We start from the raw sequence: 71,112 nt of genomic DNA on the forward strand, positions 1-71,112 counted from the left end.
TTTCATATTCCATTTGAAAACATTTATAATTTTTTAAAATGACGAATGTAGCTAAATTACTTAGTATTCGCTAACTGTGATCATTAATATTCGATCCCACCCACCATGTTGGTGACTCACGTAAAATTATTAGCTGCACATAAAGCAGCTGCTCAATTGAGCACCCCCAAACACCACGAGGATGAGATGAGGAAGTAGACGTTGAGAATGAGATAGACCACAATGAGTGCATAACGAGTCAGCAACTGGTAGTCACTTTTAACATTTGATGCAAATATAGTCTCTCACCACTTAGATATAGACCGCAATGCCATTGACGCATGCATGAGCAACCGTATCTAGCAAATCCAAGAAGGGATGTGCTATCCACACATCCTAAATTACTTCTCACATACCCCTTGTTAATTTTTGTCCGTTGATCCATTTTAATTCATCCGATCCGACGGCCAAAAATTAAAAGAGTATGTGAGAAGTAAAATAAGGTATGTGAATATCACACCCCATCCAAGAATTATCGGCATCGATAGTTCCAAGTCACTTATGAGAGAAACACATATGTAATTACGATGTTAAAATGACAGTATCTTAAAATTATTATGCAATATTATCGAGACAAAATCAAAACACATGATATGACGTGATAAACTTAGAACGCAATATTATATCACCGGCCCGACACGATAGGCTTAGAAATTTAACTCTTGAGGGTATTCGGCATGTCATCGTGTCTCCCATAGTTAATGCCACAACTGCCCAAATCTAATTAATTCCATCATTTTCCACAACCAAATAATGTGGCTCTAGAAATGACTCATGACTACAGAAAATTAAGCATATTTTTCATATGGGGTACAATATTTCTTCAGTAGTCGGAGATTATTTGAACATATTTTTTTTAAAGTGTTATATAAGTTGTTAAATTTAAATTTTATGTTTAAAATTTAACTTCTTTTTTGAAAATGATTTAAGAAATAAATGATAAAAATTAATTTTAAAAAAAAAAATTAAACTATTAATTATAAAATATCGAACGATAAATATTGTTAAATGTCAAATCCCACATATACCCTTTCACGGAGGAAGGCTAATAACTTGTCATTCCCATAGAAATTGGAATGGCCCTCCATATCCACCGACCAGCCACAAAATTTAAAGTACAGAAATAAGCATACGTATGCACCGCCCTTGCTTTATACACCAGATATGTATCATGCTCGACTGGTCATGCATCACACTGCAGATTGCAGAGAGAAACCAATCAGATTTGTGCAGTTCAATGAAAGTGACATTAATTTTTAATGTTCTTTGTATGGTAGGCTTGGCAAAGAGTTAAATTCATGTGGTTTTGATCTCATATCCGATTGTTTTGACGAATCATGTAATGTTAAACTTGTTATCTTAACAAGTAATTCGATAACAATTATGACTATGTACGAGTCCAAAATTTATTATTTTTGTCTAATCATATAATAAATTGTCAGGGTTAGTCTATGTTAACAAGTGAATATATTACTCAATCCACAAGTTCTGAACAGTAACCAAAAGAACCCTTGTTTTCTTTAATTTCTCAAGAGAGCAATAATACTTATAGATAATGTCATCGTCCACGAGTGGGCCAATGTCATTTATATTCATGAACACGACAATAAACGGTTGATCAACATAAATCTACATAAGACGTAAAATTTGTAGACTAATACCAATATACCATTGACCACTCGTAAACTTACGTCATCTGTTACAAAAGACTAAATTGATAATTAACATGAGTTACATGAGTAAGGTTAAATTGACTAATAAAAAATAAAAACGTTAATCAATGTTTAAATAATAATTTAATCATCAACAACTTAAATAAATAGTTCCTTAATATTACCTTTCCACGATACAACCCTGATGGTTAATTGCTGATTGATGTGAATTCACACTGAAATTTGATTCAACGACTACAAACAAGAATCAACTTTAAAAGTTATAATAATTTTAACCGTTGGATCAAATTTCAATAAGCCGAATCTCCGAACTTGATAGATTAGAAGGAAAGAATCTGGAGATGATCCCTTTCCTACCAATCGGTCCATCAAAAAACCCAAAAACCAACGTCTCATGGTGCAAAAGAAAGAAAAATGATCATCTTCGGATCTCTTCTTCCTAATTTATCAAATCAGGAAATCTGTATTATTGAAATTTGATCCAACGGCTTAAGTTATTATAACTTTTAAAATAGACCCCTGTTTGTAGCCGTTGAATCAAATTTCAATTGCACGAATTTCTTGATTTTATGAATTAGAAAGAAAGGAGTAGGAGAGAATCCTTTTGGGGAAAGCAGGGAGACAAGTAAAAGATTAGGAATATAAAAAATTCCGCCAATATTATATATTATTATTTACATGATTGAAAAACATGCCCATGTCTGCTTAACAAATGATGCAAAACAAACAGCTAGACAATCCCTCTGTCACTGACCTAGTATTAACAAAATTTAGGGATGGCCTTGGATGAAAATTTAAAAAACTCAAAACAAATGACTCAAAAGATCGCTTCCAACACAAGGGTCCAACGCGCTTTCCCTTTATCAAAATATGGAGGATGAAATCTCCAAAGTGACCAAGTTGGAATTACCCACAACGTCGTTCGGAACCAAACAGGCTGTGTTCCTGTTTGGTATAGCCGATGTTGTGGGCCTGGGGGCGTGTTTCGCCTCCGAACAATCTCAGCTCGGAGCGAATGAATGATCATTGATTGACTGCTTACCTTTGCTTTCTCGGAGTGGATTGTAACCGAGTGAGGTATACTTGGCACTGAATGACAGTTTTACCGAGTCTGAATCCCGGAACAACCGTGAATCCCACTTGCGGTTCAGATGCTGTTGAGAGGAACCCTCCGTCATCTAAGCTGTCCATGTACACTTCTGAAAATCGACATCCCTTGCTTACTTGGAAGATTGCGGCTTCAGGATCGAAGGAGAAGGCCAAGCAATGCAGGAGCCAGACACGCTTTGCCATTTCAGCAAATGAAGCAAAGAAATCAGAGCTCGGAAACTCACCTGCATTGATGAGGTTTCTTTGATTCAGATTGCCGAAAAATGATGTTTCCATCTTGGGATGAACCAGTCGTAAGTACTTGACACGGCAGAACTTGGCAAATGCTGATCTGGGATTCTGGGAGAGATAGTCCTTCGGCTTCATCGATTTGAGTTCCGTGAATCTCACAAAAAAGAGCTGCTGCTGTTGTTTCTTTTTCTCCGGCAAGGACTCATTTGGAAGTGAGAAGTTGGGGTACTGGAAAGCATCAAACATTTCCTTGCAAACAGAGTGTTCAAATGCAAAACACTTGTGATCTTCTTTCCAATAAAGCACATCGCGGTCAATCGCTTTAGCTGCTGCATGAATGTCCCAACCGGCAGATTTCATATCATCCACCATCATCCGAACAAAGCTCCGGATGGACTTTACCGTGTGTCGAAGAACTGTAATGAAATGGCTAGGACTTAAAGCAGATAAATGAAGATTGTCGAGCACATGTAGCTGCCCGCTCTGGTTCTGGTTTAATCGCTTCTCAAGCAACTTATTATGATCCTTGGCCTCCTCTAACTTTTCTTCGAGAAATACAATTTCAGAGTCCTTCAGCCTCACCTGAGATTCCAACTTTTTCCCCATGATTTCATAGGTTTTTAGAACACTCTTCTGCTCCTCGATCTCCGCCAAAACCAGGGTAGTCTCAGGTTTAGGATCGAACTGTTTTTTTAAGAAACAACGCTTCAACTCAGACAAGTTCTTCAATTCGGAGACTACCTCTTTGTCAGCAGCTTGGATTCCTTCAGCATCATAGGGAGACTGAGAATGCTGCAGTTGTGCATACGCAGCTTTAACAGATGAAACGCTTGCAAACAGTTTCGCTAGATGAGCCTCCAAGGCGACTCTTTCCTGGAGCTCCTCATTTTTCTTGTCAAATGGCTCAGACCGATCAACCATAACCTTACCACCATTCCAGTTATCCTTCACCTTTTCTTGGGACTTGACTTTCTGAATTCCATTTTCTTGAGACTTCACCTTCTGAACTCCACTTTCTTGGTAGTTTACCTTCTGAACTCCAAAATCCTGGGACTTAACCTTCTCAGCTTTGAATGCTTGGGACTTAACCTTCTGAACCCCATCAACGGGGGCAATACCCGTTGCAGCCCGAAGATGAAGAACTTTAGCAATAGTACGCGCCAATCTACTCTTATTTGGGGTCACGGCGGATGGTCTCACCGAATCCATCTGCAAAACAAGGATCACAAATGATGGAGAGTGGATAGATAGAGTGAAATCTAAGAGACTCTTATCTAAAAAACGAAACTTAAAGAAACAAAAGGAATAAAGACACGGGACGCAAATGATGACTATGATGAGAGTGTTGAGGGAAAAGCTAATAAAAGCAATACGCTTTAACACTTAGACCAAGGCCATTGATAGAGGAGTGAATTTCTTTTTGATTTTGCTCCTTCAACTTTTAAGAGTTTCCGATTTGCTTTCTTTCGAAAGGGTAACGAAAGTAGATCTAAAAATGCTGGACAAAGCGAAAGCGAGACAGAGCGATGAACAGCAAGATGGAGAAGCTTATGGAAAGACATTCACCAGACAGGATCAAAAGACGCGTATAAATCAAAATTCTAAATGCAAATCCGTGGAACACGAGGGACCTCGGTTACAATAACACATGCATTATACATGTTATTAAATCCGATACAAGACCAAAGATCAAAGATTAAACAATAATGCACGTTTTTAATAACTTAATTAGGATTTGGAGGGCATGGTTTGGGGTGATTTCTGCTCTTAACATTCTTCGTCATCCTCTTCCCAGCTCTACAGTCGGGTCATTCCTACTAGTCAATAAAATTTGGGCATTGCCGAACACAACAAATACCTTATGTCTGACAAAAAACAAACACAAATACGCAAACGGTTTGTAGCTCAGTTGATCAAGAGCATTCAACCCGAGATCCCGAGTTCAATGCACAAAATAAACAAAGGGCATCAAACCTAGGATTCCCTGAGGCAGCCAACTTAGGACAACAGTGATGTTCCTAAAGCAATCTCTGCCAAACCAGAAAATCTGAAATTCATGGGACCCATCATAGTGAAAAACGTGATTAGGAAATTTGGATCATATACACCACAATCATGGTTTTTAGTACAACCAGAGGTGGTGGATTCTTTTGCTCCCCCCTTCTCATGCATCACACCGTCACAATATAAAAACACGAAATTACACAATTACCCCCATTCGATAGCACTTCATGGTACAGAAGAGGTCATAGAGATCTGAGCCAGATTTTACATGACATGCAGACTATTATTGTAATCCAACGGGCAAATGTTTGACTCCAACTGCCATTTTTTCCCGCTCCCCCATATATTGACAAACCTCATTTCCCTCCATTTTTTTGCATTCCAACCCCACAAGGCTAGGGTTTGTAATTCATTACATCAAGAAGAGTCTTAAAGTGGAAGACCCTGAGAACTCTCTGTCATCTCGCAGTTTAACGTCAATTTTCGTGACAACATAAAACATAAGGTAGCAGAAAATCCATGAAGTCTTACTTTTGAGAGTCTCCTTAGCATTTCTCACCCATAAAATGTTTCTTTGTTAAAAAAAGCTAGATTGCATAGATTATACATAGGTTTCTATAAATCTCAAGTTTGAATGCCACACTTAACAAAGTTTCTAATTTAAACCTTAGTTCACCAAGTGCAAACAACACATGTCACCTTCATGCAACCATATTTACTGATCACATTGCCGACCACATCCTCCAGAGTCAAGACCCATTTGCAAAAGTGGGTTTTGCGAAAAACCCCACTCAACTTAAGACATTAGTCAGTAATGTGATCAGTAAATGCGGTAACAAATAGCACTATCAAACATTGACATTGCTAATTTTTAACTTGCAATCTAGAAGTTTATAGATCTTGTACTGAGCCCCACAAGCTGGACTGGACACCACAAACCTTTCATTATTCTCAGCAATAAAATTGGCAAAGCAAAAATGGGGGGCCCACACAGATATACCAAAGCAAATCATTGCACACACACAGAAACCATATCACAAATGCAAAAGTATGGACCAGGAGGGTACAGGACCACTGGTCTGGTCCTGCAAACACTTTACCAGAACCTAACTCTATAACCCTGGTGCAAAAATGCCCCAAACCAGTAATTAATCATCTAAACCTTGCTTTGACTACTGACTGGTCAACTAAACAATATCTCGCGTAAAATACAATTCTACTTACCTTCAAAATATCACGAGAAAATTGAATCAGTTTCAATTTCTGTTCATTGTAACGTAAATCTCAAGCAAAGAGAACAACGACGTCGACGTCGACAACCCACCGGAGGAAGAAATGGAATATTTCCTACCTTGCAAAACAAACCCAGAAATCAGAAAAACTGAAAATTTTAAACAAATTTATATAAAATCGATATTTTCTGAAAAAATAAATTAACAAGCAACTTACTTTTGTGTTTTATTCTTTGCTAATGAGAAAACAACAAGTGCTCTGAGAAACCCCCAAAAGCAAAAATCGAAGATGAACAGTAAACGTGTTTGGATTTTGAGAAATATGTATAAAAAGTTCACCGACCCTTATCTCTAATTAAAAAAAACTAATGAAAAACATTTGAAAACTTTGAGTTTTAACTCTAAAGACAAAAGAAAAGATAAATGAATAGTTCATGATTGAATTTTTAGCGTAAAATATAACATTTTTGTTAAAATAATCAGTAACAAAAAATTTTCGTTAAAGTTACTTAATTAAAAGCTAAAAAGAGAAAAACATTGAGAGTAAAAAAAACCGTTTCGCAAATCCCAAAATACGAGTTAATGCAGTAATTAAATTTCGTATTAAATAAATAAACAAAATGGGCAGCTAAAACCCAGCACGCAACACTCCAAAACAGCTCAGTTCTACCTTCTGAGGAAAACTTGCGAATTTCTGAAGCGTTTTTTGTGTCTGCTTTCGAATCGAACTCGTCAAATGCTCAAATGCCTTCAGGGTTTTGGGTTTTGGGTTTTGTTTTCCGACCGTTTTCAGAAACACAAAACTGGGTTTTGGAGAGGTAAACGGAAATTGAAATGGGTTTTTGGAAATGCGTTTTCAGAGAACGAAAGGCCAGAGTTTTTGGCTAAAAAAAAAATCGCAGAGCTGGATCCTGGAGGAAGACAGAGGGGGAGAGGGAGGAACGAGCGTGGTGTGAAATGACGAAAGAAGACACGGTTTTGGGGGGAAGAGTCCGGCAGCGTCACAGCAGGGGCATTGGGAATTAAAAAGGGCTCTCAGGGTAGGGTCGCTTTCGAAGTTTTCATAGGACGGATATACCCTTGCGATTCCATGGGTATTTACCTGTCCGTTGTGGGTGGAGAAGTTAAGGTCGGGGAGGGGTAGTTTGGTGTTTTAAGACTGGTAGATCGTACGTCGATCGCAGGTGGAGAGTTTGGAAAAAATGTACGGTTTGTGTTGATTGCTGGAAAAGGTATTGTCTGTGCTTACTGATTGGGAAGTTTGGGTGTGAGCGGATGCGCATGGCAACACATGTCACCGCCTCTTGCCCAACTAAGCAAATATTCAATATTCTTTTTTATTGGTAAAAGTATCCAATACTTTCTGAAAATATAAATAAAATGCTAACAAGACTTAATTGAGTTAGTAATGATCGTTTTTTTTGCTAAATTAATGTATAGGTTTGAATTCAGTTGTTCGTAATACTTCTTAGTGGACGATCTGTAAAACCAAAAAATGTCCACTTTATGTCTTCAAAGAAATTTATGGTACGTTCTTGCCCTCAATTGGATAGCCTCTGCTTCTCTTAAACTTTAATTAAAAAAAATATGAATAATGTGATTCGAGAATATTGATATGCATGTAGATTCCCCCCCCCCCCTCCTCCTCTTAAGAAATGAAGCAACTTGGAAGGATATAAATTCATACAAAATGGACAAAGAGCGGTGTGAAAACGAGAATAATGATCCAATGCAATTTTCTGATCACAAAAAGAAAGACCAAAGCGTAATTTTGTATAGATTTTAAGTTTAAATCAAAATGTTCATAAGGGGAGAAATATGGTGACTCATAACATTTGATGATTTTCAAGTATCCCTTGATTTGACATTAAAAAAGGATCCTAGGGAACCATTTGTTCGGAATTGGATCCTCTCCTGATCACAAGCTCAGGTTCCTGCTGACCAGCTCACGTGAGCCGTTAAAGTTCAGGATCCTACTGACCAGCCCACGTGAGCTGTTGGATTTTGATTCAACGGTTATAATTATTATAACTTTAAGAGGGACCTCCTGTTTGTAACCGTTAGATCAAAATCGAACAGCTTACGCGTGCTGGTCAACAAAATCCTGATCACGAGGATACAATTCCCATTTGTTTTAGGTTGGATTAATTTGCGTTTGTTTATTTGATTTACGTCTACTACTACTTCTATCAAATTTGTAACTAATATCATTCATAGAATATCCTTTTAATTTAGAGGTATTCATCAATTCCTCTCTGAATTTGTGATCATTGGCCAATTTCCCCCCTCAACTCTCATAATTATTCAATTTTCCCTTTCAACTTTAATTTGGCCAATTTCCCCCCTCAACTCTCAAAATTAGTCAATTTGCACCCTACTGTTAATTTTTTTTTTTTTTAAATTTTCCATCTATTTTTTTCTTAATTTTCAATCTTTCTAATAACTTCCAACAAAGTACTAAAATTAACATTAACTCACTTGCATAATATAGGGTAAAATATACAAAAACATAATACAATTAGTATGTCATATGGGTTGATTATAAGAAAAGTTATGAATCGGGTTAAAGCATGTAGAAGAAGAAATAATAACAAAACGAAATAATAATCCTAAACTCATGGATCAGACCTATTTCAATAAAATGGGTTATTCTTAATAAGGAGTCAAAAATTATGAATAGACTAACCATTTTTTTCACTAAAGCTCGATTCTCTGCAATTTACTTGAACTTAGCTTTCACTTTTATAAAGAAAATTGTATTCACATACAAAAATCTACACATCAATCCTTTTCGTTATCAATTTTGTATAGTCAAAAATCAAATAAAATTACTCTATACTGATTTATTATGACTAATAATACTATCTATGATAAATTGTAAAATTCTAAATTTTAATCTATTTGTAATAGGATAAAGATATGGGAACATGATTAACATACATCTTATTTAGTTTCTTACACACACTTGTTTAATTATGATCAAATTAAAAAATTAACAGTAGGGTGCAAATTGACTAATTATAAGAGTTGAGGGGGGAATTGGCTAAATTAAAGTTGATGGGGGAAATTGACTAATTATGAGAGTTAAGGAGGAAAATTGGCAAAAATTAAAGTTGAGCGGAGAAATTGACTAATGGTCACAAGTTCAGGGAGAATTTGATGAATACCTCTTTAATTTTCAACATTCAAAATTTCATAACCATCCACATGGTCAGCTACAATTTATACACCTTGTTAAAGGAAGTTTCGTGTCAAATTACGACGTTTCAGGTGATTAGTCTAAAGCACAATTGGCCCACGTCTCACATTGAATCTCGTGGCCGGTTGGATCGCTCATTGGAACAAAATAACTAAGAAATAATGAACCCTATAAAATCTGGGATAAGTTAAATTTGGGCAAGCCGAGACCACAAAAGTGCCTTGTGGTTCACGTCTTTGAATAGAAATTAGCAGTCTCTCTCTTTCACATCTTGATCATGCAACTGGTGTCCCACAAAATTCTAATTAAAAATTAGCTAAACCAAATTTTTTTGATCAAATTTAGTCTTTTAATTAAGCTTTTGCTATGCACTTATCAAAGGTTGATGTGCGTACTAATTTGAGAGTTCGGGACTTATTTTACTGTGACTTCAGCATTGCGATGATGAATGATGATGAATCTCTCGCCTCTTTGACTTAATTCTCCATTACAAGTTACAACCAATTATTTTAATATCTTACTTAATTACAAGCCGACTCTACATGACTCGGAAACTTTAGTCTCTTATTGAAAGATCCTATTGAAGGTGACAGATTAATAAATCAAGGAAAACAGAGGATCTATGAGCTTTGTTTCTTAGTGTTATTTTTTTACACGTTTATGTTTTCTAGATAGTATTTGACTATTTGTCATGGCTTATTTGTTCTGGTGAATAATTGCTAGTGACAGATCGAAAATAAAATATGATTGCAACGGGTGAGGTTTTGGACACGATTAGGTGACTTGTTTGGCCAAACGAAAGTCTAATATTGAGCATAATTTCTTTGATTAACTAATTGATTATAGAGCAAGTGGTCATCTACCACAGTGGTGAAGATTAGTGTTGCTCTTATAATTATGGTGTGCGTTCGAATCCCATCGGCTCTCTAATTTAACATCTACTTTAACAAATCTATAGTTTGACAAAAAAAAAAAAAAAAAAAAAAACTAGTTGATTCTATAAGGATAATGTTAAAGCGTCTCCAAAGGAGATGTCAAAATGTCCACATAAGCTATAAAAGTAATAAAAGACTACATTAATATTCTCGAACCGAAATGCCAATTCCTATGGGAAACGCTGAAAATGAAGGCAAGAAGCCAAAAAGACTGAAGCCTGAATTTTGGAAAACCAAAGAGAGAACAGAGAGAAGAAGAGCAGAAAGCCAGATGTAAGAAAGACTCCACATTCTTCAGCTTCTCTTCGCAGTACACCGCATTGCTCTCGGAGGTTGTGTTTGATTGTATCAGTGTCGAGTTCGAATTGGGTATGAGGGACAAGCGGGAGAGAAGCCTTTCTTGGTGAGGTTGCGTTTGATTTTAACAGCGTCGGGTTCGAATTGGGTGTGAGGGACTTGCGGGAGGGAAGCTTGCAGAGCTTCCATGGCTGAAGGTGTGAAGTAAAGAAATCCAGGGGTTTTGAAAGATGTCAAAATGGGTAACAAAATAATAGTTTAATAAAATAAAAGAAAAAAAATAGTATAATAAAATAATATTTAATTTGACATACCAGGTGGAGAGCAAAATTTTGAAAATGTCAAAATGCCATATAGGCCGTCAAATTCAAATTTTATGTTTAAAATTTAACATCTCCTTTAGAGCAGTTCCACCATGGTTTTTAGCCCGGTGGACTGGGGATGGAACAGGGCCAAATAGGCCGGGGGATAAGGTCCAGCGTATGCCGGCCCGAGAGCTCGAAGGTAACTTGACGCAAGGCTGACGTCACCCAGATGTCAACCACTTTCTTTGGTTTTTTCTGTTACGCGCGTGGGCTTCAAGCGCGCGTTGGCTATTTGTCATGGCTTATTTGTTCTAGTGAATAATTGCTAGTGACAGATCGAAAATAAAATATGATTGCAAAGAGTGAGGTTTTGGACACGATTAGGTGACTTGTTTGGCCAAACAAAAGTCTAATATTGAGCATAATTTCTTTGATTAACTAATTGATTGTATAGCAAGTGGTCATCTACCACAGTGATGAAGATGAGTGTTGCTCTTACAATTATGGTGTGCGTTCAAATCTCATCGGCTCTCTAATTTAACATCTACTTTAACAAATCTATAGTTTGACCAAAAAAAAAAAAAAAAAATCTAGTTGATTCTATAAGGACAACGTTAGGCTCTTTGGGAAGGAGATATTTTCATGCCCATTAAGCAAATGGTGGATTAGTGATGGGCTATGGGCCAAAGTGGCTGGGTATAGGCTTCCCATGCCCATTCAGCACAAAACATTGCTAGCCAATAAATTATCCATGCCCACTATTTACCGAGGAATTAGTTTTTGAATATCGAAGTACTCAACTCAAGTGTTTGAAATTTCTCCGAGAGAAAGATATGGAAGGCGAGGGGGTGAAGTCTTAAACTTCACCTTATATCAGAGAAACTTTTAAGGTTCGATTAAAATCAACAACTTTTTCAATATTTCTGACATATCAATTAAATATCAAAGAAACTATTATATTTCATTTAAACCAATGTTTGACATTCTCTATATTTTCATTTTAATTTTTCATCATTTCCATTGAAAGCACCCGCATCGATATATCCATCATATTTTCACAAATGTGCATATAGGTATTTCCACCAATAATAGAGTTGTCAACAATCGAAAGTGGTGAAGAAATATCTTTTCAAGATTTCTCCAAATTTAAAAGATATTTCGGCAAAGATAATGTTAGGCAGATCAAATTGTTAAACCAAATTTACAAACTAACTGATATGTCACCAATAGAGAATAAATAAGTTGATCAACACTTAAGTAATAATTCAATCATCAACGATCAAATCATTTGATATACAAAACCAATCCTAAGCATTAACCTTTCAGCCATATCAACAATTTCGGTAAAATATTTTGATATTAGAGTCCTATATCTAACTAATTTAAAAGATTTTAGAGATATTTCGATGAAAATTTCAGTGAATTTTATTATCATAATGGTGTAAATTTAAATGGAAAGGCAACAAACAGATCGTCCGCTTTTGTTAAAAATTCCAGTACCAGCAACCAGACTTAAACAAAAATACAAGCAAACTCCAATGACGAAACCAACAGCAGAATTAACACTAATTCAAAATGCGTTTTTAAACGCAGCTTAAACCAGATAACAAATTCAATTTCTTGTAACGATAGAAACAGTTAAATTAGACTTCTGGCAAATTCACTTGTGAAGCAGAAGAGTAAAACACAACTCTAACAAAGGCAATTTCTACTACTAATTTGCAAGAGCAAAATCCTGGCAGTTGCTTCGCAAAGGTGTCCTTAAAAATTTTCAGACAGTAAATTATGAAGATCCACAGGACCCGAAAGGGTTACATCGATCCAACGGTACTTGACAATGAAACGGGAGTGGACACAGACACGAAAAGGAAAGAAACCATTTAACACTAAGTTTTTTTTCTTCAGAGGACTGCATTGCTTTTGTATTCTCATGAAACGGAGTGATAAGAGACTAGCCTAGTATCTTGAACTTCTCTGTTAAAACCCTACTTACATCTCTCAGCACACCAAAATTGTCAGGGCGAGACCATTACTCTGCAATACACGTGCTTAGAAGCCAAAGAATCCGAGCTCGCTGGCTCTCTCTTTCTCAAATGTCTCGAAGTACTGATAGATGATTGTCACGGCAAGTAAGATTCCAGTTCCTGAACCAATTGCGCCCATGAAATCGGCCAACACTGTGAGTGCACCGATGCACATGCCTCCAAAAGCAGCAGCCGTGGGAATGTAGCGGTTCAACTCCTTCTGCAAGTTTGACTCACGGTGACCAGGCATCACCATTTGTTGCTCCTGCAAATTACCAAGGGATATGGTTAGCATGACGCTTAGCTGTGTATATAATAGGCAATGCTTATGTTATCAAAAGGCCGGATTTAAGAATTGTTCAAATACATATTTATAGTTTAAATAGTGCATTAGGTACGAACATAAATTGAAGAGTAGGTTGGGTCTGATCCACCCACTTCAGTTGTCAAACAAGTGGGAAGAATGTATATAAAGGGTAGATTGGATCTGACCTACCCACACTAACCCCTCATCTGCAACAAAAGATTAACAATTTGTTTAAATCATTCAAATTAATACCTTGAGCTGCTTAGCGACATCTTTGGCAGAGGATCCAGAAACTTCAATCCATGTTTTGGAGAAAAGTGCACAAGCTGACAACATAAACACGAGATAGAAGAGTGCATGGAAGGGATTGGCTGCCATATCAGCTAAGCTGCAAAATATAACCACAGCATATCAATTGATGCGGGGATCAGCAGAAATAGAGAGGAAGCACACAATTATCAGGTTTACCAACAAAATTCAAGTTTTATCAGGCATAAAACATAATATCTTCAAGAGGAAAATATTTGAAATTACCTTGATGGTGCAGTGATATAATATGCTAGACCACCAACAGGAACGAATTGACCTCCTGAATATTCAGACTCCTTCCATTTGCCCAAAAGATTCACAAGGAAATTTCCGCTGTACCTCCTGTAAAGCAACTGTACACAAAAAAAAAAAAAAAAATGGTTACGAAAATACAGTAGAAGAAACAGTCCCAACTTGCCCATACCACCATAAAAGCTCCATTACCTGAGAGATAAAGTAAAGGTTGGACACAAGTGCAGACTGCAAAATGATGGGCATGTTGGAAGTGTAGAACAGCTTGATAGGATAAGAACCCTGCTGTCCACGAGCATTCTTTGATCTCACTGGCAGAACCACACGGAACCCTTGGAAATAAATTACTATAAGGAAGATCAACACCGTGGCAAGCAGATTTGTCACGTTGGGAAGATTCTGCCTGTAGAAGGCCTCCCGGAGAGCTCGAACCTTATCTGTCCGAGTTATCAGAAGATGGAACAGGGCAATAACAGCACCTTCAAATTCAGCTCCCCTCCCACTGTTGATAGTGGTGGGACTAAATGCCTTCCAGATAATGTTTTCACTGAAAAAGAATAGTATAACATTTTAAGTACTCTAAATTTGGAATAGGATCTTAGAAAATTTCCTCATAATAACGAACACATTACTCATAAACTGTCGAGTTCTTGTGCTAAAGAACCCACTGCCAGCCACATTAAGGGACAAGAAAGGATAAAAAAAACTCACCAGATATTGGTGGCAATGAAAAGTGAAATTCCAGAGCCTAGACCATATCCCTTCTGAAGAAGTTCATCCAAACATATCACAATGATACCGGCAAAGCAGAGCTGAATTATAATTAGAATGGCATTTCCAACTCCAAGTTGGCCAACACTACCATACATGCCGGAGAGGACATACGCAACTGCCTCTCCAATAGCTATCAGGATACCCAATAACTTCTGTGCTCCATTTCTGTAAAGAAAAACATAAATCAGCACTTGCAATAAATAAAACAAGATGTGCATGCAAGATACAAATACAAGGGAACACTAAACCTTCAAAACAAACTTAATAGCAGATTTGAAACCTCAACAACAGAAATTTCCAGTAAAATTAAGTCAACTAGAAACAGGTGATTACAATTGATAGGCAAAATTTATGCCACTTTACAAAGCATTCGTTTGGCATAGTTTCCAAAATGTTCTTAATTACCATTTTATAAAGGTAGTAGAAAACAAAGGCATTACTTTTCTGAACCAAAAAACAGCAAACATATTCTAAAAGGGATGTGCTATCCACAAACAGTTTTTTACTTCTCACACACCCCTTTTTCAATTCATCCAATCTGACAGTCAAAAATTAAAAAGGTGTGTGAGAAATAAAAAGGAGTGTGTGGATATCACACCCCATTCTAAAAATACCAATATAATGGCTTGAGCTTTTCAGCCAGTATTTTGAAAACTGTTTCTGAAATTGTATCATCAAGGACTGAAGACCTTTTTTCATTCCAAACAGTATGCAAACAACAACATAAAAATATTAACCAATAAAAAATTCAAAGGCCTCAAATATACTTACAAAAGAGCACGATCTTCGCGTACATTGTTGTCAACCTCAATAATCTTAGACCCAGCAAGGAGTTGCATCACCAGCCCAGATGTGACAATTGGGGTGATCCCAAGCTCCATGACAGTCCCACGGTTGGAAGCGAGGATAACACGCATCCAATAGAAGGGATCTGCCCCCGTGGTGGAGTGTATGCCATAGAGAGGGAGCTGGCTGCACACCAAGAAAATGAACAGCGAGATAACAGTGTATATCACCTTCTCTCTAAAGGGTACTTTCCGGTCAGCGCTCTGAACTTCGGGCAAAAATGACAGAAACGGTCTGACCAAATGAAGAACTCGAAATCCTCCTCCCATCTTGCTTCGTCTAATCTAACAACCTAATCCAAAAATTAAAAATTTATAACCCATCTAACATCAAGTCAACATCTTTCGAATCGAAAACACTATCTTGGTACGAAAATTTGACATTTTTGACAAGGGGCATTCGGATCCAGCTTAATCTTACGAAATTAAGAAACCGAAGCACATTCATACGCACGCATAGCATCTAGATTCACACAGTTATACAATTCCGATCCATTACACAGCACATTCATACATAGGCATGCATAAACACATACATACATGTATGAATCGAGAAATGTATGCATTCATACATACATACATAAATGGATCATAGAGATGAAATCGGGGACAATTCATAACAGATATGAGAATTCCGAAACCAAATCAAAGAGAAAGAGAGATCGATTCGAGGTTGAGAAACTGACCTCGCAAACCAAATTTGGGGATCTCCAAACCCTAGAAATGGTTTTCTCCGACGGGTAAAAAATCGATCCGAGTGAGAGAGAATTCGGATCCGGATTACGAGCTGAAAAATGAGAAATGGGCTTGAAGTGCTTCGGCGTTGTAAATAAAGGGCGTACGTGTGAGCGTGGGACTCGGAGGCCACGAGATCAAAGCGAATCGGTGTTTGACACGTGTACGGATAAATGACGTGGAATATGACACAATGCGTGTGAATTTTAGTTGCCTCCTTTTTTTGGTTTAAATTTTAATTTTACTCCAATTTCGAAATTAGAATGGATTGGCGACATTTTCAATTTTGCAAACTTGGTCATTTTTGTGATTTTTTTCTATTTTTATTTTGTATTTTGGATGTTTTAGATGTCATTTCGTTATATATAGAGTATTTTAATTAAGTGTTTAACGTTCAAGCCACTTAGTACTACGGTCTAGTGGTATTCCTTTTCATTTGGAAGTGAGAGGTCTTAGGTTTGATTTTTGTCAAAAACAAATTTGAACAATATTATTGCTAACCCATTATGGGGTTAAGCCTACCACTCCTCCCTTAGTGTAGATAATATCATTTATTAAAAAAAAATAAAAAATTCAAGAACTAATATCCAAAGTTCGAAATTTAGATTTAAAGTTTATGGGAAATTTTGGATACTCGAGTCTCAATTTAGGGTTAGATTCACGATGTTGATGCATTTTTGTTTATTTGTCTTCAGAATAATGCAAGGACATAACAAAGTTACTTGTAAAGTTGCACCCAGGACAACTGATTTGTTATTGGAATAATGGATAATTGGATGAGATGTTGTTGTTATATAGTTTGGGTGATTTTATTTGTAGTTTTAATTTGATATGGGTTTTTTTTTTTTTTTGTCGAATTGTCTGATTTTTTATTTTTAATTTTGTTCATGTTGTTGGATTTTTTTATTTTTTTATTTTTGGAAATTTTGTTGCGGGATTATTGGAATTTATTCATGTTTGATATATGAATAATTATGATCTTTGGTTATTAAACTGGTAATAAATAGTTAGTTTTATGCGGTCGGAGAAACAATTTGATAATTTAATTTTTGTTTTGATTTTAACAATATTGATAATTAATTAGGTTGATTTTTGAACAATGTGTCTAGCAAAATATATGATGCGTTTTGAAAACAATATTTACATGACATGCAGATTTAAATTACAATGCTTAGTGAAATTGTAATCCTGTTGTTTAACCAAGGGAACTTACGAATTCACATGTTAATATTTGGTAATTTTTAAAGTATGTATTGTTTCTTAGTAAGTGTAAACAGTTTTTATGGATAACCCGTTAATTTTAGTAGGTCGGGGTTGTAAGTTTAAATTCTTAAATCCTTTGAAATAATTTGAGTGTTCTCAAGATCCACTGTATGTATCATATTATGTTTGTACAAATTCAATTTATCATACCTTCACTAAAAAAAATGAGTGTTATAACATGTCCACTTAGAATAACGAATTTAATACACAGATGATACGAACATTAAAAACATAACCTATTTATCAAATTTACGACAAACAAGGAAAAGACTAATTTCTCATTAAAATAATATGATTGCCCGCTGATTATACTTTTTCCTCCTAGAAAAACTCACTTTGTGAGAAAAGTGCAAAAGGAAATAAGAAAATAATAAAACAAACGTTTAAACATAAATAAAAAACGATGTGATATCCACATATTTTATTTTAGTTCTTACATACCTTTTTAATTTTCGGGCTTCGGATTGAATGAATTGAAGAAGATCAATGGACAGAAATTATCAAGGGGTGTGTGAGAAGTAAAATGGGGTGTGGATAGCACACCTCATAAAAATCAGATTTTTATCACCAATGGTCCCTAAGATTGACTAAACTCATCATTTTGATCCCTCACTTTTGAAATCAATCAATGTTGTCCCTGACATTCACTACCGCACATCAATTTGATTCTTCTGTTTAGATTCCGTCAACTATTTCTGTTAGTTTGAAGTTGGGACCCACAAATCCAATAAAATGGTGGCACATGAATTACACAAAATAAGAGTTTTTATCACAAATGGTATTTGACATTGATCAAATTCCTCATTTTGGTCCCTGCGTTTCAAAACTCAATAAATTTGGTCCTTGACTTTCACTATTGCGCATCAATTTAGTTATTTTGTTAAAATTTTGTCAACAAATCCAATAAAATGGTGTCACGTGAATTACACAAAAGAAAGGTTTTTATCACAAATGATCCTTAACATTAATCAAATTCCTCATTTTGGTCCCTGCATTTCAAAAATCAATAAATTTGGTCCCTGACTTTCATTACTTGACATCAATTTAGTCATTCCGTTAAAATTCGTCAATATTTTTTGTTTGTGTGATAATATGGTCACATTAGCCCAATCATATGGTGCCACATGGATTAATTGTAAAATAAATATTTTTTTGTAAGATTTAAAACTAAAAGTAGTGTAAGAAATTAAAAACAAAAACTAAAAGAAAAAAATAAAGACATCATCGTCTCATCTAGGTATGCTAAAAAGGAAAAATAACGCACCACGACACCACTAAAGCTCTTGTCCTTTGTGAACTTAATTCTCATTCTCTCTGGCTGGTTGTAATCCTATCAAATTTGAATTGAATTTGGATTTGATTTTATCGAATTTAGATCGAATCTTATTTTCCAATCGGGATTGTGAGCTGCTAAAGAAATGTCAGCACGGAATACTCGCCAATTGGTTCACTTAAAAAAAAAATTAGTTTCTTATAATTAATCCACTTGGTGCCATATGATTGGACTTGTGAGACCACATCAGCACACTAACAAAAAATATTGACAAAATTTTAATGGAAGGACTCTAATAATTAGGGGTGGTTCGGTATGGGATCCCAAACCGAAAATGGGATCCCGAATTCCAAATCGAAAATTTTCGAAACGGAAATTTGAAGACCAATCCCAAACCAAAATTTTAGTATTCCCAATTTTCGGGAGTCTCGAAATATTTTCGATATTTCGGGATGGTTTGGTATTCCCAAATTTCATACAAATTGAAATAGCAATCATTCACACCAAGTTAAATTAACATGCAATCAAAATAAAATAAGTAACAAACCCAAAAGCAAAAAAATAAGTTATAAACCTAATATGTTTGAAAACTAACAATACAATTTTTTGATTTTGTGTTGAAGAAATAGACACATTTGTGAGAGGTTTATACTGGCAAATGTGACGATAAAGGGCTATTGTTACTACCTTAAACCACACCAATTATATTGCTACTAGTAGTTAGCAACAATTCAAATGTATAATAATACCTATATAAATATAGGGAATTGTTATTGGTACTCCAAAAATCTCATTCTACACTCCAAACTTCTATATTTGGAAAGAAAAATACACTTGTGAGGAGTGTAAAATGAGATTTTTGGAGTATCAATAACACTTTCCTAAATATATAATAATATATATATTATTTATTTTCAGTTCGGTATAGGATTATCGAAAGATTGAGTAGATAATACTAAATTCTGTACCGAAATTTCAAGATCAGTTTGGTATTTCATCCCTAAAATTTCGAAAATTTTGCTTTAAGATTGGAATTTTTTTTATTTGGTTCGGGAATTTTTTCTAGCCCTACCTGAAACTGGCACCTTAGACCAACTCGGCTGAGTTGTTGCAATAATTAAACCCAGATTTTAATAAAATAATAAATATTTGTGGCCACCGAGCGTCAGGTTACTGCAGTTTCATACGTTCCCGCATTTATTCAAAATGATTTGTGACAAAATCATTATGCTCACGTTTTCCTCTTCACGAACCCAAATGAATTCTCTCCTCAATCCAAAACTCCCCTCCATAATCTCACTCTTTCAACTCAAGTTTCTATCTTCGCTTGCCGTTGAGGAAAACCCATCTTTTTTCCCCATCGAAAACGACCAAATTCCTAGTCGATTTGACCCCTTTCAGTTCTTCAATGATTATGCAAAATCAAGACAGTGTACTGCTAGAATCGCTAAAATCGTACACACCCATCTGACCACAACCAGTTTACTTCAATCCGATATCGTCCTCTCGAATTCATTGCTTGATTCGTATTGTAAGTCCGCTGCCATGGTAGATGCACTCAATTACAGAGTTGGAGAGGTGAAGACGAAGAAGTAAACAGGACTGGATCCTCTGCTGCGAGTATTTAGTTCTGTTTGGTCGAGTTACAATTATGATCCCGCCATGTCATCTTATAAGTGGGACCCAAGAGGAAATTCATGAATGAGTGAGGATCCTCGCAGGATCTTCTTCGTGAGGATCACGGAAAATTTTAAATTATATTCGCTTATCGTACATCATGAAGTCAGAAATATTGTAAATTCTTTTATTTAAAATTGAATATAAATAGTACCTAATGAAAATTGATCGCACGATGGATGGATGTGATTGGAGGATCCCTAGGATCCTCACATTGTGTCTGTTCATCATACATCGTGTGACCATAAATTATTTTAAATATTTTTATTTAAAATTAAATATGAATGGTATCTGACGAAAACGGACTGCACTATATACGATGAACGGACACGATTTGAGAATTCGTAAAATCCTCACACCGTTTATCCATTTAGCTAAAAAAATGTTATCACGTCGCCATTCACTTTTCAAATAAAAGATGTGTTGATGATCGGAAAAAAAAATCAACACTAAATTTATCCATGCTTCCTAATATTATGGGTAATTAAAGATGGACGCTAAACAACCCTAAATTTATACATATTCGAAGGAAGTCTTTTCACCCTAGAAATTTCATGGACAATTTCGTGGACAACACAACTCCGCAAACAAAATTAAGTCCAAACTCTAAATTAAATTTCAAAAGGAAGACATAAACTAGAATTCAAAACACTAAATTAATTACCTAATTTGGGGTGAGAGTGAGAATCGGTGTTGGATCGAGAGTTCTAAGTGTCTATGAAAGAAAATCGCACCAAAGAGAATCGCGAGAGATAGCGGTGGCTGTGTAGTGGAGGAAGGCTGGAGAGTCAGAGACGATAGTATGGTGCGATGGTAGGGCAGTGGTTGACTGGAATTCGACACAAAGAGATGACATATTAGGGCTTGGTGGCTGAGGGAGGTTGCGCTTCAAGCCTTCAAGTTCAATGGAATCAATGGAACTAAAATGAGTCAGATCTCATTTGGAGAACCCTAAAAACAAATGACTAAAATGAGTCGGATCTCATCTGGAGAACCCTAAAAACAAATGAACGGCACAGATTAAATCCAAAACAATGAACGGTTCAAATAATTCTCTTATAATTAAAAATATATATAAATATATATAATATTAATTTTCGGTTTGGTATGGGATTATTGAAAATTTGGGAAGACAAAACCGAATCCCGTATCGAAATATTGGGATCGGGATTTTTTCGGTTTGATTTGGGAGTTTCATGAATTTTTTCTAGCCTTACTATTAATGTGTGATAGTGAAAATCAGAGACTAAATTTATTGATTTTTGAAACTCAAGGATCATAATGAGTAGTTTGATCAATGTCAGAGACCATTTGCAATAAAAACCCTTCTTTTGTATAATTCATGTGTCATCATTTTATTGGATTTGTGGATCTCACATACAAAACCAACAGAATAATTGATGGAATCTAAACGGAAGGACCTTATTGATATGTGGTAGTGAATGTCAGACACGACATTAATTGATTTTAAAAGTGAGAGACTAAAATGATGAGTTTGATAGATTTGTGAAAAAAACCCTAAAAAGTCAAGAGAAAGTGAAAGAAAAAGAGCACCGTCTGTCAGTAGACCGAGTACGCTCCACAAATCAAGCCTCCCACTCCCAAAGTACACAGCAAAAACCAGCCCCAGCTGCTGGTACTTGCTTAAGCAGATACCAAATCCCCAGAACCCAGCTTTCTCTGCGCCTCAGAGGCCATGATTTTCCGGTAAATACTTGAAAATTCAAAGCCAACCGATTGCCTTTTGGGTTTTGCTTCAATCAGTGCAATGAGAAATTCCCTTGTCTTCCTCACTCTCCTAACACTCACTGTCACTTACTCCCTTCGATTCCAAGCTCATGCTGCTCCTGCAGGTAAAACTTTCAGCCACCATCTTCCTCTTCCTTTGCTTGATGATTTAGATTGTATGTTTGATCTGTTTGGCAACTGGGTTTGCTTTGTTTCTTCATTTGCTTCTCTTATTTTGCTCGAATTTTTTTTTATCAAATTATTAAAAACCACTTTGGAATATTGCTTTGCAGATATAGTTAGATACCCATTTCTTGATTTTTCTTGATTCTACTGGATGGGTTCTGTTTATTCTGATATTCCCAAATAACCCTTTTTCACTGTCATTCATTTGGTAATGATTATATACTGGGTTCCTGTGATCTGTTTACTTAATCGGTCTTACTATTACTTCACTGATGATATTGTTTTGGATTAAATCGTGTTTGCTCAGGCCCATTGATAAAGCACTTGTCTTCTCTTCTCAAATGGACCAGGGAAATATCCTCCAAAACGCCACAATCAGGTAACTTAAAGTGAATTTAAGTTTCTTTGGTTCGGTTTTTCTTATTCAAGGATAATTTATCTGCAAGTATTATATGGTTTGTCATTTTGTTGTATTCCAGATGGGAATGTTCTTCAGTTTGAGGATGGGTACTTAGTTGAGACTGTTTTGGAAGGAAATGATATCGGAGTTATTCCTTACAAAATCCGCATCTCAGAGGATGGGGAGCTCTTTGTTGTGGACTCCGTTAATAGCAACATTATGCGGATTACTCCACCATTGTCCCAATGTATGCAACTATATTTTATTGTTTCACCTTATTTGAGATCTGTTCCCCGATTCTCCCTAACTTGATATTTGTATTTTGTTGTTTAAATTTTTTAACATATAAGGGTTTTGTATTCCTCTTTTTTATCAGATAAAAGTTCTGTATATCAATTACTTGATGCTAATAATTTTTTTTATAAAAAAAGTAACAAGATGGTGCAACATCCTACGGTCCTGTAGTTTGGGATATTAAAATGATGAATTTGAACGTAACACAACAATGCTTGATCTTTAATCTTGCTTGTTGTATCTGTTTTCTTTACTTCTTCTGGTTTTCGTAGTTTTGTAGTATGGATTAACTGTATCAATAATAAACATCGCTGAGTTGTAGAGTAATATGAATTTATATCTTTTCCGGAATCACATTCCTTGATTTTCATTTTTCATTTTTTGAACATATCATTGCTGCAGATAGTAGGGGAAGATTGGTTGCTGGTTCATTTCAGGGTTACACCGGACATGTTGATGGGAAGCCAAGTGATGCTCGTTTCAATCATCCCAAAGGTGTAACCATGGATGATAAAGGGAATGTGTATGTTGCTGATACCTTGAATCACGCCATAAGAAAGATTGGAGATGCTGGTATGTACATGTAATTCGTGTTATATTCATAGTTATTTAGAAGCTTATACAGATGAAAGCTGGCAACAAGATATGAGTAAAATATCAAATTTCTTTATGTATGCATGCATGTATGTATTTATGATGAATTAGCAAAACATAAGTATAGAAACGTAACTTGTGCGTGGGAGTGTAAACTGTTAAAAATTTCAAAATTTTGCAACTTTTTTTTTTTTTTAATCTGAAAACCATTTTTACAAATCCCTTTATAGAGATAACTCAGAGTATGATTCAATTTCTGAAATTCTAATGTAAATTGTTTGCAGGTGTGACAACCATTGCGGGTGGGAAATCAAATGTCGCAGGCTACAGGGATGGGCCCAGTGAAGATGCAATGTTCTCAAATGATTTTGATATCGTATATGTTCAACCTACTTGTTCATTGCTAGTTGTTGACAGAGGAAATGCTGCTCTCCGGCAGATCTCTCTCAACCAGGAGGATTGTGATTTTCAGTACAGTTCAATTTCTGCTACAGGTTTGATTGCATGCTGTTTACATTCAGTGTCCATTCATTAGGCATAGTTTTGAATTGATGGCATGAAAGCTCTAAAACGGGTGTTGTGGCTGTAATATTAGCTTGACCATGCAAGGTGTCTAGGGAAGCATACTCACTGGTCTTCATGTACATATGTATTATTGCATAGGTTGTTATAGCTGATTCTCCTTTTAGTTTTTGCAAGTACAGTTTCACATACTGTATATGAACATTCAAAATGATCTGTATCAGTTAGCTCTGCAGACAAAGGGTTGCCTTTTGTGTTTTATTAAATCTATTATTGTATATGAGGGAGTGTTGAATCTAGATGTCAAATTGAAGGTTTATGCCTTAGATGATCCAAAGAATTAGCAGGGTTTTGTGGTCAAACTTTAAAGTTACTATTAAGAAGCGGAATCTGTGGAAGCTGATTTCACATAAGTTGGTCCCATTAGCTAATATGTAGTAATGGCCACTAACTGATCAATGGGGATATATAATACCACGGAAGTAGCAGCCATTTGACATTTGACATTTATGAGTGAGTTAATATTAGAATCCATCACCAATCTGCTGCTTTGTCCTGAAAGTTCTAGAATCGCACGCACAAATAGGCCTTGGTTTTGAGAATAAAAGAAAATAAGAGAAATGAACCAGAAAAGAAATTTAAAGGATGCAAAATCAAATGAAAAGAATGAGAAAATACCTTGCGTGAAGAATTAGCATTGATGGTATTTCTGTTATAATCGAAGTGTTAAAGGGCTTATTAATTATTACAGATTTGATGTATTCTATTTTGTACAAGTATGAATCTGGAATTAGACTAATATTATGAAGGTTGGTGCATGATTCAGTTTTCGTTCGTGATGCACAGGATACATCTATTTGTTTGTTAAAATTGTTTTAAATGTCAATGTTAATTTCTGTCAAACCCCCAAAATAATTGTTGGCCAGTGTCATAGTGTGTGAGTTCAGATATGATTAGGTGTATGTTGGATACTTGGGTATTTAACATCATGAGTATCTAATTGGTAAAATGATTCAAGTCATGAGTCTTAGGCATAGCATGTTCTTCGCATCCAACCGAGAGCCCATCAGTAGGAAGCAATGCAATAGATAGCAGAACCAGAATATAAGGGCTTACAGTTCTTATATTCACCTTTATGCTGTTTTCCTGATTCTTGAATTCCTGTCGTAATATCATTATATGCCTGTGGAGTAGGAATCCATGCGTTCACAGTCTGGTCTTGACTCTCATTTCCATGTCTCCTTATCATTAGAAAATTCAAAATTATGTTCACTATATCATGTTTTAGGCACCGATGTGATTTTAGTGTACATTTTTTTACTTGAAACAGACATAGATGTCATATGCAGTTGAAAGAAATAAGCACTAATTGGAGAACCTAATTGACGCCACTGTATATTTTATCCAGTATAAAGAGTATGGTTATTTTTGACATTCTGCCTTCTGCACAAGAGATATGTAGTGTCTCCGGTTAATTAAATGCTACAGATTTTTGCCCTGTGACAATTATATTGTGTTTACAATAAACTGATGTTTGACCTTCTGGAAGGTTACCTTTTAATATAAGCTTGGGATAACCTCGGTTATATGCTGCATTAAAATATATGGTATATATGATGCCTCATGATGATGGGGGCATCAAATTCTTTTTAAGATTGTGAAGCATTTCTCTGACTGACATATGTGTGTCTTTTGCAGATGTCCTTATGGTTGTTGGTGCTGTCTTGGCAGGGTATGCTACATGCATGCTTCAGCAGGGATATGGACCTTCTTTCTTATCGAGAACGGTATGCTTCCTATGATCTACTAATGCAGAAACATAAATTAAATGCTCGTCCTTGTTCCAGTCATGAACTTTACCCAAAATTTGATTCATTTTCATCCCATCTCAGCTAAAAAATGCATTTAAAGTAAAACACGTTATTTGGTCAATATTTTATTTCTGCCCTTATTCTTTTTCTTTACTGCTTGTGCATGCTTTTGTTAGATTATATTTTATGCAAGTTGTGTTCTTCGCTTGATGTAATGCATAACTGGTACAGCAGCCACCTTCAAAGAGTGAAATGAAAGAACATCCAAGCAGTGAAAAATCCACTCTACTGGTGGAAAGCATGAAAGAGGAACCGGGATGGCCCTCTTTTGGACAGCTCGTCAGTGATCTATCCAAACTTGGACTTGAAGCATTGGCTGGCATATTCGTTCACTTCCTCCCGTCGCGTTTTATGCCTGGTGGCTCCCAGAAAGCCCTCACACCATTAAAAGATTCTCTTAGGATGCCTGAAGACAAATCTGAGGCTCCAGTAGTTCAGAGACAAAGTGCTCCTGCTCCTCTATCTGAAACTCGACAGGCCCATACTCCCATTGCAAGTGAGAAGTATTCAGAAATGAAGCCACCAAAAATGAAGTCAACTAGTTTCAAAGATCCCTCTTTGCCGAGCAAGCACCGGTCTTCAAAACGACAGGATTCTGCAGAGTTCTATGGGTCCGGTGAGGTTTCTTCTCATAGCAGGTCTAAGAGCCAGAAAGAAAGAACAAGGCATCGCCAGCGAGAAAAGACTGGAGAGGTAGTTTATGGAGCTGTTGGGGCAGAAACAAAACCGGTGGATATGAAGCCAGCGGGTTATGACAATCCAAAGTTCGAAAATTACAACATGAGGAGCAGGTATGGGACTGATCGCCAGCGAGAAAACACTGGAGAGGTAGTTTATGGAACTGTTGGGGTAGAAACAAAACCAGTGGATATGAAGCCAGCGGGTTATGACAATCCAAAGTTCGAAAATTACAACATGAGGAGCAGGTATGGGACTGATCGCCAGCGAGAAAAGACTGGAGAGGTAGTTTATGGAACTGTTGGGGCAGAAACAAAACCGGTGGATATGAAGCCAGCGGGTTATGACAATCCAAAGTTTGAAAATTACATGAGGAGCAGGTATGGGACTGATAGTTCATGCCGCTTTTGATCAAACTGTGACCCCGTGAATACCCTTTGCCGGCCTGCAAATTTCAGCCAGTTTTTGCCTGATCTTGAATGTGTATCCTGTATTTCGTTTCGAGCTTAGTCTGCAACTGATTCTATGCTGCAAGTTTGTAAACAGGGATGTGTTAAGAAAAAATTACAGATGGGTGAGGATTCTACAAGTATTCTCTGACATAGGACTGTTTAGTCTAGGCACCATACACTGCTTTCATTTTGTGAGGAAGTTAATGAGAAACTGAGACGTGCAGAAATGGATTTTCTTGTTTCTTACTTTTCTTTGCATTGTAGGACAATGACTTTCATAAAATGAGGATGTAATCGTGGTCCCACCGTGTGAGAAAGATAAAACGCATGACAATGCTTGAAATAACACCATGAGACACTACAATTACATTCACGTTGTAGGTGAATTTCTCTCATGTAATAGGGTTAGTAACTTTCCATAAGACGATTTTTTAAACTAGTTTAATTTACGAAGTAGGAGAGTTTGAACTTGGATGCAATGAAGCAGATATATTGTCGATTGGCCTAACTTAGACTGTCTCAAACAAAATAAGCCCAAAATGTGGGCTCAAAACTTCTCCAAGGCAAAAGGATTTTGGGGGTGGGAATTTTGGAATTTGGGTTTGGGGGTTGGAATTTTGGGATTTCAAGTTTTGGGGTGGAAATTTGGGATTATTACCCACCCCAGATAGATAAGGTCGCAAGTGGGCTGGGGGACCCACATTTCACTAGCCAATTGAAGAGCAGATTGAGGCCGGCCTCTCGTGTCGGCACGGCAACATCAACTGGGACGATTGCATGCTGGTTAGTGCACAGAAGGCATACTTTCTACCGCCCAGATTAAATGGTTGTTAAGATCCAGCGGCTGGCGTGCCTTCTGGTTTTTGGTCCAGTGTGACGTGCCCAACTACAACTATTTCTAAATCTAACGGCTCAAATTCAATTTAATCAATCATAGCAGTAATAAAAACAAAAAAAATCAACGACTCAAATTTAAATTCAATAGTCAAAATAATATTACTAAGAGTATTTCTAAAGGAGATATTAAATTTAAAATATTAAATTAATATTTGATGGCTTATGTGGTAATTTGATATTTTATACAATTTTTTGATCAAACTGATATGTCAAATAATAATGCCATTCTAAAATGTTAAATAATAAAAAGAAAAAAAAATCAATGACTCAAATTTAAATCCAATAGTCAAAATAATATTACTAATTAGTTCAAATCAGATCCAATACTAAACTCCTCCAAAGTAATAAATAACCATCCATTTATTCACTAAACCATAAAAAAATTCAATTTTCTCATATTTCACTACCAATTTTTTCTTTTTAGAATTTTAATTTCTTTACCTCAAAATATTCGTAAAAATAAAACAAGATAGATTATACAAGAATTAATTCCAAAATTTTTAGCTAAAAAAAAAATTAACGAAATACAAAAATTTAACAAATTATAAACTTGCTAATCAAGTTAATATTGTTGGAAATATCAGAGAATTTGGAATTTGCAAGTATTTCTAAAATTAGAAATTTATAGTTAAATTGCCTTCTGCTTGTCGGCTTTGGTACGTCATGGTCATATTTATAGTAGGTGGGTGGATATAGGTCGGCTATCTTCCAAAAGAAACTTGTTTTGATTTGGACAGAGACTTGGATATAATATTAGCCCTTCTCTTCTAATTTTATTTTCAAAAAAAAAAAGAAAAAAAAAAAAGAAAAAAAAGGTACACGGAAAAAAATAATATATATATAATTATATTTACATGAAAAAAGTATATGAATATGGTCGCTATTGAAATGAAACAACCACCAAAATCCATGTTATTGAACCAATTAACAATGGGATATATCAAATTTCTTATTGTAAATGGGAAGAGTAAGGATGAGCGGTGAAGAACTAGTTATGTACTGCTTTGTAATTACTGTAGTGAAGAATCATTATTTATGCTTTATTTATATATGTGGCGTTTTCTTTTTATATGCAGGTCCATTCTAGGGCTATGTAAGTTGCCTTTTGTCTATTTGGACTTCGTTCTAATGAACATGCTTTACCATTGACGAAAAAAAGGTAGACGGAAAACTGTCTGAATTGTTCAATTCAACTAGATTTTATCATTTTGAATACTTTCATACTTTAGTTTGCATTTTACACTAAAATAGTGTAATTAAAGATCAAGTCAAATCAAACAAAACTAGACAGTCTTAAATAAAGATGACAAGCATGGAGCATATCCTAGTATAGAAAATACAAGCAAAGGATTCAAAACGATTTGGAGTGCAAGACACATATAGCCTGTGACATTTTCTTTTTTCGAGTCCAATATAGAAAAGTGATTTTTTTTTTTTTTTTTTTTTTTGGTATTTTCAACTCTAAAAAGGGTAAAAGTCCATTGGTTTCTACCATTCCCTATTACTAGTCACATTGAGACAGATAGGTTTCGAAGCAAAAAATAGGAAACACAAAGTGGTGAACGAGTCTTCTTCTAGTGCATTTTTAACCATGGAATCTAAAGTTTCAAAAACCGCTAAAATTTATTTATTTTTATTGAAATAAGAATAAAATAGAAACGCGAGTTTGTTATAAGCGGAATAGTACTAAGCACAGATTCTACCGTTTTATATCTTCACTTTAAAGTTAAAATAAAATTTGTTTGAATAAATATTACAATAAATAGTAAAGTGTAATTAAATATTTTAGCCAAAAGTATAGAATGTATAGTAAGATTAATGGCTAGTTGCCATACTTGGCCACTCCAAAAAGAGAGAAAAAAAAGAAGACGTGACTAACATCCAACTCATTTCTCACTAACCTCACTCCTTCACCATTTACAAAATAGCAATGTGTATGAAATAAGTTCATTGTTTCGTAATTAAATTTTTTTGTATGATATTGTATGATGTTTAGATTAAATAATATAATTTAAATAATTGTACATGATATTGACGATACATGTAATTTGAAAAATTATAATGTTAATCAGAACATTACTATGATAGTAAATATATTACATATTACATATAAGTTTTTAAAACACGCTAATTGCTAATCGGATGATAGATAAGGATCAAATGCCTAGGCATCTAGGCAGAAATCAGATGGGAGCCCAAGTGGCGAAGCCAGTGGCTTAACCAGGATTTTCAAATAATGAGATTATAATATAAACAAAAAAAGATTCATTGGGCTATTTCGCCAATCATCTAATAGGCATCTGCCTATATTTGTCAACATATGTCAGGAGTAGATATTGTAGAAAAGTTTATGCCAATTTTATTCGTAGATACTTGTCAAGAGTGGATGTAGGATATTGTAAAGTAATGTTGAAGGATGTAAGGCTTTTGTTTTTTTTTTTTTTTAGTACATCGATATTTTTACACTAAAGGGAGGGAATGTTCAGTTAAGTCACACAATAGGCAACCTAATTGGTATCAAATTTGCCATCAACGAGATTGAAACCTAAGAATTAAAGTATTTCATACAAGAAAAAAGAAAAGGAAGACAAATATGATAGGAAAAAAATAGAAGAAGTGAGAAGATGAGATTGTAATTTAGTTGTCTTTGGTGTTTATCGAGGTGAAATATAATATTTAAAACAAATATATATTAGCTTTTAAAGTTGTTGAAGTCAAGAATAACCGATCACCTCATGCAGTCTTCGACCCCAGGTGAGCCTAGCTGTCCTATACGCCTAAAGGTAGAAAAATAAAAATAAAAAATAAAAAAAAGAAAAGAAAAAGTAGAAGATGTTACCTGACATTCGTGTATAATTGAGCAATGATTAATTAAATATAAAAAATAAAAAAAATCTAATAAAGCGCCCTTCTTTTACTATTACAACCCTCCATCTCTCACCGGAAAACCTGCAGGCTCTCTCGCCGGAATCGAGTCGGTTCGGCCGGGTCGCTCCGCTTTTGACTTTGCGTCTTCACGAAGCTGAACCTAAGCTTGAAGCTCAACGCTGCTCGCTTGCTTCTTCTTCTCCTCCTCTACTTCTTTCGGAGCTTTCAATTTCGTGGGTTTCCATTTTTGTCCCTCTCTCTGTACAATGGGTTGTGCTGGATCGTCACAGACCAAAGGAGACGGTGAGGTTACTCTATCATTCTCTCAGCTTCTGTCGCTTTGTTTATCTTTTGGGTTTGGTGCTTTAGCTTCTGTTTGGCTGCTGGGAAAACGCAGGAAAAGGAAAGTTGAAAAATCTTTGAAGAAATTGAAAGTAGTTGTGATTTCTGGAAATGGGTTGAGCGCTGAGCTCAGTTGAGTCAGACTTATGAATTATTTCTCTTTCTTGAAAAATTGATCAATATGTTATTGGGGTTTATGAATTGTTGTTATTTTAATTTCAAGAATTAGTTTTTGATATAGTTTGGATTTTTCAAGATTTACATGCTTTGTTGTTTCGACAAACAATGCTCGAATGAATGAAGCAGTGGAATTGTTTTCGAGAAAAGAAAAGGAAGAAAAAAGAATGAAGATGGTTAGGGAATGACATTGGGTTTAGCTGAGGAATCGAACATCTGAAAATTGCGGTTTTAGATGTAGGACCATTAATCTGCGCATTGAAAAGCCGGACTTAGACTTTATGCCCAAGATGGTATTTTTATGCCCAAAATGGTACAGGGAATTGTTTGATCAGACAATTTCTTTCTGATCTTAACATTGGCGTGTGACCGTTGGTATTAATTTTTCCGGCCTGTACGTTGGACATTTATGTGCTCAAAAGTGAAAAGCAATATATGAAATTATGCCCTATTGAACTTATGAATGTCATGTCTGGAAGGCATTGTGCAGAATCTAGAAAAATCGTGGGCTTTCCTTTCTAGTTCTAGGCTAGTTCATTGAACTTGAACGAGTTATTGGATGGGGATTTGTGGTTATACTAGTTATGTATTTCTTCTTAGTTCACCAAGAAAACATGAATAACTAAGAGAAAGGAAATGCTTCAGTCGATGGAGTATGGTTCTCACTGTTATCTTTTGATTATTTGCAATTTACAGTTAAGAAAGTTGATAGTTGTTTTTTTAAGCACTGGTGATTTCAGAGGCAATAATTAGAAGTTTACTATTAACAGGGACATTGAAGAAGGTTCGGAAGCCAAAACCTTGGAAGCATCCTCAGCCATTAACAAAGTCTCAGCTTTTGCAGTTGCGTGAAGAGTTTTGGGACACTGCTCCTCACTATGGAGGCAGGAAAGGTACTATTTCCTCTGGATGTGTATATATATTTATGTATGTATTGATAATTACAGAAGATTTTTGGGGTCCATTCTTTTTTGTTTGTTGGATTGAAACATTGGGTTACCTTAATACAAAATAGTCATGTTGCCCCGTAATTTTTTTTTACTTGTTACTAAGTTCCTACTGGGACGCAATGTTTTCTATGCCAAAACAACTCCATGTTTGTAAAAACCAAGGGTGGCAACTTACAGGGAACATCAGAATGCGTTTAGATATGGAAATGCAATCAAGGGAGATTCAAGGAATATCTCTGAAATCCTGTGCAATTTAGAGTGAAATGTTTCATGATATTTTATTAATGAGGAAAACCATTCTCTCAAACCTATTAGTCTTTATTAGTAAACTTGGTTGTATAGAAGTGTAATAGAAGCTCTTATCTTGTGAACATTGACTTGAAAAAAAATAGGATGAGAACTATAATTAATTGCTTTTCTAGTCACCTTAAAATGTTAAATTTAACAGTTAGTTTGAGTTCAGTCACTCTGTAGAGCTGTGAATATTTATTGTGATCTTCTGTTGGTATAACAATTGAACAATTTGTACTCATCTGAGATTGAATGACCATTAAGGGTCATAAATGTTCTAATGAACGTGAGTACAGGATTTAAAGTATAATGTTTTGGTAAATTTTCATTTACCGTGAATACTTCATGATTTATGTAGAAAATGAATGCTCAAGGTACCTGATTATTAAACTTCGAGTTCAGTTTGAAGACCCTATGACAGCTTAATCTGTATTATTTGGAATTGGAATCACCTAAGAAATGTCTTAATTACATACAAGGTGATCTCTTTGGGGTAATTTTAGTGTACGATAATGTTGATTGTTGAGTAACCTAGAAAATTATGTATAGAATGTTGTTAAACGAATGGAAACCAGAGATAACTAGATAAGAGAATAAAGATGATCACGTCATGTGAATGCAATGGCAGCTAATGGCTGCATCTATAAAGAAATGAAGAACAAGGATTAGCTTCTTGTCCGAATCTCCAAGGATAGGATTTGTATTTAGTTGAATAAGTGGTCACCACTCACCTCAGTATCACCTCAGGATAAACGAGAACAATTGAAAAATGTTGTAAATAATACCACTGTTTCATGTGTTTTTTTCCGTATATTTGGTGTAGTGGTTTTAGTTCTTAGGGAGTGATGCTGTAGGTTTATGCTTCCGATAGAGAATTAAAGAAGGATCTTCAACATGATACTGGTTCAGAACCCTAAAAGCACAGAAAAGTGATTATTGTGGTCATGTTCTTGTTTGACTTTGCATTTGCTACTGTGGTTTTTGTTTCCTTTTCTAAGTTACATTCTTCACACATGGTATATCTTACAAAAATTTCACTTGTACCATACGTTAGAGATTTGGGATGCACTTCGAGCTGCTTCTGAAGCAGATATAAGCCTTGCACAAGCGATTGTGGACAGTGCTGGGGTGATTGTTCAAAATGCTGATTTAACAATTTGCTATGACGAAAGAGGTACTTATCCAATTTCCATTTTCTTCATTACTACTTGCTGCCCCCCAAAAACCTCAAATGCTATGCAAGTTTCTTCTTGGCTTACATCTCTGAGCGGGTGTGTTGTATGTGCAAGTGTCGTCGTGTGTGCTTTTGAATGAAAATTTGGCAAAACTTGTTCCATCTTCTATATAAATGGCAGATTGCCATTCATATTTTACGGCCTTCCTTTTCCTCTTAGCGTGTGCTTACATTACCACCTTGCAGGTGCAAAATATGAACTACCGAAGTATGTTTTGAGCGAACCAACCAACTTAATTCAAGAGAGCTGACTCAAGGAGAAGATATGACAAACTTTGCTCACAAGATTGAATGTAAATCATGTATATTTTCTCTCTCGTTCTCTTCCTTATCTTAAATAGAGACGGTCACTTTTACGCCTTTCCTTTCACATTCACATGAATTCTTCTTAGTTTGCTGCAAGTTACTTCGGTTAGTTGAACAATAAAGCAAGTGTTCTGAATTTGAATAATCTCAATCCTCTCTCTTCCATATCTAAGATAGCGATGGTCTCCATTTCGAGCTGATAAATTTGACCAGAGAGTAAATCTCAATTACATTTACTAAAGTTTTTGCATGATGTGATTCAATGCTTGTGCAATATGTTGTAGAAATGCTTAAAAAGGTTATACGGCCGTCGTGGTTCACTTCTTTTTTTCTTCAGTACATCGATATTTTTACATAAGGGGGAGGGAGAGTTCGGCTAAGCCACACAATGGGCAACCTAATTTGGTATCGAATTCACCATTCACGAGATTCGAACCTAAAACCTCTCACTTCTAAACAAAGAGGAATACCATCAGACTGTAGTATTGAGTGACGGTTTACTTCTAATTATATACTATTTGGATTTAGAGCAAGTAAACACCATGGTTATAGCGCCATAGACAGATTACAACTTTATAACCACGAGTATAGATCCTGTCCGGGTCTAAAAAAACAGAGCCTAAGGATCAAATGATCCGGGCTGTTGAAATTTGATTTAACAGTTACAAACAGGAGCCTTATAAAAGTTATAATAATTGTAGCCATTGGATCAAATTTCAACGGTCCGGATCATTTGATCCTTGGACTCTCTTTCTTAGATCCGGAAATGATTTGTATGCTATAACCACAACATAATAATGATAATTAAGGCCGAAAAAGGATGATGTGGAAAATTTGAAACCAAGAAATTGACAAGCAACGGCAAGTTTAGAAGCCTCTAGTAGGTTGGACTCTGCCCGCCTTCCAAGTTTAGTCTAAGACCTCTGCTTGTAGCCAAGGCAGATTTTGGATTTCGATTTTCATTTTTTATAAAGAGAGTTGTTATTAGCACTCATTTTTAATAAATAATTATACAAACGAGGGAGAAATGCAATGTGACCATTTTTAGAGCCAGAATAAACAGTAGTATAATATTAACCAAATTGTGTATGTTACTCAATAGAATTGTATGCGAAAATTAGCGTTGTGGCATCATAAGATTATGAAATTCGCACTAATAATTCTTACGTAGAACAAAAAATCTTTCCCATGGAGTCATTGTCAGGATATTCAGTTCTGAGATAAAGTTTCTTGACATTGAGGAAACACCCTGACGCAGGAGGATCGTAAGTAATACAATTTGAGCTCACCTTCAAAGCCACGAGTGTTTTACAGGTGAACATGCATTGAGGCAACTCAAATCTCCGATAATCATCAAGAATCGTATCAACACGAAGATCAAGTTCAACAACATTACGCTCGATGTCAGTTTGAATCCAAGCATTAATAAGAGCCAAATCGTTACTACAGCAGGAACATCGAAGACGGAACTTTTTAATGTCTGATGATGAATCACGAAGGGAGAGTGCACGATCAACAAAGGTCGAAAAAACAACAGAGTCTTTGAATTCTGGTGATGAATCACGAAGGGAGAATGCTGGTCCTCGCGGCATACTTTGTTGGAACGAAGGAAAGTATGCGACAAAGAATTGCATCTGGTAATTCACTGATCCTGTCTTCGCCTCCTCCTTGAGGCTTTGAATTCTTTATTAGTCTTCGAGTCTCCGAATTCGACTCCATTTTTACATCTGCCTACAAATTAGATGAAAAATCTAAGTAATTGAAACTAAAAACTCTTAATTTACGCTCCTCCCGTTCAATTACTTTTACAAACTTCAAACTGTTCATATATATTTGACATGTGAAGGAAATTCTACTTTTCCAGAGAAAAAACCGATTAAAACCAACAATACCAAAGAAATTAATCAATGGATCATTTTTCCGGAAACCATTCCAATTCAATCGAGAATTAGCAATTGAAAAGAATTATTAAGTAATATTCACATTTTTTGGGAAATCAAGCTTTGTTAGAAATTTCGTCAACAACAGATCACGTGGCATCTTTCCACTTCAAGATTTCTAGAAGATTACAAAACATTAGGGTGAGAATTACCATGACTACAACTTATGAAGCTAGAGCTTCCACAAAGAAAAATGTATGTGTCCATGATCTTTAGTCAACGTAATTCTTACTTCATGTCGTCTAGGGGATTTAAGGAGACAGAAATACCCTTCAAAAGAGGCACGCGTGCATTTTGACAGGATTTCTAACGAAATTTGGCAGAGGTGGTTTATTCACACTAAAGAAGGAGTCTGAGAGGTTTTGAGAGCTTTGAGTCGTGGAAACAGTCTCTTTGCAAAGCAAGAGTAAGGCTGTGTACGATAGAGGTTCCCCCGACCCTCGCAAAGAAGGGAGCCTTGTTGGTTTGGGGTCACCCTTTATGAGAGGTTTTAATATGTAGAAATTTGCTTTCTTATCCAGCTTCAAGTTGGTAATGGAAAGAGATTCGTTCTGAGACACGTAAGAAGTCTAAGAATCACCATACAGAAAAGAAAAGAACCCATATACGAAAATTGCTCAAAAGTTAAGCTGCAATGTATATGCAATCACACAGCTGACTGGCATTGAATACAAAAACAGAAACCAAATCTACAACTTTGTTGATGCTGCTTTGCATCTACCTACATACTAGTGGCTAGCTCAATCAACGCTCTACCATCGATCCCTCAATAGCATTGCTCAAAATCTTTGAAATTCCAAAGGCTGTGGAGTAAGAAATCTGGCTAAGGCATCATCGATCATTCTTCCTCAGCATCGCTTTGATCAGAATCAGCAAAGTACTCGACCATGTCATCAGTCCATTTTTGCATTCGATGTCTTGCATCTTCCCAATGCTTCAAGCAAAACATGCAGTCCAGCATTTTTGGAGATTGCATGCTCCTCCTATGATCCAAGACCAGCTTCCCTGCACTACTAAAAATGAACTCTGGTGCTATTGCACACACCGAAGGAGTTAGGAGGTCACGCGCCATGACAGAAAGCAAAGGAAACATTCCCTCGCGCGACTTCCACCAAGCTAGAACATCAAGATTGTCATACTCCTTTTCAGTCATAGAGCCTGCATGATTTATTCCCAAATATATATGCAGCTCAGTTGGCCCGTACTGCCTTATATCTTCTTGCCTCACATATTCTCTCCAGCTAGCATGAATATCGAGTCTTCTTCTCTTACTGTTAGAAGTAGTACAGGTTCTGTAACTTCTGTAGCCTCTGGAAATCTGGATTCATAAACCTTATAAAGGTTATGCAACACAGTGTCAAGTGCTTTTGCATCGAATTTCAGTGGCATGCTTAAACATTTGGAAACGTTGTTCACGATGTGTTGTACACCACATAGTTTCATCCTGGGGTCCATTGCTTTAGCTAAACAGAAACTGGGCAACATGAACTCGCAATAGCTTCTGAATTCTGATTCCATAATGTCATAAATCGCCTTGAACCCCGAATGAACTTTGTGTTTGGAAAATGTAAAGCTAATGCAGAACAAATGATGGAGTGCCATACAAGAACTGGAAGAATAAACCCTTGAACCAAATGAGACTGCAACTTCATAAAAAACACTCAAAAACTCCATGAACACAAAACCAAGCTCCCAATCCGCTTCGCATAAAAGATCGCTATCATGGTTACCGTTATAAAAATCGGTGATTGCAGCTTTGTAATCCACACATGAATATGATTGTAACATGAGCAAAGTAGAGTTCCAATGAGTCTTCATATCAGGCTTAAACTTTTTGTATTCCAGACCGCGAGATTCGCATAAAGCGGAAAACTCTTCTTGCCTAGCAGGAGAGGAGGCAAGGCAAAGAATACCCCTCCTAATTTTTTCTATATGAGCTTCCATCAATTTCAAGCCTTGTACCGCTATCGAATTAATCACATCGCCTAAACATTTCATGTAAGAAAACTCACCATAAAACGGCCGCAGAGAATACCTAAACATCTTAACAGTAGCGTCATTACATGTAACGTTATCGAAAGTAATACTCAATACTCTATCATCAATCGTATACTCCCTAAATATATCCATCACGCATTCAAAAATCACCTTATCGTTAAAAGGATGCTCGAGCTTACGAAAAGCGATATCAATGTGCAGTCACACAAACAAAATCAATTTGATCATCGCTGCTAGTCCAAAAGCTACAAGTACAAAAGAACATACCGACGAAGCCACAAAGTTCGGACGTCATGAAGTTCTTCTTTTCATTGAAGAGTTTCAAACAATCGCCTCTGATGAGGTTTAGGGGAACGCTAGAGTACCGAGGCTGGACATTCGATTTGATAAACCGCTCGAACCGGACGTGTTCAGCAGAAGTGAGAAGATGGGCGGTTGAAGCAATGTATTTGGCCAAACCTCGTCTCATGTTGTGTTGAGAGTAGATAAAAGGGGGCATGTGATTGCTTCCGTTTTGACTACTTTGATCAACACTTTGACTATCACCATCTTCATTGATATCAGCATCCTCCATTTTTCTCCAAAATCAACAAATTACAAAAATACCTGGAAAAACTTTGAATGCTTGGAGAGAGAGAGGGGCAGAATTTTGAGAGAAAAAGAATGAACGTAAGCTTTATAAGTGTTTATATAGAGGTTTCGGTGGTTAAATGACACTTTTATCCCCCAGAACTAGCCGTTACGTGGAGGTATTGGGACAGGAAAATATGCCATTTGAGAGAAATTTTGAAAACCAAACGATTGAAAAGCAACGGCTAGTTTAAACTGAAATTTGGTTTTTGTACTTTTACAAAACGAAATGATTGGTATCACGTGTTTTTATATAAGTGATGGAAAATTTTAATATTTAAGTTATTAATTTTTTACCACACATATCTCACAATTTGTATATTGACACGTGATGTACCACTTCGTGTTTCGATCACACTGAAAAATCTCTCTGGTTGCTTAAGCTTTTGTAAATATTACTCCCTGATAAGAAAAGCTAAAAAGTTTATCATGTAATGTAATTAGGGTCGAGGAAGAGACGTTTGGGATCTTTAAATTGGAAATCTTGCTGCCAAGACACTTTATAGTGTGCAAGATCGGATTTTACTGCGGCAGATCATTTGGAAATCTTTCAGATGATGCTCGCATTCGATCAAAATGGTAGACTTGAATGGCTACTGCACCACAATGCAGAGTTCCATCCTTCTCAGAACACATAATGGAAAGCCAGAATACGAACACAAGTCCATTTTAATTCAAAGTAATCAGATTATCCGATCAAAACGGAGCAGCGTCTGCACTCTGCTACTACAGAATAAATTAAGCCGGTACATTTAATATGCTGAATAATCAAGTGTAAATCCGAGACAAGAGATATAGACATCGAGCAGTTGATTAACAGCGGAGAAGAAAAACACTCTTCTTTCCGTCATTTTAAAAATAGAACAAGATGTGAGAGCAATGCACCCCCACTCCGATCATGTTACTCCCCCAAAACACAAAGAACGGTGAGATTTAACCAACTCGAAAACCTATATTACACCAAGGGAACTTTGAACTTGTAAAAGCCGACCATATATCCATACAATCCTGCAGGGTACTTGAGCTTTTGAAAAGGCCTTTAGACCTTCTTGAAGAATGAAAGAATATTTCCTTGCTTAGGATCCTTGTTTACTCCTTTCTTGTTTCCCGCTTTCCCTGTTGCATTTGTTGGAGCCGTGTTTCCCACCGACTTCTTAGCCGCAGTAGGCCTAGATTCACATGTTCAAAATTAGAGTTCAGTCACCAGGCACAAGCTAAAACCTCCGCATGAAAGATCAATCAAGAATTTGGCACAAAATAAGTAACACAAGACCGTAGTCCTGCCCAAGCTAGGCAATCAAATAAATCACACAACTGTCTCAATTGTCAATACAAGTATATGAGAACAGAAGTGATGCACAGCATCTGATCTGCATGTTTTTCTAGCATCTTTACGTTCTACTTGATATTTCATATCCGGACCAGAACTATTCAATATTCTAGCTATTTAAGCCTGCTACCTGGTTGCAAACTTGCAACATCAAATATAATTACCCGTTTCTAACACGAGCCGTTGTTATTTTTAACATTTGTTTCAACCCGCAAATTACAGAGAGTTGGAATTGGCAGAATTTACTCGAGTGTGAACTTTTTGGCATTTTTGTAATCCAATTGATCAAGAATTTGCATGATGTGAAAAAGTATAGTGTGTGAAAACAAACAAGATGAACTGTTTGTCTTGTGTTACAAGCATCCTATCTCAAGTAGGTTATAGTACCAAATGGATATCCACTCAGATAGAAACCGCCAAAGCAAAGGAAAAAAGAAATTAAATTAACCTGTTAACAGCACTGGGAGCTTTATTATCAGATTTCTTGAGTATATCACTGTCGGCTGTCTTGATTATATCACTGTCGGCTTTCCTTGCTTCTGTTTCCTCACCCTCCCAGATTACTTCAGTCACTATGGATATTAGATTAACAGAACAAGTATAAATATCCAAAATAAAAATACTCCCAAACAGTGACTAACAAGTAACAAGTCCATCTTCATTTATTATATTTGGATGAAAATGGGAAGGGTGTTAAATTTTAAAGCAGAAACAAGAACAGCCCCCCGAACTTGCAAAGCAACACACTGCAAATGGGACTTTTTGAAAACTGAGGCATCTAAACCACGGTGTACCTTCTCTTCCTCGTTCATCAATCACTGTCTTCACAACTTTTCTTCTTTTCGGTGAACTTGAAGCAGCGTTGGTGGGTTTATCCACTTTGTTCACATATTTTTCAGGAATAGGTTTCTTCTCTTTAAGGATAATCCCAGCATTTATCACTTTTCTGACAACTGAAGGATCTTCTCTGAAAGGTTGGTTGGATTCCCCATCAACAGATATTTCTTCCTTAACCTTGGGGTTATCTTCTACCTGCTCGTCAAAATTCAAATTCGGTCTCTCTGGAACCATAACTTTATTGCTTTCTTTCAGATCTAGGCACGATTGTCCTTTTAGAATCTCCGGTGATGCTAAATTAACTGCATCTTCATCGTCATCTGAGAAATCAAAGACAACCCTCCTTTTCCTAGTGCCTTCACCGTTGGAAGATCTCTTAAAATTAACTTGTTGACCATCATCGTCACTGCTACCTGCTACTGCTTCTCGAGCACAAGTTTGAGGCTCTGCACTAGCTCCTGAAACGGTAAAAAGGATATATAAATATTTCAGCCAGAACAATTCTTAAGCACAAAAAAACCCTTATGTGCATTTAAAATGCTTCTTGGAGAATTCTAAATTCCCAACTTATCCATCACTTCAAGAAGGTAAAACAAAATTTTTATAAGCTGGTCAACATAAAAGATAAATGAACCAACCAGTATGATCAGGAATGGAATTATTATATTTCTCTGGAGCATCTGACTTTGACTTCACAGATGCCCGGCCCCAGAAATTCGCCAATGAACCTCCAGAAGCAGAGGAGCTTTTCTCATTCTGAACTTTTTCTTTGTCTGCAGGACGTTTGTTAGCCTGACCAAAAACTCTTGTTCCATTAATTTCATTTTTGACATCTTCGACCACATTAGTAGGCTGTAAACTGATTTTTGGGCTAGATTGCTGTCCTTTATTCTGGACTTGTTTTGGAATTGGGATACTTTGATGAGCTAAATTACTTTCTGGTTGCCCTATTACTGCCTCAGAGTTAAGTTGCGGAGATTCAGTGCTCAATGGTGCTCCGTCCACATTACGCTTAACAAAGGAATTGGAAATCCCACAAAACCTGAAGAAGACGACAAAGAAGAGCATTGAAATCAAGGAAATGAAGCTAAAATATCACATAAGTAGGTGTATAAATATAAATAGAAATGATTTTATATAACTAAAATAATAAAAGTAAGAAATCATAAGTACGAGTGGAACCATGACCACTGAGATGAATATATTTAATCATGCATGAACGCAGAAAGCAGAAACTCCAAAACATTAAGTAATTAACTTTTAGTATTTGTAAAGTATAAAAGCCAAATACCATCTTATAAAATTTTATGAATTTTGAAATATCAGAAGAACAACAAAGAATGCAAATTTTGTAATCTCCCACCCGACAAAAGACAAAAAAGAAACAATTTGATTATGACCTTGCTGTTACATAACTTACATTAGGATTAAAATATGTACCGTAATACACAAGTCTATGTTTAACTACTAATGTACTCCTACGATAATTAACTGGTGATATTATTCATATACCAAAAATTAACCAATAAATTTAAGTAGCTACAGTGACAGATCATTTTCATTTACTTTTCTTCTTTTTGTGCTTTATGGAAAAGATTCCAATGAATACAAGGTCAAACTATTAAGCAATCCCTACTGAGCAGTAATCAGCATCTATTAGATTAATCAGACTTGCAAAGTTGCATACAGTAGAGGCATTGGAACTTCATACTCTTGATATTCAGAAAAAACAAAGCATACCTTTTATTTATATGAGTAAAATAGAAGGAAATATACCTGTTATCTCTCAAGCAATTCTCAACCGTAGGAGCCTGCTTAAAGAGCATTTCTGCTTGCACAAATTCAGCATTCCACAGTGCAGCTGGATCCTTTGGGATGCAAGCTTGCACACTATAAACCCCGACGGAGCAGTTGCAATCTAATTCTTCTTTTGCTTCTGCATATAATTTGATAGACATGAATTCCATAATATTTCCACTTCCCGGATGTGTAATGATGAGACAAGCTAAGTCTGAATGTTGACAAAAAGATGATGAGACGGACCAAGAAGCTAAAGTCTGAATGTCTGACAAAAAGATGATGAGACGGACCAAGAAAAAGCATGAACAATCATCTTAGACTTCAACAAGCACACTTTAAAAAATTAAAAATTAAAAAACTGAAACCATAGTTACATAGCTCATGAAAGGATGAATATGCTCAAAAGATATAATAGCCTCTATTACATTCCAAATTGTGTCAACCATAACTCATGTCCGTGTAAGTCTATGCATGTCATCCTATTGGGAATCTAACCCTCCAAACTACTGCTCTCACTCTCTCTCAACATGTTCTATTGCATCTAATACAACCAGGAAAGCCTCCATTGACTTAAATCATAGTATTCTATCTCAAAGGAATATAATTGGATGCTCCCTACTCTTTTTCGATTTTAGTTGAAAATATATCAGCACAAGACATACATACTTTTCTACAAATAAATGTCACCTGCAAGTTTAGGCCCAGAAACAAGCCTTATATGGTAGCTTGAAGGATCACTCTTTAACCAGCCAGCCAAAACATACAACACTTCGAACCCATTTCCATGTTTTTCAACAAACTCCTGGAGTAACCTATACAAAACAACTTTCAATCACCTGTAAAAAAAACAATGTAACCCGGAAAAGATTTGAAGACAGTTCCTATACCTCTTTGCAGCATTGGAAGACACAAAGTAATTTCGACTCAGCCACTTGTACGAAACCTATAGCACAGTTCAGCACCCAAAGAAACTTACTTTAGACAATATTATGAATTCATATGAGGTTGCACACATCTCAACTCAAATTCCCACCAAGAAATTTCGTTTTGTCAACAACACACAGAAGTAACAATTCAGTATCAACGCTTGATTGAGAGCGGTTCCCAAGCTTATTGCATTCCTGAACCTAACCCATCATTAAATCCCTAAAAAATTACATCTTTTTTATGAATACAAAAACCCTTTTAACAATAAACTAAAAAACATAAACTCTTTCAGCTTGGTAATTAAGGCAAGTAAAAGATTTGTCTCGCTACATAACAAGAAAGCAGTAAAATTCTGTCCAAACAAATAGAAATTCACCAAAACCCCAGTAAGGGCTAGCTCCATTATAACAGAGTAATACACAGCAAAAACACTAAATCGATACCAAAAAACAAAAATTAAAACTGAAAAGTTGATGGGTCTTGCCAAAATTACAGTGAATTGAGATACTGCGAAAAATAAGAAGAAAATCGAGAGATTGAGAGAGGGATAGGGGGAATTGGTACCACTTGAAGTTGATCGGATACGAGGGTTTCGATGTCTTGGATGATTCCCAGGGTTTCCATTTGGGCCTTTTTTTTTTAAAAGGGATAAATTTTGGGTCGTCGATTCTCTCTAAGAATTAACAGTAAGAGGCGTGAAAGTGAAAGATTAGACCTTTCAACGAGTTTCCCTCCCAAAGCTCGCTTCTTTTCCCGCCATATTCTCTGCGTTTTGCCCTTTCATCCCATTGTGGCATACATATGGATTCACAAAAGCACGTGTTCTGTGATTAGGCACGTGCTCATTTGGGAAGAAGGGGTTGTGGTACCATAAACATTTATCTCATCTCGATTTTTTATTTTTTTATTTAGAAATGGTATGATGATTACATTAAATTCGTTAAAACGGAAAATGGGTTTAAACTTGGATGCAAATGCAAGAGAGTAGATCATATTGTTATAGCAAACTTAGCTAAATTCACGTCTGCCTCATTCTTGTTTATAAATTCTAATTGTACTAAAAGAGAAGAGTTCGAATACAAGATTCCAGACACGTATGTAAATGTTCGTTAACCACCCAAACTATCAGCCTCTTGATCAGTTCATGGTAGTATGTAGTCAAGGATTGTTTATTTTATTTTTAGCAATCACACCTTCAAAATAATGACAACTAATGTTATTTTCTCAATGTTAGAAGAGAAATTAACTTCAAATCATCGCTTCTCATTGTAATAGTTAATATGATAAATGGTGTAAGGAACAACTCGTGTTATTCCTGTGTAAAATGCTCTAATGGTAAATCGTTTATTTCACATTTATGGGCAAGAGCTCACTCTTGGCTCCTATCCCCACTCAATGGTGGACGAAGATTTAACAAATAACACGCGACGTAATTTGAAACTTGTCCCCCAAAAAGGTTTTCTCCTAAAAAAAGGAACTTGAAAAAAAAACAAAAAAAAAAGAAACTGCAAGAATATAAGTTCAAGCAACACTTTTTTTGCTTCTATCACAAAGAATCAAACGATGAAATCCTAATTCATTATCCCGCTCTCCCACTCTCACCACCTGGGCTAACCAGGGTGTGCGTGTGTGACTGAGTGATACAGCTAGTAAACAACAAGTGCGTATCAGAGATGAACCTAATTCATGTGATGAAGCTGCAATTCTACTGTATTATGTTATGTGGCACAAATAAACATTAATTAAGTTTGCACAGAAACTGCCTTCCATAACTTATCTGGATTCCAATGTCTAGCTATAGTGCAGAGCATCGTGCAATTCTATTGGCTCCTGTTCCAGGTGCACGGAAACATCTCTAATGTACCTGGAACTTAGGAAAATTTTCTAACTTGGGATACAAGCAATATTCTTGTTGCAACTTTATATATACACCGGACTCCCGAGTAGTGATTATTTATAAATAATCTGGTGACATGTAAATTACAAACAGGTTTTACACGCATGAGAGTGATAATGTCCTGTAAATACAATGTTTACATTTCATTTCCATTGTCCGTAACAGTTTCGACGCACACGTTTAATTTACAAACGAGCGAGTGAAGGTTGTGTAAAGATGTAAACTTCGTCGAATCCCCCCCTGCAATCGGAAAGCGTAGGACAACCAAGTTAATAAATTCATGCACAAATCCAAAATAATAATGCAGTTTGAAGTTAAGTTTTTGGCTTACCCAGCCTTCCCACAAAAAGTGGGACTGTAGTTGTAGATGAGATTGTCAAGGACTTCCTGGACAGGCGGTCTGTTCAATGATTTCCTTGCCTCACTGCACCACAAATTAAAAATTAGACTAAGTTTTGGGTCTGCAATCATTCCGGTTGAATAAACTTAAGTGAATTTTAAAGTTGTAGATGCATATTCTGAATTCTGAAATATGACACTGTGCAAAGTTGTTTATACAGTAGAACCTCGATACTTGAATAAACAAATAATGCGGTTATCTGAAGACTCTGAACCTTAAATTGTCCACTTTTTTTTCTACCTCTGCCCTCCAGACAAAGTTGAAAGGCACAGCGGTTTACTTAGAACTAAAAGACAGATACAGAAGGAGCCCTAACCTGACCAAGAAGTTTGCAGCGTGCTGGGTCACTTGAATAGCATCCTCTGAGTGCGGAATCATTGATAAGCCCCATTCGAAAGCATTTTTCTGCATCTTAATTAGTTAGTCTTCTCATACTTGAAACAAATACGTCGGAATAATCTAATAAGTCCAGATTTTCTCAAAGGTCTTTTGCTTTTCCCAATTCTTTGTTATGCAAAATTGTACAGGTTCCACGGTAATAATTATTGAAAATCTTTCTTAAGAACACAAATATAGTAATATTGGAAGTGTCTTAAGTAGAACTAGTTAGTGTTTTATGTGCCAATCTTTCATACAAAGATGGTACGAAAAGCAAACTTTGATAATTACGCAATAGTAGCTTCTCCTCCACAAGGTTGTGAATACATCTTATGTAGAAATCCTTGCAGATGCATATTCAAATATAAAGTGCCTCGAGATGGTTCCATATTCAAACACTGTTACTGTGCTGTTGCTTATATTGCTAAATTTAGAGTTAATAGTAGCATTCAAGACGACGAAAGAAATATTGTGGCAATACCTCTGGATGCCATTGGAAGGCAGTCACAGGATAGTTGTATGCGTGTACTGTGGACACATAGACCTGGCATTAGTGTTACTGCAACAGTTAGAATCTTCAGGGGAATAAAATGAATTGGGGAACTTGACTAGAGAGATGTTTCATGAGATGGTGAAACCACATAACCAAACGAGATGGTTACATTCAGTACCTTATCATCTTCATCAGCACAAGTTGTCAAGATCTTAAAGAAACTCGACAGATTCTCGTTCTCCATAAGCCTCTCTGGTGAGATACCATACTGTTGCGTTGAATCATTACAAACTTATGTTAGAGAACCTAAACCATGCTTTCTAAGCATAAGTATAACCATATGGATAAGAGCAGCAGAAAAACAAAATGCATGGTACGAGAAGCTAAATCAAACAGTAAACAGAAAGAACGAAACTCATAATAACTCATAATCCAAGATATTCTCAAAAACAAAGCCATTTGTCTCATCAATCTTGTCGATTACTGGACAAACTCAGAATCATAATGAAACAATTTAAACTTCTCAACCGAAGCTAATTATATATGGTCTGAAGTGGTTTTGCCTTTGCTAAATGAAAAAACAAACTGAACAATTATAAGATTTGACCAAGGAAATGGTTTTCGATTTGATAATTCAGGATCAATCCATGCATAAATGATATATTTGATAACTATGTCTAGCTTCAATGAAGGAGCCTTTAGATTAGAACTCACTTTATGGTTTTGCATTACAAGACAATCTGTACTCAACTTCTTAAGCAAGTCCGGAGGAAATCTGCAAAAGTAAAAAATTAATTTAGTGGCTGAAGAAGTTAAATCACCATGGATGTACAGTAACATAAAGGAAACTTCCATACAAATTCATAGAACATCAACCCTCCTCCTTAATAATTAGAACGAAGGTCATAAAGATCAGACAAAGATGATGTCTAGCATTCTCTATTGACGTCTACTCCGCTTAACCCTACTGATTAGGCTAAGTACATAAATTCCTCGTGTTCAGTCCTAATTAAGGGAATGTTCCTCTTTAAAATCTGTGATAAGCATGCTAGCTGCAGGGAAGCTAGCTCGAATGATGGTTGGGTTTTTCATAAAGATGGATATTTAATTTTATAAGAATCAAACAAAAAATTACAGAAGATACCGCGCGCCCCCCCCCCCCCCCTCCCCCCCTCCCCCCCCCCGCCGCCGCCCCCCCCGCGGCCCAAAAAAAAACAAAAAAAAAAGAGTCAGGAAAACCACTTTCCAAGATTTATACCTTTGAAAAACAGTTCCTTCAATAATGGCGTTTTCGGTAAATTGTAAAGTTGAGGCCGCATCTACTGCACTGAATGTCTCCAGAATGTTCTTGTTCTAGAAGGAAGAAAGAAAGTTGTGTAAATCATAAAATTGGGAAAAATATATTAAGAATGATGCATCAATATGGATAAAAAAAAAAAAAAAAAAACTTGACGAGTTAAAATTAGACTACAACTAATTGACATGACTAGGGTGATTCAGATTGAAAGGAACACTGTAACAATTATAATAAAGGAAATTGAACTGTTAAAGCATATTTCAATGTTGGATGTCAAGTTGTAAATGGAAGCACCCTCACTAAAGACTATTCTTTTCATAGTCTCAAGTTGTATGCCCACTAAAGAAACCAAGAAAGGCCATTCTCAAACGAAGAAACAAGGCACGTGGTAAAATAGTTTTGAATTGCAATTGTCGCCCTAAAAAACAGATGTGCTGGTTTTGCTTCTTTTAGAAATTGAATCATTTAAAGCGCCATCACCCATCAGAATGTACAAATATGATCATTTACAGTGGCTACTTAGGCATTTATACATTCAAAAAGGTGAAAGAAATGCAATTTGAATGAAGAGGCTGAATTCTTATGGAAAAACAGTGTACTTTAAGAAGGATAGTTTACCTTGCTGATGATCATTGTTAGAAGTTCAAAACCTAAGCAGGTGGCGTATAATGGAAAATGATCTCCAGCGTCATTCTTCTCTATAATTTTCTGCAGAAAACAGATACAAACATAGCTAATAAACATGGAATGGAACTATGGACGAAATCTTAAGAAAAGCAATGAAACTAAATTCTTAAAGAAGCAATGAAACTATCCTAAGAGAATTTCAATTTACTGGAAATCTTTATGATGCAGAGAGCCCTGAAGCATCTAAGGTTAGCCAACGATGACAACAATGTCATGGTTCTAAATCTAATGCAAAAAATCGAACTTTGACCTCTAAACCCCTATTTAGTGGTTAGGCTGACCATTCTATCTAACCAGTATCTATCAAATTTTCTTTTGCCTAGTGTTGGCTGGCAAACAGAGAATGATCCTTCATGCTGATGATCGTGGGCAATGACATGATATTGGGCTTCGTATGATATCAATTTTGACCTCTAAAAACCTAAACCCTATTAAGAATCATGATTCTTATGCTGCCAAGTCCCGCCAATACTAAACTGATCGAGTAACGATTTAGATCAACTTAAGTTTGAACGAAAGGTTGGAGTTTTTTTTTCATAAAATTGAGTCCAGACGAGCAACTAAAGCACATCAAGGGGTTGAGGCATGTTCTACAATGACCAATTTTCTATGTAGAAAGTAGTCTTCTGTTTGTTTAGCAGAAACTTGACCCCGTAGTATATAAAAGTCAGATTTAAATGGTCTGCCTGGCAAGCCAGGACTATAATGTTAGTGTAGATCATGCACCAAAGGGTTACTATATCAAGCACTAAATTACCTTAAATATTCTCTCGGCAACGTCATAGTACAAACCACTTTTAGCCCATCCTCCAGTGAAAAGCACGCCATTGACGAGGTCAAGCTTCTGCAAAGCAGCATTATATAGTGAGCAACATAACAAAATCACCGCTACAGGCCGGCTTAGTTTATATATGCACACATATTGAAACTTATATAAATGAACAGCCAGTACTCACACCAACTTCAATTTTTGATTCTTAGCCCAAAAAACAAACGAAAGCTTTCGAATTTAAGGCCTTTGAAAATTTAAGCATTTCTTCTGAGTAAAGTTAACTCAACCCATGATGTGCTTCTTTGAAAAGCAGCTTTTACGTAAGCAACACAGAAGCAACTTCTATAAAAAGCTCAATTTGTTATGGAGATCACCTGGAAAAGTATATCGGGAGGCTCGTTGTAGATGAGAGGAATAACACGAGCTCCAGCCGATTCAACGAACTTGACGTAAGAAGCTGCGATATACGACGCCGTGGAGGCGTTGCTCAGCCGGCCGGAAGCGCCGTCGCCAGGGTGGCTCAGGATACCGATCACCGGCCGGTAGTTGATCTTGGGGTCGGGGGCCGTACACTTGGACGAGGACGAGTCCGATGTTCCGAGTTGACTCGGCAAGAGAACCGGCACCTGGGCCTTGGCCAAGCCCAGCTCTTTGGACAAGGAGATTAGGAAAGGAATCCAGAGGAAGCTCCACATCTCTGCCGGTGTCGTTTTTGGTGAGACGGCGGCGGTTTGGACGTCGGAGGAGGTGGAATCGGAGGGGTCGGGTGTTGGGGTGGACGTGGAATTAGTGAGGAAGCTGGAGGGCGTTTAGGGGAAGAACTGTGCCTAGGAAGCGTTTTAGTACGGCAATCTGGAAAAGAGGAGGAAGGTGATATGACATTGACTGGTGATAGTTACGTGAAAGGAAGCCAACAAAAACGTGGTCATGTCTTAAGAGACCACAGAATCACAATTAGGCATTAGATTAATAAGACGGTAGATATCGTGTACTTACTTTTTTTTCCGTTACTTTGAACTAATTCATATTATAAATAGTATTCGAACTTGAGCGTATATAAATAACATACCCGTTTTGACTAGTTTGGTTAAATTAAACTCGCATTTGAATGTAATACTTGATCATTTTTCACTAATTATTCTTTTGTTTAGAAGTGGGAACAGTTAAATTCGATTTGATTCCTCGTAAACTTGAAAACTACATTGTTAAATATGTTTGCTTCGGTTATGCTTAATTTAGTCTGGTTTCGTTCAAAATTTTCACGTAAGCAAAACAAGATAAAGGTATATACAACAATGAAATCCAACAAGCACATACTTTTATTTGAATTTTTTTGGTGAAAATTTGAACTTTTAAACTTGGAAGGAAATTTTCATAACCAATTTTATGCTCTTTTTATGGTCAAGTAAGCAATTTCATACAGCAAAAGTATGCCCAAACCCACATGGGGTGAAACAGGGCTCCAAATTCAATCAAACAACAACATCAAGCTAAACCCATAAAAGACTATAACTCAAAGAGAGCCTAACTTCGTTAGAAGCCCTAATTTGAAGATGCTTTTAAAGAGCCCAATTTGTCAATCTAATCATCAATCATTTGCAGTCATTTATTATGGATTTGACATCAATGGTAGAGAATAAACAAATTTGCCTTTAATATATTTATGAGGATGAATTTGCAGAGATGTTTGAGCGGTGAATTGATTAAATTAGTTATTAAGTTTTGCAGTTCGATTTTTTTTTTTGGGGTCAAGGTTACTATATTACCAAAACACAATTAATTATACACATTGAGGCCATACAATGACCACACAAGCAAAAAAAAAGGGACCTCAATGGTAACCCAAATACCCAAAACAAAAAAAAACACAGAAGCTAACCCTAACTGCTTTCCTTCAACAACATTGCCGAAAAGCACCGATCACGAAGGTCAGGAACCTACACCGCCAACTTTCGCCAGGAACCCACATCTCAGAGATGGAAAGAAGATGAATTTTTCCTTCCAACAGATACCATCTCACCGATCGCAGCCATTGATTGAGAGAAACCAAAAAAGCCCGTGAGATCGCCACAGACAACACTGCAAAAAATGGCAGACACAGAGAAGGAGGTGATGTTGCCACCCAAGCTGGTGAAAACGCCGGATCTCTACGCATCTTCTCAGTTGAAGACCGCATCACTTTGTAGTTAAAATTGATTGCAGATCGAAACGGAGATGGAGTCGGTGGAAGCCAAAATAAGAACATTATTGAGTGATGATTGGATAATTAGGGATAATCTTGTAATGACAAGTGTCATCATCTGGTAGACTTAGTTAGTTAGAGAGAAAGCTTATTCATTAAGCTGTTAGATTACTATAAATACCAGAGAAGGACTATATTGTAATAACAATTTTGTTGAATACAATATGCTCTCACATTGCTCTCTCTCTCTCCCTCTCTCTCTCTCAATTTATTCTTTCCTCTTTGATTTGTTATGATGGTATCACGAGCCTAGGGTCTCTTGATCCAGAGAGTTTTTTATGGAAAATTAATGTCGTATGGTGGTTGTGGTTGCTGATGAACGTTCTACGCCTGTAAAAGAAGTGTGATTATTTGCGATTCTCGACTCGAATCAGGTTTTTTCGTGGAAATTTCTGGTTTTGGTGATTTGTTCAAATTTTTTTTTTTTTTTTTTTTTTTTTTTGGTTTTAGATTGTTTTGATTGATTGAAATCTTGATGAATTGGAGGCACAAAGCCATCTCTGAAATTCTTGATAATTGGTGTGGTTGAAATTCTTGAAATCTTGGAAAATTGTTGAAGCACGAAGCTATTTTTCTTCAATCTTGAATGAAGAATTTCATTGATCTGCATCTATGTTAACAACATGAAGCTCTATGGTGGGCGTAAAGATTTGAGTTAAAGGGTAATTGTTTGAGCACGAAGCTTGTTCTGTTGAATTTGATTGCTAATTGGGTTTCAAGATTGTTAGGGCACGAAGACAAAATTGTGAAATTTGGTGAATTTTGAAGATCTCTTTGAGCACTAAGCTTCTGTATTTGTAAAATTTGTTTGTCCGAAAATTACAATGACATCTCCAGTGGTTAAGATTGAAGGGTTGTTAGGTATGCTCACTATGCGTTTACAAGATGATAATTTTGCTAAATGGGTGTTTCAATTTCGATCTGTGTTGGAAGGCTATGATTTGTTTGATTACTTTGATGGCACCAATGTGTCCTCCTAAATATGTTATATCTTTGGAGGAAGGAATGACTAAGGAAATCATTGAAGCTTATCGTGAATGAGTTAAAACTGAAAAAGCATTACTGAGTTTACTCATTGCCACTCTTGGAGATGAAGTTATTGAATATGTAGTTGGTAGCAAGGTTGCATCTAAAGCGTGTGCTAGTCTTATTGATAGATATGCTATGGTTTCAAGAGCACTTATTAATCATCTTAAAACTGAGCTGCATACAATAAAGAAATGTCTTGAGTTTATTGAGAAGTATCTTTTGTGACTTAAAAGCTTGAAAGATCAATTGCTAGCTGTAGGAGAAACAATTTCAGACAATGATTTAATTGTAGCAGCGTTTGTTGGTTTACCATTAAAGTGCAACATGATTAAGACTGTTATTGTGGCACGGGAGACATACATCACTCTCAAAGAGTTTCGAGCACAATTACTGAGTGCAGAGAAAATTGCTAAAGAATCTCAGAGTTCATTATAGTTATCCATGGCTAGAATGTTTTGTCAAGGGGAAACTTCTCAAACTGGTGCAAATAAAAATTTCTATCAAGGGGAGTCGTCTAATACTGCAGCTCAGTGTGGTTTTCAGTCTAATGGTTTTGGTTTTGTGGGACACTTACAAAGATCTAATGGTAATGGCCGGACAAGAGCTCATTTTTCCCAAGGCAGTATACCACATCAATTTCCTTCTAACAGGTATAATGGGGGCTTCAATGGTCAAAGGTATAATTCTAGACCTCGGTTTGATAGAGGAAATGGGACTACTAACAGAGATAATTGAGGTTTTTCTGGTAATGGAGGTTTCTCTAGTAGTAATCATTTTCACTTAAAATGAGGCTCAAACTGGACTCATTGGAATGACAATAGTGGATAGAAATATGAGACCATTCTTGAATGCTAAATCTGCAAGAAACGTGGTCATACGGCTCCTAACTGCTATTATAGAAATGAACAACAGCCATTGCAGACAAATAGCATTCATGAATGCCAAATATGTGGGAAAAAAAAAAGGACATGTGGCATTGAATTGTTTCCATCACAACAACTATTCTTATCAAGGTGCACCTCCACCACTTACTTTAACTGCAATGACTGCTCAGTCTACACTCGAATTCAATGCTGATCAAGCTTGGATTATGGATACTGGAGCCACTCACCATATGACAGGCCAAACAAGTGATCTGGATATGATAACACCATTTGAAGGAGATCAAAAGATCACTGTTGACAATGAAAAATGTTTACCTGTGAAGAATACCGGTTCATTTTCTTTTCAAACTCAGTCTACCTTTATATCTTACTCTGTATTACATGTTCATCCTCTTGCTGCAAGCTTATTATTTGTGTATACTTTATGCAAGGATAACAAAGTCTATGTAATTCTTGATGAATGGGGTTTTTGGGTGCAAGACAAGGTAACAAAGGTAATCTTAATGAAATGAAGGAGTAATGGAGGTCTGTACTATATTCCAAAGAGTCTTTTTTTCAAGAATAATATGCAACAATTCAAGATAGCTCCAAAGACGATTCTAGGACAAGCTGTGAAGGCTTCTTTGTGGCATAATAGATTAGGACATCCAACAAATGATGTATTACATAGTATGCTTTCTTATTCCCAAATATTATGTACAACTGATGTGGATAGACATGTGTGTCAATTCTATCTTAATGGGAAAATGACTAGACAAGTGTTCTCTGCTAGTTCTTCTATTGCTAAAAGACATTTTGAAAGAGTTAGTAGTGATGTATGGAGACCGTGTCCAATTGTATCTGTTGAAGGATATAAATATTATGTGATTTTTGTGGATCATTATACCAGATTTACTTGGTTCTTTCCTTTGGGGTATAAGTCTCAAGTTTTCTTTGTGTTTAAAAAGCTTTATGCGTTTGTTCAAAGTCATTTCAATGCTACAATTCAGTTTTTCCAATCTGATGGTGGTGGGGAATTCACTGGTTTAAACTTTAAAAAATTTCTGGAATCAAAAGAGATTGTTCACTTAGTGTCCTGCCCTCATACACCTCAGCAAAATGGAATTGCTGAGCGAAAACATCGCCATATTATAGAGACTGCAATCACTCTTATGTCTACAACCGCATTACCTCATAATTTTTGGACTCATGCTTGTGCTTATGCTATTTTTCTTATAAACATAATGGTGTGTAAGTCTTTAGCTATGCAGTCTCATTTCTATAAACTGTTTGGTTATCATCCTCAATTATGTTCTTTAAAGGTCTTTGGTACAACAGTGTATCCCCTTTGGAGACCCTATAATAAGACTAAACTAGAAGCTCGAACAGATCAATGTGTGTTTTTGGGATATATGTTAGGATATAAAGGAGTGGTGTGCTATCACAAAACAAAACGAAGGCTATTCATTTCCAGACATGTGATTCATGATGAGAAGGTTTTTCCTTTTCAAGGTTCAGTAAATTTCCAGCAATTGAATGAGAGTACTTAATCTGCTTGTAAACATCTTATCCTTGTTCCAATAATGTTGCCAGTGCAGTCCAGAAGTACATTTCAGTCTTCAAGTATTGGGGTTCCATAACAATTAGCTCAGTCAGTGGGTGATACTTCTAATTCACGAGTTTCAGATTCTTCATCAATGGTGTCTACATCTTTGGATTAACATTTGAGTGGTTCTTCTCAACTACAGGCCTCACCTTTGGTTACTACTTCTTCCACCTCTTCTTCACAAGATGCCATGTTACCTGTCCATAACCCTGTTCAAATTGAGGTACCTCTTTCTCTGGAATCTGATCACTCAACTTTCAATTAGTCATACTCAACATCATGATTCTGATGTCTTTGTTTCTACTCATCCGATGCAAACAGGACTAAAAACTAGTGTTATTACTAGGAGAGACTATAAAGCCTTTTCTGCTTTTACACATGAGTGTGAGAATTCTGATTGGTTATCATATAATATTTCTTGTATTGGTTTCACTACTGTTCTAAACATTGTTGAACATACTGAACCATCATCTTTTAAGCATGTTGTTGCTATTTCTGAATGACGAGATGCCATGACTGAAGAGTTTCTTGCTTTACAAAAACAAGGAACTTGAGAGTTAGTTCCTCCACTATCTGAAAAGAATGTAATTGGCAGTAAATGGGTTTATAAAATTAAGAGGGACCAAGAAGGGAAGATATCAAAATATAAAGCTCAGTTGGTTGCACAAGGGTTTAGCCAAGAACAAGGTTTGAATTATGAAGAAACTTTTAGTCCTGTTGTCCGCCATAGTACTGTGAGGATTGTTTTAGCACTTGCAGCTACAAATAAATGGTCTTTAAGGCAATTAGACATGAAGAATGCCATTCTTCACAGGGAATTACAAGAAGAGGTTTTCATAAAGCAGCCTCAAGGCTTTAAAGATCCAAACCATCCAGATCATGTGTGAAAATTGGTCAAATCTCTGTATGGCCTCAAGCAAGCACCTCGTGCTTGAAATTCAAAATTCACATCATATTTGCCATCTTTACATTTTTCTTGTCTTAGATTTTGATACTAGTCTGTTTGTCAAATATGTGAATAGACATGTGGTTATTATGCTACTATATGTTGATGATATAATCATCACTGGATCTGATACTGTGTTAATTCAACAAGTCATTGATGAATTGGGTGCTGTGTTTGAAATGAAAGACATGGGCAAACTCACTTTCTTCCTCAGGCTGCAGATTACCTACAAAGATAATGATGACCTGTTTATTTCATAGTTTAAGTATGCCAAGGATCTGATTAAGAAAGCTGGTATGATCTCTTGCAAAGCCTCACCTACACCCTGCAAACCTCATACACAACTACTTAAAGATGAAAGAACTGTGATGCATCCCACATTGTTTCGAAGTCTGGTAGGGGTATTACAGTATCTCACGTTTACTCGACTCAATATTACTTATGTTGTCAACTATGCTTGTCAGTTTATGTCTCATCCTACTGATGTCCATTTTTCTTTGGTCAAGAGAATCATTAGATACCTTCAAGGGATTGTGGAATGTGGTCTTACATCCTCTTGTACACCTACTCTTGATCTCATGGCATATAGTGACACTGATTGGGCCTCAGATATTAATACCAGACGATCCACAACTGGTTATGTTGTATTTCTTGGACAAAATCCAGTTTCTTAGCAGTCTAAAAAGCAAGCAGGTGTGTCTCAGAGTTCAACAGAAGCAGAGTATAAAGCTTTGGCTAATATTGCTGCTGATGTAGCTTGGATTAGGCTCATTATCCGGGATTTAAAGGTTTTTCTACCACAACCTCCCCTTCTACATTGTGATAATATTTCTGCTCTTGCATTATGTTTAAATCTAGTATTTCATATGAAGATCAAGCATTTAGACACCGATTTTCACTTTGTGAATGAAAGAGTCTAGAAATGAGCTTTATAGGTTGAATATATTTCCACTTCTGATCAAGTTGCAGATATATTTACCAAGGGACTTCACAGACCATTGTTTTTGCATCATTGTTCAAACCTCAAGCTTGGTTTTCCTAATTGAGTTTGGAGAGGGGGAGTATTGAGTGATGATTGGGTGTTTACTGTACCAATCGCAAACCGGAATTCTGTGTATCCCAGTTTGGATTGAGGGGGAATATTGAGTGATGATTGGATAATTAGTGGTAATCTTGTAATGACAAGTGTCATCATCTGGTAGACTTAGTTAGAGAGAAAACTTACTCATTAAGCTACTAGATTACTATAAATACTAGAGAATGACTATATTGTAATAACAGTTTTGCTGAATACAATATTCTCTCACATTTCTACAATATTCTCTCACATTTCTTTCTTTCTTTCTTTCTTTCTCTCTCTCTCTCTCTCAGTTCATTCTTTCCTCTTTGATTTGTTATGAAACATGTCTATGGATGGATGGAAGATTTGATCTGAGGGCAACATATGTACCTGTGAAAATCGGGGTGAAAAGGGAAAGTAAAACAAGAAGGAAAGCAGGGAAAAACACCAGAAGTATAAGAAAGAGGAAGCAGAGGAAGAAGGAAGGGCTGCCACCGACCGTAATTAGAATTAAGGCCGGCAACAAGAAGAAAATCTCTAGTGTTGCTGTTGCTTTCACTCACGGAGAAAATTGTAATTTTAGGTTAAAACCTTTCAAATTCGGATCGTGTTCACCCCTAAACCTAAACAAGAATAAACAGAGCACAATTATAAATTCATTATATGTTTCAGTTACTGAGAGTCATTTTAATACTAAATTACAAAACAAGGTATAAATTATGTATATTGTAATGTTACTGTGTCAATATATCAAATATATCCAAGATTTTCCATAGAGCAATTCTTTTATCTAGAATTTCACTCCAACAAAAAAAATAAAGAATTCAGAGTATTACAAGCTTTTTAGTGAGTAGTCATGCGCGTCTATTTATCACTTCATGTATAATTAAGGTTAGTTCAGTATGGGATACCGAACCGAAAATGGCATACCAAATCTCAAACCGAAAATTTTCGAGACGAGAATCTGACGACCGATCTTGAACCGAAATTTCGGAATTTCTGAAATCTTTTCGGTATTTTGGGATTTCCCAAAACTGAACCTGCTTCAAAATCCAAATCATGTAAATTGAAATTGAAATCATCTGAACCCACATTAAAAACCTAAATTGAAATCAGAGAGTGACAGTGAATCAGTGGTTGAAAGAAAGACAGAGTGAATAGATAATCAGATGGACCCACGTCCTCTTCTTGACCCAAGCCCTCAATTCGAAACCCTAAGCCACAATTTGAAACCCCAAGCCCCAATTTAAAACACTAACCTTAATTCGAAACCCCACACACATAGAGACTAGAGGGAATCGGTGGTAGGGGATGAAGCCGTGAGGTGTGGTGGTGGCCGGAGTTGAGATAGTTTGTTGGAGTCAAATTGTGAAAGGGTAGGTGGTTGCTGAGCTTCGAATTCGAGAAGGAGTGACATAGAGACAGAGAGAGTTTGAGACTGAGTGAACTTAAGGCTCAAAGGTCTGAGTCCTTCAAACAAAGCCAAACTCTTGGTGAGGATCGACGATGCTATCACCTAAGCTCCTGCCATTCCTACAACGTATGTTTCAGTGAGGGATGAGAAGTTGAGAGAGAAAGAGGGATCAAAGAGGTAAGTCGAGAGAGAGGTTAGTCACTTATGTGATCTGGCCGGATTCGAAGACGGCAAATAAGGAGGAGGAGAAAGATTGAGAGAAATCAGTGAGGATGAAAGAGCAGGGTGAGGTGAGGTCGAAAGAGAGTGACTAAGTGAGGGTTTTATTTGGATTCAACGGTTGAGATTAAATCTCAACCAAATCTGACGGCTGTTACAATTCTATATATATATATATTATTTCGGTTCGGTTAGGGATTACTGAATGAATGAAAATGTGAGACTGATTTCTATACCAAAATTTCAAAATCGGTTCGGGATTTTTTCGATTCGGTTTGAAATTTTTGGTATTTTTTTCATCGAATTCAAAATATGTACATAAGTAATTAGTACGTAAGGCGTAAGTCTTCTGTTTGTAGCTAATCTTCAACTATGAAATAGAACTCGTAAAAAAAAAAAAAAAAAAAAAAAACAAAAAGAACCACGTGATCAGCAATTTGTTGAAATAAACTTACCCAAATTTTTTATGTTTAGGGTTTCTGGGTGTTGGTTTTCCAAGCTGCCTAAGTTTGACTAGGTGGAAGAAACCAGTACACACGCAATTCACTTATAAATTGAACCATTAACCTTTAGTTAGAACTCACAAGTGGCCATTAAGCTCCGATTTATTGAGCAGTTTCAGCTGTTAATCACAGAAAAGTTTCTTCATTTTTCGGTCACCATGGCTCTTGTCATAAATAGCTTCATGCCAAAAACCATGCTTCAAATGCCCATTAATTCCAAGCCCTGCAGACTGGAAAATAAGATTGTCATAATGTGAGTTAATCTCTTCCTTTACTCTATACTCGTTCTCTTCTTTCAATCTTTAATTATGTACTTACCAATCTTGCATTAAGTTAAGTTTAATTAATTACTAACAGTATTAATTCTTTGGTTGATCAGAAGATGTGCTGCAACGCCTAGAAGACGAGAGCTCAGTAGAGGGAACCCTCCGCAAACCAACCGGGTACTCAGAAGCAGTAACAGGAGTTTGAGAAGTGATCAGGTCAGCCTCAGCAGTAGTTTGAACGGAGTAGATGAGAAAACAAATGGAGGAAATGTTATTGCTGATGAAGTTAACAATACAACCAAGACTACTGATGCCACTGATTAATTAATAATGCAGGGCTATTAGTTTGTTAATTAAATTAGCTACAGATATTAATACCGCTGTTGTAATATGGTGGCTGGCGGTCTAGCAAAGCATGGCTGAATGTGATTTGTTAGCAGCTTAATTGCGTACTTATCATAATTTCTTCTTGAACTTATTATTATCGTTTCAATTCGTTAACTGAAAACCTTGCTTCTTCTTGTATCATATATATGGTAGATTATGATTTGTGATACTCTTGTACCATGTCAAAACATGTTACATCAAATCGCATACAAATTTGGCAAGTGACGGAGAGGGCTAAGATCATTTAGGAATTTTAATACAAGACTTTCATCTCCAATATTGTGGGATATTAATTACATTGCAGCAATTGAGAAATGAATAGAAAACGGAGAAGAAAAGAGGAATGAAATCTGTGTGTAATTGAAATCCAGTGGGCATTTTGAGTAGAAAACTTGGTGTACCCACGTGCAACTACTCCATACTGATGTGCTGATGCGTAGCTGCATGCATGGGTCTCACTTTTTTTTTTCTTTTGTTTATTGATGTGAAATCAATGGTCCTGATAACTTTCTGGTTTTGTTTTGTTTTTTACTGTTTAGATCAATGACCGCAAAATTGATAATGATTTTTTTAATCTTTTACTGCCTAAATTTAAGGATTATACTACAAGGACACTCTCGTTGGAGTTAATATCTTTTAGGGACAAGTATATTCCTTTCGAGTTCCTAAATGAGTCCTCAAAAGTGTTAGGAGTCCCTTGGAGGTGCTCTAACAAACTTACAAACAAAACCTATTGAGCTGACCAATCCAATTCACTTATAATCTAACCACTCACAAGCTAACATTTGTCAATATGAGTTATATGATACTCTCAACAAGATATGCATGTGTGACTACTAGCCTTTCCATTTTGTGTACAATCTAAATAATTGGGAAGGGTTGTTCTTGAGTTTTTAGTAATTGAAAAGTTATAATGGGTTCTTTTCGACATATTGTTTAATATTAAAAAAAGAGCATGGATAGATTTGTTTCTCTATATGTCCTTTATCAAACGTAGTAGTTTCGCTAAAATAAAATGATATTTACAAACTTTCAAGAACCAAATGTATTTCTAAGAAATATTTGAGAGAGACTAAGATATATGTAGAGAATGGAAAAAATAAAGAAAAAACATTTGCATGTTTAATTTGGGACCCTTTTGGTGTTGGGGTCATTGGCAGTTGCATCTAACGCTCTTGCTCAGAAATGATTCTAAAGAAAGAGAAAACAGTATATACCAAACAATTTACTAAGTTAATTCAGTTTAATCTATTCTCAGCCAATTTACTCAAACAATCCACTTAAACATAATATGTGCAACAAACGCAGCTTAAGAATAAAAAAGAAATAACGAGCAGAATGCGTGTCCTGGTCAGCATAGTATAGTACCCCCTATAATTTATTCCTCCCACTAACCAGTAACAAGCATACAATAATACTTCCCCATGCCAGCTAGCTTGAATTCCTTTTGGGCCTACATGTTCTTTGCTTCTGAAAAAGAGGAAGATGTATGAATCTCTTTACATCCCACGTGAATCATGCTTCCTTTGGATGATAAATCTTCACAAGAAATGGCCAAAAAGAAACCAACCAAAAGGGTGACTATGCTTATGGTGATTTCAACCTAATAATGCGATTTCTGAAATTGAAGGGTATTTTATCTACTTCCTTAGCTTCACTTTTTATCCATAAGATATTTTGTGTGTATATATCTACAAGAATTCGTGAAGGGGACTTAAATTCGGTGTCTACTTTCTTGGTTTGGAGTTTAGCTTCCTCTGAGGAAGTAACGGCAGTTGCGATTTGGTTTATGCTGCTTGACATTAGGGTTTTTTTGTTGTTTGTTTTGCAGCCTTTGGGCCTAAGTTTGTATCTTGGATTGCAGCTCTCTTTTTGCTTGGGTTTTTTACTTTATAAGTTGTTGTTTTGCTTGCTCTTTTTGGACCTTGTACTAGTTTTGAATGTAAGTAATCTTGTTTGATAATAATAATAATAATAATAATAATAATAATAATAAGTGGGAAAACCACCTCTAGATTTTTATGGAAATATAATATTATATTCCGATATTAAATTTATAATTGAATAGAAATTAGAAAGAGTATTTTTTTTTACGAAAGAGATGCGTAGCACCAAGCATGAAATTCTAGTGAATAGATGAAACTTTTTACTTCTGGCAATTACTTACTATAAACATATTTTGACTTCTGAATTGATTAGTGTTTATTATATCATCAATATAAATCATTCTGTTGTAGTTATGTCATTGTTGCGTTGTCAATATATGATCAATATGTCTTCGTTATTAAAGATTGATCATTTTTACAAATCAAATGTTAAAATATGTTTATTATGGCTGTTCTCTCTTACTTTTCAGAGTGATCACATTCTTTTAAAAGAGACACCTCGACTTTTTTTAGATAGAGAGAGTCATCTTGCATAATTGTTAAAAGAAGAGAGTTTTAGGTAAGTCATTTATTCTCAAAATTGATGTGTGATTTTTTACATTTAGTTTATAGTATGAAAGAGTTCAACGCATCTTAATCCACCAGAGTCTTATAATTTAGAGTATAATTATCAGAGAATGCTTTTTTCCTCAACCAATTTTAGATTTCTATCCTAATTTTCATGTTCACTTATTAGCCTCATGATGATTTTGGAATTTTCTATAATTTAGTATAATAATTAGACCCTTATTTTCCCTACATATTTTAGAGAAATGGGGTTTATCTTCATCATTGCAGGGACAATGATTCAATTAAAAACCTGAAACAATGTGGAAGGCCCCTAATTATTGCTAATAACTTAACAAAAAAGGTAGAACACATACGAGCCCTAGAAAATTAAGATCAAACCAACGGTCAAAGTCACTCTTTATTTGTGTTAGATGTCCATCAAAGAAATTTGACTCAAACAAAACAAAATAGCGAAAGGCAGCCAGAGTCAATATCGGGAGGGCAGTGGACACCCATGCACCCCGTGAAGCACCATTTCTCAATTTCCTTCACAAATTAGTAAGCTTTCTTTTATAGAAGCTGGAAAGACCGAGATTATTAGACGAAGCCAATTAAGAACAAGGACTCGCTAAATATCGGGACAAAATATCTCTATCACACTGAATAGTATTTGATAAAATAAGTTTTTGGGTAATTCTTTTCAGTATATGGTATCAAAGCTAGTCTGTTCATTTCTCGTGTCATACTTATGTCTAGAAATAATGTTATTGCGAGTGAAGAATGTCTCACGTCAAAAAATTAAAATATTTTACATGAATTTATAGAAAGTCAAACTATTTTTTATATTGTCAATTGAGTTTCAAGTCAGATATTCGCATTCTAATAACTTTTTGGCTTTATGTTTTAGTATTTAATTAGAGTTTATATAAGTCTAAAAGACAAGACAGTCTAGACAAAGAGAAATTTAATTTGAATCGAGTGTATAACCACCGAGTATAAGAGCTACATTTATTGAAGAGGGTATTGATCAGTGTTTCATAACCATGATTTTTTTAGGTAAAGCCCACCTCGATCCTTCCCTTTGAATGCCCAAAGAAAAATAGACTAAAATAAAGCGGGAAGACCATTACTACAAGGAGCATTTGAAAATTTTAAATTAAAATTTTAAATTAAATTTATAAACTAAATAATATGTTACTAATAAAAATAAGCATGTTAATCAACATCTAAGTAATAATTCAATCATCAACAACCTCATCATTTAGTTTGCAAAATTTAATTTAGAAATTTAATCCCCCTATCATTACCCTTAATGATTATAAGTCCTATATAGCAAAAAAAAAAAAAAAAAGATAATTTTTTGCTCACTATCAGGCGATCACTAAGTTTTCGATATTGACTCACTCGCTCTTTATTTGAGTCAATTAAATGTAATATATGGTCGCATAGATATTCGATCCATTTCAAAATACGCGTCCAAAGACTTTGACGGGTAATATGTATAAAGGAATTGTTATTAGCACTCCAAAAATATCATTTTATAATCCAAACTTTCTATATTAAGAAAGAAAGTGTTGAATGAGATTTTTGAAATGCTAATAACACTTCTTTATGTATAACCCAACTCAATAATGGACAAAGACTATAATACCCCTTATCTCTTATGTCACTATAGCCTATAGGGATCAAAAGAGAAAAGGGGGAAAATAATGCAGAATCAAAGCTTTAATAATTTTATAATAGTACAAGTTGCCATGCATTCTCATTTCTCACTCTATATAAACCTCGGACTTTTTTTGGTCTCACTAAGAAACCCATACGCAGTTAGTAAACTGATCACTCTGAATTACTGAGATCATGGCTCTAACTGCGCATGGATTCATCGTCCTGCCAAAAACCAACATCGTCCAAATTCCCAGTTGCGAGTCCTACCGTCATCGACCCTTGAATATGTAAGTGATCGAATGTAACTTAATTTGTTTGTTTAATTATCTTTATATATTTGAAATAAATAGAAATCGCTAGTTAATTTGTTGATTGTGTTACCAATTATATCATATATATGATTGAAGTGGACTATATATATATATGCAGGCTGCAGATCACGCATCACGACCATATGCACGCCAACAGGAGGAATATTAGTCGCTCCATAATGTATGGTGGTTTCATCATAATTTGCATGCATAAGATTAGTATTACATTGTTTATATTGGACAACATATATATATATATATATATATATATATATATATATATTGCTATTTAATTTGATATTTCCTTGGTAAAGATAGTATACTTTGTCTCTAGCTTTTTGATTAAATACTTATTGTTTTCTTATCATAAGATGTGGAGCTAAAAGCACGCCAGAGATCAGCAAAGGGGACGGTGGGAAAATCAATGGGACGAAGACATCGAGAGAGCAGAATGTTTCTGATGAAAACAGCAGCTCAAAGACTGATCAGAACGATGGCAAGCAAAGTAACGGAGATGCAAAAGCTACAACAAGAAAGCCTGGCTCTACTGGTTGATTAAATATAATTTACGCTTTTTAATTAAGAGATAAGCTGTGTGGTGTGGACTCTGTACGATGGATTGTCTTCTCTCCCTCTTTTCTTAGATGTTTGTGTTTATGGAAATTTGGTTACTGTAGCTGCTTTAGTTTGCAGACATGTATAATAAATAATCAATTGTTAAGTGTTTTATGCAGTGATGAAGTTAGAAGTATTTCATAACAGCGTCTTATAAATATGTTTTTTTCCTTTCAATTTAATAAAATAGCAAAATCTTACTGAAGGATGATACGATGCAAACTTATAAGAGGGCTTAGGCCTGGTGTGTCTTGTATATATATTGACAGCCCAGGAAAATATACCCGAGTAATGAAAAAGGATAATAACATGATTGAACAATTAACTTACTTTCACAACGTATCAGAAAAGAATAACTAACTTACCTATAAATTAAAAAAAAAAAGAAAAAAAAAAAGCAATTATATGTTGGCAACTGCATCTCAAAATATATGAGAACGATGGAAAATCATATTCTACAATAGGGAAATGCAATTTTTCCAATGAGTATGGAACGGCAAAGGAGATGAAAAAGAGTAAAAAAAACAAAGCAAAAGGTCCGCTAAAAGAGCCATTTTTAAGCCACATATTTTGTTAATCCTATGATGCGCAAAACTATGGAAGAGACCATTAAAAAATAACCCATAAAATAATGAAAAACCGTGCCACAAGTTGCAGGATCTGGTTTAGCCTTAGCAAGCCCCAAGGATATGAAGGAGGATGTGAAAGAACTAGAGCAATAGTAGAAGCTTAACACACCTCAATTAAGATTTAAGACAGATTATATTTGTTTTATCCAAAACATCGCAGAGACATGACTCAGAGAAAAAACTCTAGCTTGCCTAATCCAAGCCAAATTAGAACAAGAAAGGCGTGCAAAATAAAGAGACCTAGCTATTTTCAAACTTCAATTTATTATGTATTTTTAAATATCCAACAATAAGAAAACTTCAACAGTCAGCCAAACATTATGAAGTTGTGGAGAAAACCCCTTCATACAAAAGTAAATCAGAAATTTGAGAAAGAACTAACAATAACCGGAAGAACAATGCCAAATTGAGTACAAGATAAAATTAAGTACCTTGTGCAAACTCACAACTAAAAAAATAAGTACTCTATAAATTCAGAATTATGATAACATAATTTGCAGATTAATTGTGATACTTTTTTTTTTTTCACTGTGAATTTGTGTAATTAAACCTTGGTCAATGCAAAACAGAAGAGGATACATGTCCAAATGTTAGACGCATGAAAAATTATTTGGTGAACAAATTTAAGGACTCAATTTATTGTATTGTAGTTTGGAATAGCTATCAATTATCATCGCTAGCTAAAGAAAATACAAAAGGCTTGTGCAGCTTAATTGTGATACTTTTTTTCACTTGTGAATCTGTGGCTTGACTGAGTCAGTCTGCAATATTGTGATTGAACAACAAGTCACTATTGTGGGACTTAAAAAACTTGGGAAAGACTAATCAAAGTCACACACACATGTGACAATGAATTCACACATGCAGATAAAGAAATAAAAAGTCAAGTCTTCCGATAGTCTATGGCCAATTCATGTATCTATGACATAATCATAAATTAATAAATAAACCAGTTAAGTGAACTCTGCTATCCGAAGACTGAATTCTTGTTTTAAGGTTTGTTTGAAAGTACTTTTAAAATGGTTAAAAGCGTTTTTGTTCTATCTAAAACATCGCAGGTATGACTAAGAGAAAAAACTCCAACTTGCCTAATTCAAGCCAAAGTAGAACAACAAAGGTGTGAAAAAGAATGAGATCTATTTTCAACTTCAACTTATTATACATTTTAGATATTCAATAGTAAGAAAAATCCAACAATCAACTAAACATTGCGAAGTTGTGAAGAAAAACTAATCGATAGGAAAGCAAGTCCGAAATTCGAGAAAGAACTAACAATAAGCGTAAGAACAATGCTAAATAGAGTAGGAAGACAAAATCAACTGAGCAAATTAGAACATGTACATTGTGCAAACTCACAACTAAAAAATAACTGATCAATAAATTCATAATTACAATAACATAATTTACAAATTAATACTAAACAACCTATCAGCTAGTTAGTTTCAAAATCCTAGATGCTCTTAGCTTAATTAAACCTTAGTCAATGCAAAATAAAAGAGGATGCACGTCCAAATGTTAACCTTTCAAAAATTATTTGGTGAATAAATTTAGTGAGTCAAAGTTTATTGTATTGCAGTTGGTAATAGATATCATTTATCATCTCTAGCTAAAGAAAATAAAAAAGCTTGTGCATCGTAATTGTGATACTTTTTCTTTCCATTGACTGAATCATTCAACAAGTCTTTTCAACAAGAAAACACTATTGTGGGAGTTAAAATACTTGGGAAAGACTATTCAAAGTCACACACACACACATGTGATCATGAATTCACACACGCAGATGAAGAAATAAAAGGTCAAGTCTTCCTATAGTCTATGGCCAATTCATGTATATATGACATTATAACTTAATTAATAAACCAATTAAGTGGACTTCTGTTATCTGAAGACTGAATCCTTGCTATCTGAATCCATTTGTTTCAAATAAAACTTGGTCGTTAGTGGTATTGCTACATTTTTATTCATTTTATAATGGTTGTCTTATTAGTCGACTTTGCTATAAATCTTTCCTTTGTGCTCAATCAAGAGATGACACAACTAAAAATAGAGTTTTTGAGCAAAAAGCAATTGAAGCAGGAACCATCTGTAGTTGCTAATATATGGTTGTTAAAGGCTTCATGTCAAAGGCCACGCAATGGAAATTTATTACTGTGTAATTAAGTTGATTGGTCTTTCTATATATTAATTTTCTTTATCTTTTCTTTTGAAGTAATGCTATATTTGCTAATTTTTATACCATATTTGTTTCACCTGTCTAATAGAAATTGGGCCACCAATACGAGAAAAACTTGTGTGGGGCTTGACTTGCCACTGAACGATGCTGAGTGGCACTACTATCCACTCAAAACATGCTACTTAGAAGTTTTATCTACAATGTTGTTATAATTTTATATCTAATTTTTCATAATAGAATTTTCTATTAAATAATTACACTTCCCACTTTTTTACTCAATTCCTCCTCTCCTTTTTCATTTCAGATTTTCTTCCCAGTCGCGTATTGTTTCTTCTCTTCCCCTTGCTTTTCTTTGAAAAATTTGAAAAAATAAAAAATAAAAATAAGAACCCACCTTCTCTAACTTTTCATATCATGGAAACTAGAAAGCAACTGATTTTGTCCTTTTTTTTTTTTTCAATTCGAAAGCTGATTTTATCATATATACTTGACTTGATTGATTAACACACACGAATCTCCAATATCCAACAAAGATGATACAAATTAAATCTACCATTTTCAAACGAAAATTTTCTCGTAATTTGCTGTACATAAATTCAAACCCCATAAGAAAAGATAAGATGCTTCCATGATTCTATTGGTTCATTCAAATGCATTTAGGCAATGGTTTTATAGGGTGGTTGGTTATCTCAATCAAAACACGGTTGATGGTTTTTTCGGTTCTAAAGTGAATTCTTTTTTTTTTCTTTCTCCTTATTCCTGCATATATTTATAAGAAATGCAAGAAAAGGAGTGGGACAATTTGAGAGAGAAAGTAGACAGATAAAGAAAGGAAAATTATAGAAGATTAGATGAATTAGAATATTAATTAGGAGTATTTATTATGAAAACTTTAAATATAATATATGGTAAAAATTATATTTAAATCTTACCGCGTGGCAAGTTTTGAGTGGATAGTAGTGCCACTTAGCATCGTTCAGTGACAAGCCAAGCCTCACACAAGTTCTTCTCCACCAATACAATTGAGTCCCACTTATATTAGAAAAATAGTACAAATATGATATGAAAAATATGATAAAAATAGCATATTTATTCTTTTAATTGAAGTTTTCCCCATATATATCTTGTTATTTTAGAATTAGAAGCGCTAAGCGTATCTTTAAACCCACTTAAGTTAATTTTAGTTATTTAGAATAAAATATTGAGATAGCTTCTTTCACCCAATTATATGTTGGCCTACTATTGTAACTTCTCAAGAATGAATGTACACAATATTTTTTTTTAAAGAGTTCTATACAATGAGAATAATTGGAACTGTTTATTATTTTGTCTTTATTTAAAATCATTAATTTTTAGAAAAACTCATTTGGTTTAGAGACTATTTAGCTAAATATATATGTGTGTCGAACAAATCGACGATTGTAGTTACAAGTATATCCTTATGATAGACCAATTTCTTTGATTCATATGGATGACTAGTTGTTTGGGCCCAAAATAATATTATTGGGGCGAGCGTAGGTTTATGTTCAGCCCAAAACTTTTCCAAATGTACTATGGGCTGCCTGGTGGTCCCAGGTCCCATGCCGTTTAATGAAGGTGATAGAGTCCTATTGCAAGAAGGAGTAATTTAGACGAGCGGATGGGTCAAAATCCCAATACGGTAAGGGGTCTTAATGCAATATGGATTCTCGGCCGGGAGTGAATACGGCCTGAAAAGGGGGTAAGTTCAAAATCTTAATAGGAGTAGGATTGGCTGAGATAAGGTTGGATAAGAATAAGAAGTCCTAATCCGAATATGGTTTCAATTAGATCTTAAGGAGGATTTGCTGCTATAAATAGAGAGCAGAGTGCATCGTTCAAGCCCCTTACAATTCAACACACAACTGCCCAACGCAAACCTTTTAAACATCTTGAGATTTTTTATTTTCTTTTTCCGCCGACACATCTTCAATTTGGATAAACAGCACTGTGAAGGCAATCGGCGAACATCTTTAGTTTGGATAAACAGCACTGTTGCTGTAGAATCAGCCGATCGAGGAGCACATTCAGTTTGGATAAACAACACTGCGTGGAAGTCGACTGGTTACTTATCCAAGTCTCGGTCAAGAAGGGTTTTTGAATCCTTATTGGCAGAGGTCATCTTATTAGCCTTCTCGGCGAAGTAATGTGTTACAAGTTATGACATTCGGCACATTGAACGGCGAGTGATTTTATGATTGGATACTCACAAGTGAGTTTCAGAGTTCGGCATTTTGATGGCCGAACCACATTTACTATCAAGACATATATCTCCTTTGAGTACTTGTGTCCATACAATCTGGCGTCGATTCGACGTGCTTATACTTTTACGAATATAATCATTGTGACCGAACCTGGCGCCGACGATTCGTGAACTTCGCAGAACTAGCAACCTTGTCTTCAGGCTCGAGAACCCGAAGGTCGAGACTTGTTCCTTCCTCGGCCGCAGTCACAAGATCAAGAAGTCAGCAACGCGCTCAACGCAACATCAACAAATTGTACTCCTCGGCCAAGCTTAGCCGACGAGTTGGCATGCCCTGCATTAACCGAAGGACGTAGTTAGCTCATTAGTTACTTGGCCTGCGCGCCACGTAGGCTTTGTAATTTTTAGGGTCAACACTAGTTGATGTGCAAAAAATGAATGATTTGCTTGTATCATAAAGGACTTCAAGTTGACAATCATAGAAAATATTAATGTGCAACGTTACTACAGTTAATCTTCATTGTTTTTCGTTTGTTTAGAAGATGTGCTTCTGGAGACACAAAGCCAGGTCTTAGTACAGGCGGTGGGGGACAAATCAATGAATCACCTGAAAAGTATTGCCGTGACGAATGAGGAGCATAATGGATTCAGCAGTTCAAATGATAAAAGTTTTACCAACTCTACCTGTACAAGTAGAAAATTAAGATTACAACACGAATAACTACACTTTTACTGCTTCTGATGATCAACCTTTTACTAACGATGAATATGAACGTCATAATCAATTACGCATGGTTCTCTTCCTTGCTTTGACAGAAGACGAAATTCAAAAGTAAAAGATCAATTGTATATTGTAATTCATGAAGAA

General features: G+C 35.7%; 6 protein-coding genes and 1 long non-coding RNA gene across 9 annotated transcripts; 3 read left to right on the forward strand and 4 right to left on the reverse strand.

Moving 5' to 3' along the window:
- Positions 1 to 2,367: 2,367 nt before the first annotated feature.
- Positions 2,368 to 7,272, reverse strand: LOC137715343 (protein GRAVITROPIC IN THE LIGHT 1-like). Of its 2 annotated transcripts, none has more exons than XM_068454635.1 (3): positions 6,960 to 7,272; positions 6,282 to 6,404; positions 2,368 to 4,262 (listed from the first exon to the last, which is right to left on the reverse strand). In XM_068454635.1, the coding sequence occupies exon 3, from the start codon at positions 4,260 to 4,262 to the stop codon at positions 2,751 to 2,753; it is 1,512 nt and encodes a 503-aa protein (XP_068310736.1). In that variant the 5' UTR covers positions 6,282 to 6,404; positions 6,960 to 7,272; the 3' UTR covers positions 2,368 to 2,750. The 2 variants fall into 2 exon arrangements, with proteins under 2 accessions (XP_068310736.1, XP_068310735.1); XM_068454634.1 differs by having other exon boundaries at positions 6,282 to 6,408.
- A 5,396-nt stretch (positions 7,273 to 12,668) lies between these two features.
- On the reverse strand, positions 12,669 to 16,352 carry LOC137715572 (uncharacterized). Its single transcript, XM_068454916.1, has 7 exons — positions 16,223 to 16,352; positions 15,463 to 15,829; positions 14,629 to 14,856; positions 14,110 to 14,464; positions 13,891 to 14,018; positions 13,609 to 13,744; positions 12,669 to 13,314 (listed from the first exon to the last, which is right to left on the reverse strand). Exons 2-7 carry the CDS (start codon positions 15,804 to 15,806, stop codon positions 13,075 to 13,077), a joined length of 1,431 nt encoding a protein of 476 aa, XP_068311017.1. The 5' UTR covers positions 15,807 to 15,829; positions 16,223 to 16,352; the 3' UTR covers positions 12,669 to 13,074.
- Positions 16,353 to 22,032: 5,680 nt separating this feature from the next.
- On the forward strand, positions 22,033 to 27,485 carry LOC137715185 (uncharacterized). 2 transcript variants are annotated; one of them, XM_068454421.1, is made up of 7 exons: positions 22,033 to 22,337; positions 22,706 to 22,777; positions 22,878 to 23,045; positions 23,495 to 23,665; positions 23,971 to 24,180; positions 25,907 to 25,995; positions 26,251 to 27,485. In XM_068454421.1, the coding sequence occupies exons 1-7, from the start codon at positions 22,253 to 22,255 to the stop codon at positions 27,166 to 27,168; spliced, it is 1,713 nt and encodes a 570-aa protein (XP_068310522.1). In that variant the 5' UTR covers positions 22,033 to 22,252; the 3' UTR covers positions 27,169 to 27,485. The 2 variants fall into 2 exon arrangements, with proteins under 2 accessions (XP_068310522.1, XP_068310523.1); XM_068454422.1 differs by having other exon boundaries at positions 26,254 to 27,485.
- A 3,597-nt stretch (positions 27,486 to 31,082) lies between these two features.
- LOC137715780 (uncharacterized) lies at positions 31,083 to 34,446 on the forward strand. Its single transcript, XM_068455128.1, has 4 exons — positions 31,083 to 31,277; positions 32,264 to 32,386; positions 33,789 to 33,908; positions 34,155 to 34,446. The coding sequence occupies exons 1-4, from the start codon at positions 31,241 to 31,243 to the stop codon at positions 34,217 to 34,219; spliced, it is 345 nt and encodes a 114-aa protein (XP_068311229.1). The 5' UTR covers positions 31,083 to 31,240; the 3' UTR covers positions 34,220 to 34,446.
- Positions 34,447 to 39,573: 5,127 nt separating this feature from the next.
- Positions 39,574 to 44,490, reverse strand: LOC137716359 (uncharacterized). The gene is made up of 8 exons (XM_068455800.1): positions 44,301 to 44,490; positions 43,697 to 43,752; positions 43,497 to 43,621; positions 42,786 to 42,945; positions 41,648 to 42,051; positions 40,967 to 41,467; positions 40,621 to 40,744; positions 39,574 to 40,011 (listed from the first exon to the last, which is right to left on the reverse strand). Exons 1-8 carry the CDS (start codon positions 44,358 to 44,360, stop codon positions 39,882 to 39,884), a joined length of 1,560 nt encoding a protein of 519 aa, XP_068311901.1. The 5' UTR covers positions 44,361 to 44,490; the 3' UTR covers positions 39,574 to 39,881.
- Positions 44,491 to 45,631: 1,141 nt separating this feature from the next.
- On the reverse strand, positions 45,632 to 50,488 carry LOC137715046 (gamma-glutamyl hydrolase 2-like). Its single transcript, XM_068454262.1, has 10 exons — positions 50,035 to 50,488; positions 49,646 to 49,732; positions 48,820 to 48,909; positions 48,163 to 48,257; positions 47,619 to 47,679; positions 47,083 to 47,172; positions 46,893 to 46,955; positions 46,350 to 46,438; positions 45,965 to 46,057; positions 45,632 to 45,873 (listed from the first exon to the last, which is right to left on the reverse strand). Exons 1-10 carry the CDS (start codon positions 50,353 to 50,355, stop codon positions 45,819 to 45,821), a joined length of 1,044 nt encoding a protein of 347 aa, XP_068310363.1. The 5' UTR covers positions 50,356 to 50,488; the 3' UTR covers positions 45,632 to 45,818.
- Positions 50,489 to 64,444: 13,956 nt separating this feature from the next.
- Positions 64,445 to 65,342, forward strand: LOC137714849 (uncharacterized). Its single transcript, XR_011065471.1, has 3 exons — positions 64,445 to 64,582; positions 64,725 to 64,787; positions 64,978 to 65,342. It is a non-coding gene; the product is annotated as an uncharacterized lncRNA (long non-coding RNA).
- The last annotated feature ends 5,770 nt before the right edge of the window (positions 65,343 to 71,112 follow it).

The sequence above is a fragment of the Pyrus communis genome, chromosome 14 (genome assembly GCF_963583255.1).
Source record: "Pyrus communis chromosome 14, drPyrComm1.1, whole genome shotgun sequence".
In the NCBI taxonomy this organism is placed as follows: domain Eukaryota; kingdom Viridiplantae; phylum Streptophyta; class Magnoliopsida; order Rosales; family Rosaceae; genus Pyrus; species Pyrus communis.

Excerpts from the sequence above, each read along its gene's own strand:
- LOC137716359 (XM_068455800.1), bottom strand. The coding sequence starts at position 44,360 with ATGGAAACCCTGGGAATCATCCAAGACATCGAAACCCTCGTATCCGAT. Across the intron at positions 43,753-44,300 it reads TATCCGATCAACTTCAAGTG|GTTTCGTACAAGTGGCTGAG; the intron begins GTACCAATTCCC and ends ACTGTGCTATAG. Across the intron at positions 43,622-43,696 it reads TCTTCCAATGCTGCAAAGAG|GTTACTCCAGGAGTTTGTTG; the intron begins GTATAGGAACTG and ends TGTTTTGTATAG.
- LOC137715572 (XM_068454916.1), bottom strand. The coding sequence starts at position 15,806 with ATGGGAGGAGGATTTCGAGTTCTTCATTTGGTCAGACCGTTTCTGTCA. Across the intron at positions 14,857-15,462 it reads CGCGAAGATCGTGCTCTTTT|AAATGGAGCACAGAAGTTAT; the intron begins GTAAGTATATTT and ends TTTTCTTTACAG. Across the intron at positions 13,745-13,890 it reads TATATCACTGCACCATCAAG|CTTAGCTGATATGGCAGCCA; the intron begins GTAATTTCAAAT and ends TATATTTTGCAG.
- LOC137715343 (XM_068454635.1), bottom strand. The coding sequence starts at position 4,262 with ATGGATTCGGTGAGACCATCCGCCGTGACCCCAAATAAGAGTAGATTG.
- LOC137715046 (XM_068454262.1), bottom strand. The coding sequence starts at position 50,355 with ATGTGGAGCTTCCTCTGGATTCCTTTCCTAATCTCCTTGTCCAAAGAG. Across the intron at positions 48,258-48,819 it reads TAACAATGATCATCAGCAAG|AACAAGAACATTCTGGAGAC; the intron begins GTAAACTATCCT and ends TCTTCCTTCTAG. Across the intron at positions 47,680-48,162 it reads GAAGGAACTGTTTTTCAAAG|ATTTCCTCCGGACTTGCTTA; the intron begins GTATAAATCTTG and ends TTACTTTTGCAG.
- LOC137715185 (XM_068454421.1), top strand. The coding sequence starts at position 22,253 with ATGAGAAATTCCCTTGTCTTCCTCACTCTCCTAACACTCACTGTCACT. Across the intron at positions 22,778-22,877 it reads CTCCAAAACGCCACAATCAG|ATGGGAATGTTCTTCAGTTT; the intron begins GTAACTTAAAGT and ends GTTGTATTCCAG. Across the intron at positions 23,046-23,494 it reads TACTCCACCATTGTCCCAAT|ATAGTAGGGGAAGATTGGTT; the intron begins GTATGCAACTAT and ends TCATTGCTGCAG.
- LOC137715780 (XM_068455128.1), top strand. The coding sequence starts at position 31,241 with ATGGGTTGTGCTGGATCGTCACAGACCAAAGGAGACG. Across the intron at positions 32,387-33,788 it reads TCACTATGGAGGCAGGAAAG|AGATTTGGGATGCACTTCGA; the intron begins GTACTATTTCCT and ends ACCATACGTTAG. Across the intron at positions 33,909-34,154 it reads AATTTGCTATGACGAAAGAG|GTGCAAAATATGAACTACCG; the intron begins GTACTTATCCAA and ends ACCACCTTGCAG.